The sequence below is a fragment of the Bos indicus x Bos taurus genome, chromosome 20, assembly GCF_003369695.1.
Source record: "Bos indicus x Bos taurus breed Angus x Brahman F1 hybrid chromosome 20, Bos_hybrid_MaternalHap_v2.0, whole genome shotgun sequence".
NCBI lineage: Eukaryota > Metazoa > Chordata > Mammalia > Artiodactyla > Bovidae > Bos > Bos indicus x Bos taurus.
In genome coordinates, this window is record NC_040095.1 from 38,083,386 (window position 1) to 38,145,577 (window position 62,192).

General features: G+C 39.9%; 1 protein-coding gene across 1 annotated transcript; it reads right to left on the reverse strand.

Moving 5' to 3' along the window:
- Positions 1-3,374: 3,374 nt before the first annotated feature.
- IL7R (interleukin 7 receptor) lies at positions 3,375-39,111 on the reverse strand. Its single transcript, XM_027520333.1, has 8 exons — positions 38,951-39,111; positions 33,955-34,093; positions 17,989-18,146; positions 12,459-12,616; positions 10,231-10,399; positions 8,449-8,542; positions 7,458-7,533; positions 3,375-7,048 (listed from the first exon to the last, which is right to left on the reverse strand). The coding sequence occupies exons 1-8, from the start codon at positions 39,030-39,032 to the stop codon at positions 6,545-6,547; spliced, it is 1,380 nt and encodes a 459-aa protein (XP_027376134.1). The 5' UTR covers positions 39,033-39,111; the 3' UTR covers positions 3,375-6,544.
- Between the last annotated feature and the right edge of the window lie 23,081 nt (positions 39,112-62,192).

Genomic DNA, 62,192 nt, shown 5'->3' on the forward strand with positions numbered 1-62,192 from the left:
CCATCTCATCCTCTGTTGTCCCCTTCCCCTCCTGCCTTCAATCTTTCCCAGGATTTGGGTCTTTTCTAATGAGTCAGTTCTTCACATCAGGTTACCAAAGGATTGGAGCTTCAGCTTCAGCATCAGTCCTTCAGTGAATATTCAGGACTGATTTCCATTAGGATTGACTGGTTTGATCTCCTTGCAGTCTAAGGGATTCTCAAGAGTCTTCTGCAACACCACAGTTCAGAAGCATCAATTCTTTGGTGTTCAGTTTTCTTTATAGTCCAACTCTCACATCCATACATGACTACTGAAAAAACATCTTTGACTAGACGGACCTTTGGCAAAGTAATGTCTCTGCTTTTTAATATGCTGTCTATGTTGGTCGTAGCTTTTCTTACAAGGAGGAAGCGTCTTTTAATTTCATGGCTGCAGTCACCATCTGCAGTGATTTTGGAGCCCAGGAAAATAAAGTTTCTCACTGTTTCCATTGTTTCCCCATCTATTTTCCATGAAATGATGGGACCAGATGCCATGATCTCAGTTTTCTGAATGTTGAGTTTTAAGCCACCTTTTCCACTCTTTCACTTTCATCAAAAGGCTCTTTAGTTCTACTTCACTTTCTGCCATAAGAGTGGTGTCATCTGTGTAGGTAAGGTTATTGATATTTCTCCTGGCAATCTTGATTCTAGCTTGTGCTTCACCCAGCCTGGCATTTTGCATGATGTATTCTGCATATAAGTTAAATAAGCAGGGTGACAATATACAGCCTTGACATACTCCTTTCCTGATTTGGAACCAATCTGTTGTTCTATGTTCAGTACTAACTGTTGCTTCTTGACCTGCATACAGATTTCTCAGGAGGCAAGTAAGGTGGTCTGATATTCCTGTCTCTTGAAGATTTTCCTCCAGCTTTTCTAAAAGCTTAGACTGGCATGCCACATGCTTAACCACTGGTCCCACCAGTACTACCAAGGACCATCTCATGCATCACTCAGCATACTCTCTGGACCAAGGATGCAAAGTTAAGGAGATGCCCAAAGACAGCTTCCACTGAAGCATGTGTTGAATGAACTGGCATACTCCACTCTCTCTCTGAGATACTTTGACTCCTATATTGGAACTTGGGTGGTCAGGCTTTCTCCTAGGGCCAAACAAGTAAGATATAAACTCACCCAAGTCAGTTGTGTGTTCCCAAACTCATTTAGGCCTGTTGGACTTTATACTGTAATTACAGGATGCAAGCTGGGGAAATGCAAGTATGCATGGAAAGACTGCTGCTGATCCTGGAAAACTACCTCAAATGGTTTGAAAAGACTCACTGAAGTCATGTTGAAAGGTTATTGCTAGCAAGCAGGGTGGGAAAAGTGATGGTAAAAGACTGGAGTGGAGAGACACTTTAAAAACATATGCATCTACACTTAGGTATCTTGGAAAGTGTTTGAAAATCTTTTTCCATTTTAAAGAAAGCAAAACTAGAAGGAGTAGATGAGGTGCTACTGGCATATGTCACTTAAGAAAGACAATGTGGAACTGCAATCAGTGACCCAGAGGAATAGCCTTGGCCTTGTAGTAAAAAAGGGCTGAATGGGCATGCACTCATATGTTTTAAATTTAAATAAGATATTCAAGGTAGCTATGTATTATTTTTCATGAAAGCGTCCTGTGTCTAACTTAAAGAAATAACCGCCAACACCCTGCTCTTCCCAACTGAGAGAGATAAGGAGACAGCGTCTCCTGTATTTGTAACTCCTCAGATGGTTCAGGGGCTGCCTCAGCTCCATCATTGTTGAACAAGCTGTTTCCTCTGCTGGGAAATGCCCTCTCTCTGCTCCAGGCTCTGTTAGCTGATACTCTCCTACCTACTTTGCACTGGCTTCATGCAACTTCTTCTTGGTTGTTGTTCAGTGGCTCATTTGTGTCTGATTCTTTGTGACCCCATGGACTGCAGCACATCAGGTGTCCCTGTCCTTCTCCATCTCCCAGACTTTGTTCAAACTCATGTCCATTGAGTCCATAATACCATCCAACCATCTCAAGCTCTGTTGCCCCCTTCTCCTCTTGCCCTCAATCTTTCCCAGCATCAGGGTCTCTTCCACTGAGTTGGCTCTTAATATCAGGTGGTCAAAGTATTGGAGCTTCAGCTTCAGTATCAGTCCTTCCAATGAATATTCAGGGTTGATTTCCTTTAGTATTGATTCCTTTTCTGCTCAAATTAGCCAGAGTTAGCTTCTATTGCTTAAAACTAAGGTTCATAATTCATATTTTGACTCATTGCTCTGTACAACATTGTTAATTGTTGCTCTGTGTCTTCGTCCCTGTGCAATTTTGAGCTGGAAATATCCCATTTTATCTCTGTAACCCCATAGTCCGGCCTAGGGCAAAGTAATGCAGAGCAGATTCTCAGTTCAGTTCAGTGCAGTCACTCAGTCATGTCCGATTCTTTACAACCCCATGAATTACAGCACGCCAGGCCTCCCTGTCCATCACCAACTCCCGGAGTTCACTCAAACTCACGTCCTTCGAGTCAGTGATGCCATCCAGCCATTTTATCCTCTGTCGTCCCCTTCTCCTCCTGCCCCTAATCCCTCCCAGCATCAGAGTCTTTTCCGATGAGTCAACTCTTCGCACGAGGTGGCCAAAGTACTGGAGTTTCAGCTTTAGCATCATTCCTTCCAAAGAAATCCCAGGGCTGATCTCCTTCAGAATGGACTGGTTGGATCTCCTTGCAGTCCAAGGGACTCTCAAGAGTCTTCTCCAACACCACAGTTCAAAAGCATCAATTCTTTGGCACTCAGCTTTCTTCACAGTCCAACTCTCACATCCATACATGACCATAGGAAAAACCATAGCCTTGACTAGACAGACCTTTGTTGGCAAAGTAATGTCTCTGCTTTTGAATATGCTATCTAGGTTGGTCATAACTTTCCTTCCAAGGAGTAAGTGTCTTTTAATTTCATGGCTGCAGTCACCATCTGCAGTGATTTTGGAGACCAAAAAAGTAAAGTCTGACACTGTTTCCACTGTTTCCCCATCTATTTCCCATGAAGTGATGGGACCAGATGCCATGATCTTCATTTTCTGAATGTTGAGCTTTAAGCCAACCTTTTTACTCTCTTCTTTCACTTTCATCAAGAGGCTTTTTAGTTCCTCTTCACTTTCTGCCATAAGGGTGGTGTCATCTGCATATTTGAGGTTATTGCAGATCCTCAACAAATTGCTAATTCATTAATTTACAAATGAATGGCTTAACTGATGAAAAAAGTTTCCTATGAAAACCCGAGGCCATAAAATGACAGCAAATGACCCTGCTGTGTCTCCAGTGGCTGAGGAGAAGTGTGGCCCATTCTAGTTAGCATTCTATTCCTATTTCAGGAAGACAAGGGCAGACATAGAGAATTCTGTAGCATTTAATTAAATATATGATTGTAACACACATTGGATACATGTAATATACTTAGCAGCTCTGCAGAATGTTTGTAATGCATGTGGAAGTACACAGTCAAATCACAGACTTTCAGTGTAGTGAACAATGGATATTTTATGGAATACCTTTAAAGAAAAACCACTGGACTGGCAGAAATGCCATCCAATCTGCATCATTCTAGCTATCTGATCACATATGCTCACCATCTTCCTGGCCAGTTCCAAGTCTTGTAGTCTCTCTTGAAATGCTCTAAAAACACAAGTATGTACATCAGAAACAGGCCATACCTGACTTTTCTGAAGCCAATTCCCCTGAAAATCAGAATGAAGGTAAAGTGTCTATCGGGTAAGCCAGGGTCTTCTAGCTTCAGATATGGTTGTTTAATTGACCAATTTTGCTGCCTAATTATCAATTTTCATTTCATGCTGTAAGAACTAACAGTTTACATCTCTGATTTATACACTGTCTCTGACCAGGAGTTTTTCTGTCTTAATGAAATCCCAAAAGGGGTTGGTCAGAACAAATTTGCCATCTTACATTATACATTTTCCCTGAGTACATAATCAAGCATTAGCAGCAGTTATGATTATAAGAGTATGATACATAGATTTTATATAACTCTGGTAACAGAGACATTCACACACTGAATTCAAATGATAATCTACATCAAACAACATTAAAACATTTTAAAGCTGGAGGGAACTTGATCTTCCTTGAGACCTCTCCCTTTCTTTCTTTGAGAGGTGATTTATTTACATGAGGGATACAAAGTTACACCTTCCAGTCCTGACTTGACATGTAAGGTTGAGTAACTTACCTGTCCTGTCCATGTACTAGTTTTCACATAAGGCAAGATAATGATAATAAGTAAATAGGACCTCTGTGACTAAGGTGCAAGAGGGCTAGCTTGTGAGGTTTCCTGTGATAACCTGTTCCTTGAGACTTGGTTCACATTTCTCCAGAAGGTAAAGACCCCACGTCTACCTGTTGGCAAATGTCTCCTGCTCACATGCCAGGCAGATTCTGCTTTTCCTCCACACAGATGGGCACCACTTCTTGTGGCATTTTCCCTGAAAATGTGCCTTCCAACATGGCACTTTAAACATGCCTCCATTACAGCATTTTGTGTTATTATAACCACTCATTTTTTAAAGCTACCTTTTATTAGATATTTAATGGCAGGGTCCCAATCTTGTCTTTGATCACTGTGGCTGGCACAGAGCAAGATTTCCATAAATACATACCAAGAAAACTAAATGGATAATGCTTATGGAAGTGTTTTGAAAAATCACAAAAGCACTGAGCAAATCTAAGGGATTATGGGACTATAGTCATTACTACTGATTCAGAGAAAAGGCCTTGGAAGGCACAATTCTGCACTGATCTGATTATCATTAGGGATCTAAGCCAAAGATAAGGTCTATTAGTCTACTATTTAAAACTCCCTTCAGAGACATCACAAAATAAAACCAACACAAAAATTAAAAAAAATTAAAAACACTTAGTCTCCTACCCAAACAAACTGAAAACAGAACAAAAAAAAAATGCAAAATGTAAACAACAACAAGGACCAACTTCCAAACAACAACATCGATCTTAGACCGGTGTCCTTCTTGGTCTGTGTACACCCAGTGTCAGGGTTTGTTGGGGGTGGTCTGGGGATCTGTTAAAAGGGATCAACTGCACTCCCCTGAGTGCTCTGCTGTCTTGGCTTGAGACAGTCTCTAATTATTTATCTGGACCAAGAAATGCAAGAGGACACACATCATATATTCTCTAAACCTTCAAGAACATGGCCACAATTGGCTTATGCGCAGCATGGGCTTGTAATTCCTTCTCCCTGAAGTTTTTGGCAGCGTTCATACTGGTTCATACTGGTAGAAATTGGGGACAGCAGGTGTATTTGGGTTGGGGAGTCTCTACACGCAGAGGAGAGTTTGCCCTGGCTCGTTGCTCAAATACACCAGTGTTCAGAGTCAGTAAGAGGTTCTTCCATTATCAAGGGAGGCCACTGGGTGGGAGGAGCAAGAGGGTCCTAACAGTAAGTAACAATAGAAATTCTGGGCTTCTAGTTGATTCTCCTTTAAGCACTTGTTAAGAAAAATGGAATAAAATGGGCTTTGTAGCTTTTTGTAGACATGGCCAGGTGCGGTGCTTCATACATCATGAGACCATTCCTCCCTACCATCTTCCTTGTAGCTCTTTTAGTTCCAGAGACCATAGGTCCCCATTTTCCTGGGACATTTCACTTTACAATTATTGTCCTGGAGTGATAACATACAACTTTCCTTTTCACTTGCAAAAGTGACCCAGTTTGGACAATACATTATACCAGGGGTCCCCGACCTCCATAATCTAATGCTTGATGATCTGAAGTGGAGCTGATGTGATCATAACAGAAATAAAGTGCAAAATAAATGCAATGCACTTGAATCATCCTGAAACCATTCCCACCCCCACCGCATCATCCTTGGACAAACTGTCTTCCATGAATCCAGTTTCTGGTGCCAAAGAGGTTGGAGACAACCACATTATAGAGTGACCAGGATCTAGGTGAAGCTTGGCACTGGAGAGTAGGACAGTCCCTGACTGAGGAAGGCATATGACTTGGAAGAGACTCCAGTTAGATTCCTGGGCAGCAAATCTTGATTCTACCTCTTGCTGAGTGGGGAACATGGACAGATTAATTTAAGCCACAGTTTCATCATCTGTGATGCAGGGAATGATGCTAATTGAGCCCACCTCCCAGGATTACTGTGAGGATGCAGAGAGACAAGATGTGCAGAGCGAGTAGCACAGGACTGTGGACATAGTGAGTCCTGATCATGGTATCTAACATTCTGTTCTCCTTTCCCTCTTTCTTCCCTTGCTCCCTTTCTGTCCTCCCCAACTCGCTGCATTTCCTCCATCCTTTCTTTCCCTCTTTCCCTTTTTTCCTTTCTGAAAGAAATGAATCATTGCATTGCCTGAATCAGAATGCCCCTGTCTCCTGCCTCCTACCACAGAAGTGCCGCTTCAGAATCCTGTGACCACATAGAGGGGTCGAATTCAATTTGTTTGTTTGTGCTGTGGGAGAGAGTGGGACTCAGTCATCTTCGTTCATCATGATGGTTCTGATCTTGGGTTTCTTACAACTCATTGGTTTTGGTAGAAGCTGGACATGGTGACATAGGCTTCTTCTTGACTTGATCCCAAGGAAGTGAGGATGGGCTGCCCCTGGGCAACAGGGTTCAATGTCAGGATTCCGGGTTGGAATGGAAACGGAGGGGGCAGGGAGCTGTTTGTAGTTCCAGGTCCGAGGAGCAGGTCCTGGTACACTAGAGGTCTGCTCTTGCCACCTTCCCTGCCATTAGGAGACCTGGAGGAGAGGAGCCCAGGGGCATCACACACACTGGCATTCCCAGCCAGGCATCTGAATGGTGACTCTCCTCTGAAAATTTTAGGGGTAATGCCTGCTTGCTCGGAGGGCCAGCTGGGACCCTGCATCCCGGCTCTGAACCTCTGCTTGTCACTCTCTTCTGGCTGTGGAGGAAGAGGGTCTTGCAGGAAGCCTTCTGCTTCATCTTTAGCTTGAATGCCATCCACCTTATGAATCTGGCAGTCCAGGAAACTTTCAGGATTGAAACTCACATTCAAATTCTGCATCAAAAAAGAGAGAAGACATTAAGACTGCACCAGACAGATATATCACCAAATGATCTGTTTAGGAAAAGAGCTAAAGAACTTTCTGACAAGGGTTTACAGGGAATGTCAGAGAACTACCCACGTTCTAGCTGCCTCTGCCTCTGGAGGTGTTGTGACATTTCAGCATCTAAAGTGACCACTTGCCATGCCCTCCATCCCTGGGGGAGCCCAGGAAATTCTGAGACTTGTATTGCATTTTAGCTTCCTACTTCTAGAAACCTGCCATTGGCATCATTTGAGGGACTCTAGTTATCTGATGCACAAAAGACCAGCACCTGAGGTTCAGCCTGTCCGAATCCTACAATGTCATTCTTGGCTATTGGGATGCTTTTGACAGAGTGACAGAAGTATCAGAAGCACTCACTTTTTTTGGTTTCTTGCACAGTTGTTCCAGAGTCTTCTTATGATCAGGGAGACTGGGCCATATAATAGGTTTAATTCTGAAATAAGAGGACATGGACAATAAAATGAAGGAGTAGGGAGCAGACACATGAATCTTCCCACTTATTCTGAGCTAGCAGTCAGAAGAACAGATTTTTTCCCTTGGCTCTGCCACACTATGTGGATGACCTTGAACAAATGACCTGCTTTCTCTGGGCCTCAGTGTCACATTGGTCCATGGAGAGGTTGGACCAGAGACCGTGGTCAGTGATCTACTCTGTGAACAAGACAAGAACAATATACCCCTGGGAATGAGCCCCAGAGAAAAGGGACAATGAGACTCGGCAATGGTGTAGCTGTGAAAGTAAAATATGATCTGCTCATCTATTTTCCACAATAGGCATTGTCATTTTACTCATCTCTTCACTGGTAGCAACTCCTCTGTGCTGATTTTGGTGGAAGAGAGATGTATTTTCTAAGTTGCCCAGGGAAATTGCTTTAGGTTGGTACTTTCCAAACTGGAGTATCTTGGGGATGTGTGACACTCTGAGGACATCTTGCCAAGACATTAATAACCTGATGGGTCGTGTCTAAATGATGAAACAAGTATGGCCTTCTCATGGGGCAGAAGGCAAAAGGGCCTTGAGTTTGTGTGCTGAAGACTTCAAAAACATCTGCCTTTCCCAGGGTGCCTTCGCTTGCACAAACATTCTGGAGGGATGACTCTTAGTCTCTTAGGACACTTTAGCAGAAAGGTTTGAGGGGAGGGCTTGTCTTGTGTTCAGTTTATATATTTTTACCTCTTGTGAAATTAACTATGGAAATTCACCAGTGCCTGAGGATGAGGATGGGCACTGTAATTCCTGAAATACCTTATTTCCCTTTGTAGTTTTCTTATCCATAAACAGGATTAGAGCTCTGTCTGAAATCCCAAATAACCATAACCACTCTCTTGATTAGCAAAAGAAATTCACCTTTTTTTCCATAAGACACAGGCCAGAGTGACCATCAGAGCCACAGAGAAGAAGCTCAGAATGCTGATAGTTAGTAACACAGGATCCGTCTCCCCTGGAAGGCAAGGACAGATCTTGGTTAGTAGTTGTTAAGCATGTGATGGGGAAGACTTTCAGAATGCTTTGAATTTATTGAATAACTTGAGCCCATTTAATATTTCTTAAAAGTTGCTTTTCAGTAAAAAGGATGATGTACTGGCTTTTATGGGGGAATTTTAGCTTCAGTAAGTGGCACTGTTGCTGAAATTCAGCCTCTGTTTACTGGTGCTGAATAGAAACACGGAGTGTTTTGGGTGAATTAGAAAAGATAGATTTTATTGTTTTGCCAGGCAAAGGGGGTCACAGTGGGCTAATGCCCTCAAGACTATGTGACCTGCCTTGAATGGGAGAATGAGAAGTCTTATAGTAATCAAAGAGCAGAACATGATCAGCTTGTGGACATTCTTCTGATTGGTTGGTGATGAGGTAATGGGGAGTCAGCATCACAACCTTCTGGGTCCAATCAGTCTAGGATCTATGTTCTGGAAGTTGGCAGTTTTCATCTGGTGGAGATCTGTTTCCTGTTAAAAAACAACTTGGGAATGTGTGTCAGGGCTTTACCTGTATCTTTCAGGAAACTGTGAGTTGCTAATTCTGCTGTGTGGTGGATTTGTAACCTAAATTGTTTCCAGTTCACCAGTTCAGCGGCTTCCCAGGTGGCTCAGTGGTAAAGAATCTGCCTGCCAATGCAGGAGACATGGGTTCAATCCCTGTGTTGGGAAGATTCCCTGAGGAGGAAATGGCTACCCACTCTAGTATTCTTGCCTGGAAAATCCTATGGACAGAGGCACCTGGCAGGTTACAGTCCATAGGTTCACAAAGAGTGGGACATGACTGAACGTTCATGCACATCCCAGCCCAACAGCTATTTTATGTTTCTACATCTTTACATGTGCCAATTGTTAACTCTTGAGTCAGTCTTTTACTTCAAAAGACAAGGACACAGGGGCTTGTACACGGTTTCAGCACTGACTTAGGTGACCAGGCCCAGAACAGCTGTTACTTGAAATTTAAAAGGGACTCAGCATTAAAGATAGAAGTACCCCCTGCCTGACTCCCACCATCATGAGAAAGAAGCTACAAGCGAGGGATAATAAGGGGATGCTCTTCCCTAAAGTGGCTTCAGAAATTCCCAGGGTGATGAGAGGAGGCTAGTATGGCAGAGTGGTTCCGCTCACCCCCCAAAGGGAAGGTATATGGGGGGGGTGCTTTGGGTCCCCAGTGGTCTGCCTGAGCTGTGTTCTTTGGTTCTTGTGGATGTTGTCAGTTCTTAGACCCCTGGGATATCTTCATTCTTCTAGAAAAAGAGGCATGGGAAAGCCACATCAGCCTACCGATCTGCCATCTGCAAAGGTATTCCCTAGAAGGACCTTAGAGATATGGGGCATTGGGATCCCAGTCTGAACTGGTAAAACTAGAGGCAGTGGTGGTGTTTTTGTGCAGAACAAGAGGCTCCCCAGGAGCTCCTAGGGACAGTAGAGTCCTGACAGCCTGTATCAGCTGAGCAGCTACTAACAGTCCTACTCCCACTCTGTCTGCATTCTTCACAAAGGGGCAAAGACGGCAAGTCATTTTTCAAAGAAAGTGTAAGAATGCCCTCTGGGAGTCCTAACTTGCGGGTTCAGTTCATTTTCTGGCTCTCACTGTCACTCACACACTTTGACAGGTAAAGTACAGGCGGAACAAGTTCTAGTCATGTCTCACCTGTGCCGTTGGTCTCCGGAGTTCTAAAGTGGAAACTTGGACTCCATTCACTCCAGAAGCCTTCAAAATAGTTGGCGTAAGGGATGGACCGAACTTTAATCTCATACATGGCATTGGGTTGTAGTTTTCTCTGTAGGAGTGTCAGCTTGGTACTGGTTAAATTCACACGCTGAGGAGCAAAAAAGGCACTACATTTTTAAGGTGGAAAAAGAGGCGCTGGCCATGTCTCCCAAATCATTTTGAGCTGAGTGTCTTATGTCATGTGGGCACTATCTTGAGGCTGTCTCACATTAGTTAGACAAGGGCTCTGATGTGGTGGGGTCAGCAGCAGAACTGGGGCAGAACAAGCATGTGAGCTCACAAATGATGCTGCAGGTGGTCAAGGAGGGCAATGAGGCAATGGGTCTCTATCTTCATTCAGGTGAGTTGGGCTCTCCCACTCCGGTATCAGTCACTCCCAGGCTCCCACCTTACTTTCTATACTCCAGTATCTTCTTTTTCTTTCTCTCCCTTTTCATATCCCAAGGAGAGATGAAAGGGAATGGTAAGATTATTGAGCATGAATCATTTTCCTCTGGAGAGATGTAATTTTTCATTATGAACAAATACAGAGACACAGTCTTTCCAACACCGCCTATCATCCTTAAGAGGAAAAAGTGCTCTATCAATTTGATGGGGACGAAGTAATGCCCATTGTTATTTACTTTTGTATTTATTGGATTGTTGGTTTTTTTATACTGATTTAAATTATATATTTCCTATTTCATGAGACATTTCCAATTTCCTTACTAATTTTTCTATCATCCTTATTTGTCCTTTTCTCAATATTTTATAAGACATCTTTATATTTTTAAGAATACTAACCATCTGTCAGTTGTATGTGTGGTAATTTAAACCTAATTTCTAATTTGCTTTACAATTTTGATTATTGTATGTGCTGATACTTATAAACACTTATTTTTATATAGTTACATGTTTCCATGTTGTGCTTTCTTTTACTGCTTTTATGCTCAGAATGTTCTTCTTCATCTTAGGATTATATAAACATTTATCCATAAACTTTTTAGCCTGTTTGGAGTTTCACTTTTACATGATTTCTTTAAATCATCTTCTATTTTAATTTTTTTGTTATATGGGGCAAGTTAAGCATTAAACTTAATTTTTCCCAGTTAACTGATTGTCCTGGTACCATTTATTCAGAATTATTCCTTTCTCTGCTTTCCCACTGATGGAATTTTCAGATAAACGCCAGAAGGGGACAGGCTCAAGGGCTCCTACTAGTTTGTGTGTGTTGTGTCAATGGAGATAGAAGGAGGTCTGGGGTGGGCATTATACTTATGGAAGTAGTTTATAGTAGCAAATTGCAAACACAAAAGACTGATCATGGCCTGAGAAAAGAAAATAGTATGGATAAGTAGGATCTCTTTCCCCCTGAGAAAGCAACTGTTATCTGTCTTCTATCAGTGTGGTACAAAAAGGATGAAAGTTAAGCCAGTGACTCCAGAGGAACCTGAAGCCCTGAGACCTTCTAATTCTCTTCCATTTTCTCCTCAATACAGATTGTGGAGCCAGTCAGACCATCCCAACTGCAGCGACTCATGGAGTCTAAATAACCCTCCAGCTTATAAGGATGAAAATTAAGCTGTTACTTCAAGGATTTAAGAACTCAGACTTGAAAAAATTGAAGGACATATTGCATCTCCTCTCCTACTTACTTCAGGCTGTTTCCACAACTCCATCAAACCAGATCGTGGCTACAACATGGTGACTTGTCTTTCTTTTTATTTTTTTGCCTGGTTTGCCTGTGAGAGTTGTGCTAAATGTGATTCTTTTTCAGGCTCCCAAATAGAGAGGATGAATGTGGTCTCAATCCATAATGGTTAATCGTTAAGAAACATTATAAAGACAAAAAATAGGGCAAGGAAAAAAATGAGAGCTAGGACAAGAATGCGCCAGAGAAGATTCAGGTTTTGTGAAGCCTAAACCTTTTACACTTTGGGGAGATTTTTAAATAAAAGGTTCATTTCAAGCATAAAATTTCTAGGGACCTTTCTCAGGTAAAGGTACCTCTGAGATTGTAAAACACATAGCATTAAGAAGTTCCTATTTTATTGTTTTATATATTTTATAGTTTTTACTTTAATCTATACATATAACTTACTTATTAAGATACTTTTATACACATCTGCATAAATTTTACAATGCATAAATGTAGTTGACCTACATACCATCCAATTATTTTCATTTTTTTCCTGACGGTAGGCTACCTCATGTATTAATACTTTCACATACTTCTTCTGCAAGTGTGATGTATTAAATGTCACCACAAAGTCATTTGCTCCCTCACGATAGACGACTCTGACGTCAAAAGGAGCTTCAGGTTTAACTGGAAAGGAAAAAGAAATAAGGTCATTCTATAGGGTAATCAAGGAAACAAAAATTTTAAAGTTCACCTACTCTGAAAATCACATTCCTTTCTTGGGTCAGTAAAAAACATTTCTTATTCTTCCCAGTTCAAAGCATGACTCCCTTGAAGTTGGGTGTGGTCTTGTGAAGGATGTGGGTGGAAGTGATGTGTACCATCTCCCATCCTGATCCAGAAACCCCATATGCATGACTACCTGCTGGATCCCCTTCTGCTACTTGGCATCATAGGTGGAAGAGAGTGGAGCCACAGGATGAAGGAATCCTGAATGTCGCTTAAAGGAGCACCTCCCACAGGTTAGAAACACCCATTTTGGCTCTCACATCAGCAAGAAAAAAACTCTATTGGAGAAATCTGTTTTAGGGCTTATTAGTTACAGTTGCTGGTACTGATTTTACATGAAAACACATTCTCTTCCCCTTTTGAGTACTAGAGACCTTATTACCAACTACCCCAAAGCAGGAGTATTTGAACTTTGAGTATTCATTATTCCAATGAAACTGGGGGCCTTATACACCTAATCTCAGCTACATGGAAGCTGGGTGTTTGCATCCCAGCCCTGGCTCATAACTTTCAGTGTGACTTCAGGCTGCCCACTCCTTCAGTCTTGTTTGCATTAGCTCTAAGTTCCTCTCTGGCTTCTTCCTTCTGCATACCTGCCTAGGATCACAGGCATTAGATATGAAATGTTGTTGGAGGAAGAGATATTATTTCAGGTTGAACAAATTCTGAGAAAGGTACTGAAATCCTAGGAGTGCATGTCTGTCAGGCTACCTCCCACCCTTGACTTGGGGCTTCCCTATCTTGACCTCTTTGCTGGTCTTTCACCAATGCCTGGGAAGTTAGTTGTCTAGGGATGGGACAGCTACTTGTTTGAATGGCTGATTTCAGACAGAGCTTGGGGGTTGCACAGGTTAAAATCTAACCTAAACTTATTGCTCGTGAGAGAGTGTGTGTTCATCACAATTTCACTCAGTAGATTGAGCTGGATTTCAGGCTATGTGAGCTGGGCTTTAAGACTGACTTACTGACCCATTAAATGAGCTCACATGTTGAAGTTTAACTCTCTTGTCATAATCACTTGCTTGTAGTGGTGGTTGCCTAAGTGTTTCCAGCCTTGATTCCCCTAGACGTACTGAAAAAGAGGAAGTGGTTCTTTCTTTATCCTTGGATATCTTGTGCAAGAGCAAGTTTACTCTTTTTTACCCTCAGAGGTACTATAAAAAGGCAAGATATCCCAAAGGGAAGCAGGAGGAAAGGCAGTGGGTGTAGAGAAACAGGCCAACAGAGAAGACTGTCAGCCCCCTGACACCAGCCAAGCCAGTTCCTTCTTGCCATTCAAGGCAGTGATTAAAAGTCACATTCTCAACAAAACCTCTGATACCGAATTCCTTGCCTCATTCCCATCTCCCAAGGCCTCTCAGTAATGGAAGAATTGAGAGAAGAACAGACCAATGTTGATTATACACATACTCAGTGTCAAGTTTACTTACACCATCTCGTGTCAATGATTACTCAAAGCCACTATTGCTCAGTCGTGTCCGACTCTTTGCGACCCCATGGACTGTAGCCTACCAGGTTCCTCCATCCATGGGATTTTCCAAGCAAGAGTACTGGAGTGGCTTGCCATTTCCTTCTCCAGGGGATCTTCCTGACCCAGGGATTGAATCCAGGTCTCCCGCATTGTAGGCAGATGCTTTACCGTCTGAGCCACTGGGAAATACCCTAAGCCACTATACTGATGAGGAAACTAAGAGGTTAATTAGCTCCAATAAGAAGTTCCAGGCCCTAGTTCAGATGAGTTGAAAGAGAGTGTTAGTCATTGAGTCATGTCCGACTTTTTGCAACTCCATGGATTGTAGCCGTCAGACAGCTTCTCTGTCCATGGAATTCTTCAGGCAAGAATACTAGAGTGGGTAGCCATTCCCTTCTCCAGGTGATTTTCCTGGCCCAGGAATCAAACCCAAGTCTGCTAGGGTGTAAATCTAAATCTGTTTCATTCTGAGTCTCGCTCTCCTTCAGTTGATTTATTTTTAATAAATTTTTATTTATTTTTTTTACAGTAATTCCTTATTGATTATCTATTTTAAATAAAGTAGTGTGTACATGTCAATCCCAACCTCCCAATCTATTCTTCCTCCTCACACTTCCCACCTGGTGACCATAAATCTATTCTCTAAGTTCATTCTGTGAGTCTCTTTCTGTTTTGTAAATAAGTTCATTTGTATGGAGAACAGTATGGAGGTTCCTTCAAAAAGCTAAAAATAGAGCTACCATATGAGCCAGCAATCCCACTCCTGGGTATACATCCAGAGAAAAGCTTGGTTTGAAAGGATACATACACCCCAGTGTTCATTGCAGCATTGTTTATAATCAAGACATGGAAGCAATCTAAATGTCCATTGACAGATGAATGGATAAAGATGTGATACATATACACAATGGAATATTACTCAGCCATTAAAAAGAGTGAAATAATGCCATTTGCGGCAACACAGATGGCCCTGGAGATGATCATACTAAGCGAAGTAAGTCAAACAGAGAAAGACAAATGCGTGATAGCACTTATATGTGGAATCTAAAAAAAAAAAATCGATACAAATGAACTTGCTCTCCTTCATTTAGCTTTCATTTCTGTGCCTCACTCTCTCCCACAGGCTTGCTCAGGCTCTCCCACACAGGTCTGCTTCTAGCCTCAAGGATGCATTTGAGCAAAAAGATGTTCATTCCTCAAGCAACATTTAAAAAACTTCATTTATTCTTGACACAACCTGAACTATTATATCAATTTACCTTGACAAGAAAAGGAGAGAAATAGAAAACTGTCCCTCCAGACATACTGGGGGCTCACACCCAGAGAAGGGAGTGTAAGTGACAGGGCAGCTGGCTTCTGGGGAGCTGGGCTCTGGGGAGTAATCAGAAGCATCCAATTTCAGTTTAGTTAAATGACAGTTCTAGTAAAGAGATGTCACATTAGGAACCAGAAGAAGACGCTACGGGGAGACATGTCTTCACCACCACTCATCCTTGCCCGGCTGTGCTTTCTGAAGCCCTGAGGTGCTCATACCACCCCTTCACAGACCCATGCTACCAGTGGGGTGCACATGCTGTCTCTGCCCTGGCCCCTCAGAGGAGGCAACCGGTCAGGTTTGCTGTCTGCTGGGTGGCATGGAATGTGGACTTCTAAAAGCGCTGGGTATATGAAATTTGGGGGCTTCCCAGGGGACAGGGTGCCATCAGGAGCCTGGGAGTGTGCCCTGAGTGTTCATAGGCTCTAGCTCTAAGAGGCCTGTGAGTCCTATGAGCTGGGTAGGTTTCTGTAGGAAAGGGCTCTCCTCTGGGGTTCCAGGACTCTGGCACAGGACAGAGTCTCTGCCCTCTCTGCCTGCTCTCCAGGACTGAACATGGATTTGCAATGTAAATGGTGAACCTTTAGATATAGTGCCCTGTGCACAAACCGAACATCCATCCATAGAGGCCAAGCCTCCAAATGACCAAAATGCAGCTTGCTTGTGTCCCAGACTCAGAGACACCCAGTCATGCCACCCATCTGAGACACTCACACTGGTTGTGTCTACAGCCTCTTTTCTACTCTACTTCTGCTTTTTCACATGATGCTTGTTCACACATGAAACTTCTGTGTTCACTCTTTATCATCTTCCATCTTAGTGGTACAAAGCTGAGAACTAGGCTCCAAGTTTCTCTTTGTCGTCTCTAATGACTATTACTCCCTTACCTTAATTTTCTTTCAGAAGGGTGAAGGAAGGGGTTGCAAATAGGGAGAGACAGAGCCATAGTATTTAAAACCAGCAAAAATAAATAAATAAATAAAAAGGCACCCTTCAATCACTTTGAATAGTTTCCCCCTACATGTGTTGTTTCACTTGTCAATTTCCACAGGCAGAATGAATACAAGAAGTTAGGATTCCATTGCACCAACATATCAAAACTGGCTTAGACATTTCCCCTCCACCAGGGTATCTCTGAGGTTTTGAAGAAGAACCTTAGTCACCTCAGTGTCATAAATCTGTAAGTAATGGGAAAAAAACGTTTTGTGTCTATACTCCCAATCTATCAGGTTGATTTATTTGTTTGGTAACTGAATGGAGAACTGGTAATTAATACTGACGTAACTTGGCTTCCAGGTGGTTTTGTGGTAAAGAGTCTGCCTACCAATGAAGTAGACATGAGTATGACCCCTAGGTCAGGAAGAACCCCTGGAGAAGGAAATGGCACTCCATCCATGGGATTACCCAGGCAAGAATACTGGAGTGGGTTGCCGCTTCCTTCTCTGGGGAATCTTCCCTGACCCAGGAATTGAACCCCTGTCTTCTGCTTGGCAGGAGGATTCTTTACCATGCGCCACCTTGGAAACTCCTTTAAAGACATGACTAACATTTCAATCAGTAGACTGAATAAAATGGATTACTCTCTAAGATCTGGTAGCCCTTATTCAATCAGATGAAGGCATTAAAAGTAAGGACTGAGAATCCCTGAAGAAGAAGCAATTCTGTCCTAAGAATATAACATAGAATCACTACTTGAGTTTCAAGACTTCCTGGTCTGCCCTCTGGAATTTCAGCTCTTTCCTGTCCTCTGAAATATCCACTCTTGCTTGAATTTTTAGCCTTCTTGGTCACCCTATAGGCTTTAGACCTTCCAGCTCCTACAACCATGATGGTTGATTCCTTAAAATAAATTTATTTTTCTCATCTCTCCACCCCTTCTCTCTCTATCTTATTGTTTCAGTTTCCTCTGGAGAATTCTAACACAAAAGGCATATTTTTATGTATGGCTGAATCCCTTCACTGTTCACTGGAAACTATCACAACATTGTTAATCAGCAATACTCCAGTGAAAAATAAAAAGTTCTTTTTTTTTTTTTTTAAAAGGTATATTTACTTAAAAAAACAACTTGGTAATTTAGCTAAACACATTCAGAATATAGTAGGCATATGGGAGAAGATTATAAGGAATTCAGGAAAAGGTAAAGTGAGGTAGGAAAGGATGTGAGTCAGTAAAGTACTTGAGGCCCAGCTCCAGCTAGACACTTCAAACAGATGAACGCTTCCTGCAGGCTGTGAGTGCCAGTCACCCTTTTCCATAGCTGAATTTGAAGACCCTCAGAGTTCCCTCACAGTAAGAATTAATAACATCAGCTTCAAACTTTCATTTCTCTTAAAAATTATGTGCATTAGAGAATTTGATCTTTTCTATTGTAAACAGTTTTCATGATTTGTTCACTTTTAACATCCCAAAACTTTAGACACAGATATCTGTCTGTCTTCAGATATCAGAAAAATGACAACATATCCCCACGTACAACTTCTTACCTATCTTGACTATGTTCACTTTTCTGCAAGTCATGTTCTTTTTTTCAAGCTTCACACATATTTTACTGTCTCCAATCAGTAAGAATTTCTTTGTCTTGAGGAAATACCTCTCTTGCAGTTTATTAAAATTCAGGCAATCTATATCCAAAAGCGCCCCACTGTAAAAACAAAAAAGGAATTTGTCTTAATTCAAGTATCATTGTATAGAATGGAATAGCGTCACATCTACATTTCAGTTGTGTGGCTTTAAATTTGTCCATAGAGTAGATCCACATTTGAGAGTTCAGTTCAGTTCAGTTCAGTCGCTCAGTCATGTCTGACTCTTTGTGACCCCATGGGCTGCAGCACACCAGGCCTCCCTGTCTATCACCAACTCCCAGAGTTTACTCAAACTCATGTCCATTGAGTCAGTGATGCCATCCAACCACCTCATCCTCTGTCACCCCCTTCTCCTCCCGCCTTCAGTCCTTCCCAGCATCAGGTCTTTTCAAATGAGTCAGTTCTTTGTATCAGGTGGCAAAAGTATTGGAGTTTCAGCTTCAGCATCAGTCCTTCCAGTGCACACCCAGGGCTGATCTCCTTTAGGATGGACTGGTTGGATCTCCTTGCAGTCCAAGGGACTCTCAAGAGTCTTCTCCAACACCACAGTTCAAAAGCATCAATTCTTCAGTGCTCAGCTTTCTTTATAGTCAAACTCTTGCATCCATACATGACCACTGGAAAAACCATAGCCTTGACTAGATGGACCTCTGTTGACAAAGTAATGTCTCTGCTTTTTAATATGTTGTTTGAGAGAGAGAGAATTAAAATAAAATAGCTTTTTGCTGCCATTCTAATGTGCTCATTTACTCAAGCTCTAGATGTAAGTGAACCTGAAATAGTCAAACATGTGCATGAAAATAATGAAACATTCTTAACTTTTAGACTTGATCATTAGAAGATAAATAGTTTGTTTAGGTGGGAAGCTAATTTCTTTTTCTTTTTTTTTTGATGTTCTGCAGAAATATATTGAAAAAAATAATGCATGTAAAGAAATATTGACAAAAAAGTTTAAATTAATCTAAAGGATTATATACAAGAAACCATATACACTACAGGGATTTCCCTGATGGTCCAGTGGTTAACAGTCTGTCTTCCAATGCCAGGGATGCAGATTCAGTCCCTGTTTGAGGAACTAGTAATAGGCTCCCACCTGCCCTGGGGCAGCTGGACCCTCGGGCCAAAAGTACTGAGGCTGCACATCACAACTAAAGCCCAGTGCAGTCATAAAATAAAATGTGTGTGTGTGTAAATCACTCAGTCGTGTCTGACACTTTGCAACCCCATAGACTGTAGCCCGCCAGGCTCCTCTGTCCATGGGATTCTCCAGGCAAGAATACTGGAATGGGTTGCCATTTCCTCCTCCAGGGAATCTTCTTGACCCAGGGATTGAACCCAGGTCTCCCAGATTGCAGGTAGAATCTTTACTGTCTGATCCACCAGGGAAAAACAACCCCTGCCCCCCACCTACCCCACATATAAGTAAATATTAAAAAAATACACTTAATAGGTAATTTTGGAATTTTTATAGGTAATTTTGGCTGAGTTCCACTTTTAATTGATCAACAAATTGTTAAATCAACTCTTCTCCCTATGCTTCTTGGATTAAATGCTCTAGGAACTGAATTCTGTCACTTCTGTGATCTCCTATTCCCTAAAAGATCAGACTTTCAGGAAATGCAAGGAAAAAGAATGTTGCCTACAATGCAGCTCCATCTAAAGCTCCAAATTGTACTCTTTCAAAAAATTCTTCCAGGGGTGGAACCCACATCTCCTGTGTCTCTTACACTGCAGGCAAATTCTTTACTACCGAGCCAACAGGGAAGCCTACATGTACACCCTGCTGTATTAAAAATAGATAACCAGCAAGGACTTACAGTATAGCATGTGGAACTCTGCTCAGTGTTATGTGGCAGGCTGGATGGGAGTGGAGTTTGGGAAAATGAATACATATGTATGTAAGACTGAGTCCCTTTGCTGTTCACCTGAAGCTATCACTGTTTATTAATCAGCTAAATCTCGATACAAAAAGTTTTTAAAGTATGTTCCAGTTCCAGAATAGCTTATATCACACTAACCCCAACAAAAATCTACAATAAACTTTAAACAAGATATTTTTGAAAATACTATTTAAAAGCATTGGAGAATAATAAAAAATAAGCAGAAACTAAAGGGAATTTAATTCTTTGGAAAGGGGTGGGTTAGATCCTTCTATGTTGTTTGTTTTGTTTTATCTAAGGATACTTTGTGGTGGGCATTTAGAATCTAATAGAAGGCCACCTGATCTGCATCTTGAGAAATCTGTATGCAGGTCAGGAAGCAACAGTTAGAACTGGACATGGAACAACAGACTGGTTCCAAATAGGAAAAGGAGTACGTCAAGGTTGTATACTGTCACCCTGCTTATTTAACTTATATGCAGAGTACATCATGAGAAATGCTGGGCTGGAAGAAACACAAGCTGGAATCAAGATTGCCGGGAGAAATATCAATAACCTCAGATATGCAGATGACACCACCCTTATGACAGAAAGTGAAGAGGAACTAAAAAGCCTCTTGATGAAAGTGAAAGAAGAGAGTGAAAAGGTTGGCTTAAAGCTCAACGTTCAGAAAACAAAGATCATGGCACTTGGTCCCATCACTTCATGGGAAATAGATGGGGAAACAGTGGAAACAGTGTCAGACTTTATTTTTTTGGTCTCCAAAATCACTGCAGATGGTGACTGCAGCCATGAAATTAAAAGACGCTTACTCCTTGGAAGGAAAGTTATGACCAACCTAGATAGCATATTCAAAAGCAGAGACATTACTTTGCCAATAAAGGTCTGTCTAGTTAAGGCTATAGTTTTTCCTATGGTCATGTATGGATGTGAGAGTTGGACTGTGAAGAAGGCTGAGTGCTGAAGAATTGATGCTTTTGAACTGTGGTGTTGGAGAAGACTCTTGAGAGTCCCTTGGACTGCAAGGAGATCCAACCAGTCCATTCTGAAGGAGATCAGCCCTGGGATTTCTTTGGAGGGAATGATGCTGAAGCTGAAACTCCAGTACTTTGGCCACCTCATGCGAAGAGCTGACTCATTGGAAAAGACTCTGATGCTGGGAGGGATTAGGGGCAGGAGGAGAAGGGGATGACAGAGGATGAGATGGCTGGATGGCATCACTGACTCGATGGACTTGAGTCTGAGTGAACTCTGGGAGTTTGTGATGGACAGGGAGGCCTGGCGTGCTTCAATTCATGGGGTTGCAAAGAGTCGGACACGACTGAGCGACTGAACTGAACTGAACTGAACTGAGAAGGCCACAGTTCCACTGTCTTAAGTTACAGGACAGAATTTCATTTGGCCTGAATGGCTGGGTATTTTTAAGGGGGAAAAGCCTAGAAATGAGGAAGCTTTAGAGATAGAAGACACGGGGTTTATAGGTAAACTCTGCTTAAATTATTATATGTCCCCTTAATTATGCTAATGTGGAGGAAGCTCCAAGGAAACTGTGAAAATAGCTAGATAGTTCTAGAAAGAACTAAACAGATATTTTTGGTGCTGCCTGAGAAGAAAAATTTGGAGATTAATCTGTCTAATTAACAGAGTAACTAATTAAGTGAGTAACAGAGTTAAAATTAATGCTTGCCAGAGGAAGTTAGGGAGAAGGCAATGGCAACCTACTCCAGTACTCTTGCCTGGAAAATCCCATGGATGGAGGAGCCTGGTGGGCTGCAGTCCATGGGGTCGCTAAGAGTCGGACACGACTTCACTTTCACTTTCACTTTCATGCTTTGGAGAAGGAAATGGCAACCCACTCCAGGGTTCTTGCCTTGAGAATCCCAGGGAGGGGGAGCCTGGTGGGCTGCAGTCTATGGGGTTGCACAGAGTCGGACATGACTGAAGTGACTTAGCAGCAGCAGCAGAGGAAGTTATCGAAACCCAATAAATAAATAAACTACCTTATTTTCAAAAGCACCCTTCCTACATTCAAAACCTGTTGCAAAAGCGCAGAAAAAGAAAAACATGACACATAGTCAAGACAAAAGGCAGTCAATGGAAATTGACCCTAAGATGACTCGGATATCGGAACCAGCAGAAAAGGACTTTTTAGCAGCTTTTGTAAATATGTTTAAGGGCTAAACAAAAAATGCTATCATAATTATTGAACAAATGTATAACTTTAGTGGAGAAGTGGAAACTAGAAAAGAGAGCAAAATGAAAATACTATAATTGACAAGTACAAATTTAAAGTTTTAAAGGATGGCCTTAATAGCAGATAGAAGATGGCAGAAGCAGAGGTTGGTGAAGTTGAAGATAGATTAATAGAAAATATTCAGTCTGAAACAACAGAAACAAAGTCTTGTTGACCTGTGGGACAATATCAAGGGGACAAATAAATATGCAATTAGAGTTTCAGAACAAAAAGAGAGAAAGAATTTGGCTGAAAAATACTTAAAGAAATAATATTCCCCAAATTCCAAAATGTCGGAAAGCATATCAACTTCTGGGCTTAAAAAACTCAGCCAATTCAAGCAGAGTAAGTACAAAGGAAACCATATCTAGGGACATCATGGTAAAATGACTGAAAAGCAAAGGCAAATAAATCTTGAAAGCATGCAGAGAAGTAGATCACTTCTCATCAGAAATTATGTGACCCAGAAGACATTGGAATAATATATTTAAGACTCTGGAAGGGGAAAAGTTGTCTGCTTTGAATCCTTATAATATAAAATATTCTTCAATAATGAAGGCAAAATAAGGATATTTCTAGCTATATAAAAGTTCAGATAAGTTGTTTTAGGAAGTTCCTTAGACCAAAGGGAAATAATACTAGGTGGAATTTCAGATCTATAGGAAGCAATTGCTGCTGCTGCTGCTGCTGCTAAGTCGCTTCAGTCGTGTCCAACTCTGTTCGACCCTGTAGACTGCAGCCCACCAGGCTCCCCCGTCCCTGGGATTCTCCAGGCAAGAACACTGGAGTGGGTTGCCATTTCCTTCTCCAATGCATGAAAGTGAAAAGTGAAAGTGAAGTTGCTCAGTCGTGTCTGACTCTTAGCAACCCCATGGACTGCAGCCCACCAGGCTCCTCCATAGGTGTACCATAATAAATATAAAAAACACCACCTATTTTCTTTTCATAAATTCTTTAGAGATAAAGATTGTTCAGGACTTCCTTGGCAGTCCAGTAGTTAAGACTCTGTGCTCCCAATGCCAGAGGGACAGGTTCAATCCCTGGTCAGGGAACTAAGATCCTGCATGCCACACAGTGTGACCAAAAAAAAAAAAAGATTTTAAAAAACAAATAATAACTAAATAGACATTTCTCCAAAGAAGACATACAAAGGGCTAACAAACACATGAAAAGATGCTCAACATCACTCATTATCAGAGAAATGAAAATCAAAACCACTATGAGGTACCATTTCACATCAGTCAGAATGGCTGCGATCCAAAAGTCTACAAATAATAAATGCTGGAGAGGTTGTGGAGAAAAGGGAACCCTCTTACACTGTTGGTGGGAATGCAAACTAGTACAGCCACTATGGAGAACAGTGTGGAGATTCCTTAAAAATCTGGAAATAGAACTGCCTTATGATCCAGCAATCCCACTGCTGGGCATTCACACTGAGGAAACCAGAAGGGAAAGAGACACGTGTACCCCAATGTTCATCGCAGCACTGTTTATAATAGCCAGGACATGGAAGCAACCTAGATGTCCATCAGCAGATGAATGGATAAGAAAGCTGTGGTATATATACACAATGGAGTATTACTCAGCCATTAAAAAGAAAACATTTGAATCAGTTCTAATGAGGTGGATGAAACTGGAGCCTATTATACAGAGTGAAGTAAGCCAGAAGGAAAAACACCAATACAGTATAATAACGCATATATATGGAATTTAGAAAGATGGTAACAATAACCTGGTGTACGAGACAGCAAAAGAGACACTGATGTATAGAACAGTCTTATGGACTCTATGGGAGAGGGAGAGGGTGGGAAGATTTGGGAGAAGGGCATTGAAACATGTAAAATATCATGTATGAAATGAGTCGCCAGTCCAGGTTCAATGCACGATACTGGATGCTTGGGGCTGGTTCACTGGGACGACCCAGAGGGATGGTATGGGGAGGGAGGAGGGAGGAGGGTTCAGGATGGGGAACACATGTATACCTGTGGTGGATTCATTTTGATATTTGGCAAAACTAATACAATTATGTAAAGTTTAAAAATAAAATAAAATTAAAAAAAAACAAATAATGTAACATTATTGTGAAATTAACAATATATATAGATATAAAATATATGACAGTAGTACAGAGGCTAGAAAGTGCTAAGTACAATTGTATTGTTCCAAGTTCCTTGTATTTTTCATGAAATAGTATATTAACTCTAAACTCTGATAAGAAATGGTTGAATATTGCAACACTTAATCTAAAAAGAAACAGTGCCCAAATGTGAAAATAAGGAAGACAAAGAATGTTTCAATAGTTCCATTTCTTTCAAAGAAGTTAAATTGATTACTAATAAGTTTTCCTACAAAGAAAATTTTATGTCCAGATAAAACTGGTGAATTCTATCATAAATGCCAATCTTACACAAATTCTCTCAGAAAATTGAGGAGAAATGAACCTTTCCCAACTTGTTTTATGAAGTTAGCTCAAGTCTGGTACCAAAAGTTGGCAAAGATATTACAGAAAAGAAATTTACAAATTAATATTCCCCATTTAAATGTTAATATATTGATGTTAACACATAATGATAAAGTAGGATGCATTGCAGGAAATCAAGGTAGGGTCAACAATCAAAGATCAATCAATATGATTCATCACATGAACAGAATAAAAAACATAAATAATCTAATCATCTCAGTTGGTGTAGAAAAAGCATATGGCAAAATTCAACATCCATTTACAACTAAACTCTCAGTAGACACTTCCTCAATCTGATAAGGGGTATTTCCCTTATCAGACGGTGGCTTAGACGGTGAAGCGTCTGCCTACAATGCGGGAGACCTGGGTTCGATCCCTGGGTCAGGAAGATCCCCTGGAGAAGGAAATAGCAAGCCACTCCAGTACTCTTGCCTGGAAAATCCCATGGATGGAGGAACCTGGTAGGCTATAGTCCATGGGCTTGCAAAGAGTTGGACACGACTGAGCGACTTGATTTCACTTATGGTTAAGAACACATACACTTGGTGGTGAACTAGTTAACAGTTTTCTCCTAAGATAAGGACAAAGCAGGAATATCTATTTTTCCTACTTTTATTCAACAGTATACTGTAAGTTCTAACCAGTGCATAAGGTAAGAGAAACAAATAAAAATCATTAGTTTGGAAAGAAAGAAAATGAAATTTTCTTTATTTTCAGACATGTTTGTTCACATGGAAAACTATAAAGATATTCCAACACAATTACAGGAACTAATATAGTGATTTCATTAAGGTCAGTTTATAAAAGTCAATCTTATTACTATAGTGTCCAAAAATTGGAAAATAAATTTAAAAAAATAACAGCTCCACTTATGATAGCAATGAAACATAAAATGCTTAGAAATAAAATTAATAAAAGATGTTTAAGGCCTTTCCAAAGGAAATTACAAAATATTCCTGACAGCTATTAAAGGAAATCTAAACAGAGAGCTACATTCATGGATTAGCAAATTGAGTGCTGAAAAGATGAAAGTTTCCCCCAAATTGGTATATATAATTTTAATAAAAATCTCAGCAGGACTTTTAAAAAATTGGGGAGCTTATTTTAAAATTTATGCGGAAACACAAAGAACTCAGAATAGCCAAACAACACTGAAAAAAAGCAGAACAAAGATGAAGGACTCGGAGACTTGATTTCGAACTTACTATAAGGTTATGACCATCAAGACAGCTTGGCACTGTCACAAGGATAGAAATATCGACCAATGGAAAATATAATGTTCTGAAATAGACTCATACATCTAAGGTTAATTGATTTTAAATACATGCAACCAATGAATTCAGTGGAAACAAATCTCTTCAGCAAATAGTCCTGGAAAAATTGAGCAAATATGTGGAAAATATGAACCTCAATTTCACAAAAATTAATTGGGTATGGAGTATAGTTCTAAATATAAATACTAAAATTATGAACTGTTTAGAATAAAACATGAGAAAATATCTTCCTAACTTTGAGGGTAGACATAAATATAGTCATAACACAAAAACACTAAATATAAAAAAGAAAAATAAAATAAATTGGGCTGCATCAAATGAAAACCTTTTGCTTATTAAAATATGCCATTAATAAAATAAAATGGGAATAGCAGATTCATTGATAACAATTCATTAATAAAATGAAATAGCAGAAAATAGTTGTAGTACATATATCTAACATCATAATTGTATGTAGAGCATATGAAGAATTCACACCCAAGGGACAAATAATTCAATGAAAAAAGACAAAAGTCTAGCAGATATTTGCCAAGAGAATATATATAAATGGCCAACAGTATATGAAAAAGTGGTCAATGTTATTTGTCATTTGCAAAATGTAATAAAATCATGAGATACTATTTCAAAGTCAAATATTGGGAATGATGTGCAGTTCTCATACATTGAGAGAAGGAGAGTAGAATGATATAACTACTTTGGAAAACTTGTTGGGCAGTTTCTTATAAAGGTAAATACACACCCCCCCAGTGATACAGTAATTCCACTCCGAGGTTTTTACTTCAAAGAAGTGAAAATTTATATTAAACTGATTTATGAAAGAATGTTAATGATAACTTAAAAAAGAATAATCTCAAACTTGAGAAAACTCAAATGTCCATCAAAAAACAAAGCATTAAAAATTTCACGCCAGTAAGAATGGCTGTGATCCAAGTCTACAAGCAATAAATGCTGGAGAGGGTGTGGAGAAAAGGGAACCCTCTTACACTGTTCATGGGAATGCAAACTAGTACAGCCACTATGGAGAACAGCGTGGAGATTCCTTAAAAAACTGGAAATAGAACTGCCATATGATCCAGCAATCCAACTGCTGGGCATACACACCGAGGAAACCAGAATTGAAAGAGACACATGTACCCCAATGTTCATCGCAGCACTGTTTATAATAGCCAGGACATGGAAGCAACCTAGATGTCCATCAGCAGATGAATGGATAAGAAAGCTGTGGTACATATACACAATGGAGTATTACTCAGCCATTAAAAAGAATACATTTGAATCAGTTCTAATGAGGTGGATGAACCTGGAGCCTATTATACAGAGTGAAGTAAGCCAGAAAGAAAAACACCAATACAGTATACTAACACATATATATGGAATTTAGAAAGACGGTAACAACAACCCTGTATGCGAGACAGCAAAAGAGACATAGATGTATAGAACAGTCTTTTGGACTCTGTGGGAGAGGGAGGTGGGGGATGATTTGGGAGAATGGCTTTGAAACATGTATAATATCATATAAGAAATGAATCACCAGTCCAGGTTCGATGCAGGGAAGCTTGGGGCTGGTGCACTGGGATGACCCAGAGGGATGGTATGGGGAGGGAGGTGGGAGGGGGGTTCAGGATGGGGAACACGTGTACACCCGTGGCGGATGCATGTTGATGTATGGCAAAACCAATACAATATTGTAAAGTAAAAAAAAAATTGTGATAAATTTGCTGGAGTATAGCTGATTAACGATGTTGTGTTGGTTTCAGGTGTACAACGAAGTGATTTGGTTATACACACACATGTATCTAGGGCTTTCCAGTGGCTCAGCAGTAAAGAATCTGCCTGTCAGTGTAAGAGACACAGGTTTGATCCCTGGGTCAGGATGATCCTCTGGAGGAAGTCATTGCAACCTACTCTAGTATTCTTGCCTGGGTAATCCCGTGGACAGAGGAGTTTGGGAGTCAGACTGGACTTAGCAGCTAAACAACAACAAAAACTACAAAAACGTACATGTATCTATTCTTTTTCAAATTCTTTCCCACTTAGATTGTTACATAATATTGAACAGAGTTCCCTGTGCTATACAGTAGGTCTTTGTTGGTTATCCATTTAAAATATAGCAGTGTGTACCTGTCAATCCCAGACTTCCTAACTATCCCTCTCCTCAACCCTTCCTCTCTGCTAACTATTACAGAGAGATATTTACTTAACTTATATATTTAGGTAAAGAAATAAAACCTCACAATCTAACTTTGATCAATAATTTGTAAAGATGGATGAGGACAATAGTAAAAGTTCAAAAAAAATCTGTGGTATATTTGGACAGTGGAATTAATACTCAGCAACTGGGAAGATGAGCTATGAGATAAGCAAACCATGGATAAATCTCAAAAACATTTTGTTGTGTGAAAAAAGTCAGACAGAAAAGAGGGAGCAGTGTATTATTTCATTTATAAGAACTATCAGAAATCAGCAAAACCAAAGGGTGATAGAATTCAAAACTGTGATTTCTCACAGGAGATGAGAGATTGAAAGGGGACATGATGAGTCCTTCTAGGGGGAAAGGAATTTTCTGCATCTCAACTGAGGTGATGGCAACATGTCATATATGTTTCTCAAAACTCATTTAGTATTTGTACATTTTACCATAGGTAAACTTTATCCCCCAAGTGAACTGTAATCAAAAACGAAAGTAAAATGAAATTAACAAATGACATAAACATTAAATTAAAGCAGAGTGTCTATTCTCACTGTAAAAATAAACAATGCAGAGTAAAAGGAAAATTACTCATTTCTCTTCTTTCCTTCAACCCCCAGCTTGATTTACATCTCTTGTGATAACCATGGTTACCAGTTTGTTTTCCCAACATGCCCTTTAAATCCAGCCACAGAGTCCTAAAAAGAAGTTAACTGGGTCAAATTGGAAGTGAGGATGGTGGAAGAAAATGGTTGGCTTCTGTGAAGAGAATTCTTTTCATTAATCAGATTTTTTTTAGAAAAGAAAAAATATGGAGAGTATATTCTCCAAAGGTCCTTTGCTACCCACAATTTAGAATGTGTGTTGGTTTTCTGTGGTCAAACTGGATGTGTGTACACTTTTTCTGTGCATATGCATATATAAGCCCTTTCCAGGATCATTCCTGAGCTCTCTAGCAGATGTGTGTGGAATGTTCAATTGCAGATCTGTGGCATGTAGGAATGTTCCAGTACTGTTGGACATTTGAGAAGAATCTAAACTGATATTCTCAATTCATTCTTGCTTTTCAAGAAATGTGAGTAATGAGCAACAACAATAAAGCATCACCACATGGCTGTCTTACAAGGCTGCTGCTGCTGCTGCTGCTGCTAAGTTGCTTCAGTCGTGTCTGACTCTGCGCGACCCCATAGATGGCAGCCCACCAGTCTCCACCATCCCTGGGATTCTCCAGGCAAGAACACTGGAGTGGGTTGCCATTTCCTTCTCCAATGCAGGACAGTGAAGAGTGAAAGTGAAGTCTCTCCGTCGTGTCGGGCTCTTAGCGACCCCTCAAGGCTGGGCACCCTTTAAGGGCCCTGAGCGCTAGGGCCTGCTCTTTGTGGAGAAGCCATGACAGGGGACTAAGAGACAACTGTGGTCTAGAACAGACAGCCTCGTTTCGTGCCACTGACCCTGGCTTCAGGTGACCAGAGGAAATTCAGTGTCTCCCGTGAGTGGCTCAACTCGAGTCAGTCCAATTCATTTCCATTCACTCAATTAAATTAAAACAACTTACTTGGTGCTAAGTGTGTATTGCTAGGATTAGGAATGTTCTAGGACTACACTCCTCAACACAATGGCAACAGCCCCTCATATGGATATTGAATCTTTGAAATATGGCTTGTCTAAATTGAGATGTGCTCCAAATAGGAAATATCAGATTTTGAAGATGTAGATATTCAAAATACCTCATGAATATTTATGTTCATACTGTTCATATTTTTTGTTCATGTAGGTTGAAATGATAATATTTTGGCAATATTACATTAAATAAGATATCATTAAAATTAATTTTCACTTATTTTTTTTTAAACGTGGCTACTAGACAATTTAAATTACATTTTGAACTGTGGTGTTGGAGAAGACTCTTGAGAGTCCCTTGGACTGCAAGGAGATCCAACCAGTCCATTCTGAAGGAGATCAGCCCTGGGATTTCTTTGGAAGGAATGATGCTAAAGCTGAAACTCCAGTACTTTGGCCACCTCATGTGAAGAGTTGACTCATTGGAAAAGACTCTGATGCTGGGAGGGATTGGGGGCAGGAGGAGAAGGGGACGACAGAGGATGAGATGGCTGGATGGCATCAGTGACTCGATGGACGTGAGTCTCAGTGAACTCCGGGAGTTGGTGTTGGACAGGGAGGCCTGGCGTGTTGCGATTCATGGGGTCACAGAGTCGGACATGACTGAGCGACTGATCTGATCTGATATCACTCCCACATTTGTGGGTCATATTATATTTCTGTTGAATAGAGCTGTTTAGGGTATTTTAGTGGGGAGGAAAGATCACTACAGGTTACCCAAGTAGACTCAGAGGCTAGCAAGATTGGCCCCATGGAGGACATCAACCCTAAGCTACTTACGCAAATTCCTTTTTTCTGAAAATAGAGACTTCGGGGGACCACAGGATTCTTCACCTCAATGCCACTTTCCTCAATCTCCTACAAACTTGTGTAGTTTAGTGTGATAAACACATTTCTCTTGTTGGTGCAAACAGGTATTTACATGGAAATACTAAAAACAAACCACAGAGGTTATTCCTCATTTGGTCCTAAAAGACAGAATCTTCTCAAAAGTTAGTATGGTTTAGAAAGGACTAGATTAACAACACTTGACAGATATTGCCAGTTAAGTCAGGAATATGAGGTAGCCTGGGTGGGATGTAGCCTGTGATGTTGGTGGTAATTGATGAAAAAAAAAATGACATATTTGAAGTGGTATCTGTAGGTGGCACATGGGAGTGACTGTGGTGCCTTCGCGAATGTGGAAATAAAGGAAATACAACTACCTTCTGAGACCTGCCTGTGAAAATTATGCAAACAACTAAAAAGCAGGGGCCCAAATTTACATGCCTATGGTGTCCACGTGGGTAATAAAAATGAGAACAGTGGGCTAACTTCAGGGCTGAGATTTAATTCCCCATCTATAGAAGCCATCAGAATTCTGTTCAGTTGATTTTTGCTGCCTGGGACCAGTATTACCAAGTCTGAACTTCAAAGACATACCTAGATTTTTAAAGGCTAGCAACTAAATTAAAAAAGAAAATTAACCACTTTGAGATCTGAATCAAATAACTCTGGTTTTATCAATAAAATCAACCAACAGATTTCCTTTGTTTTGCTTCTATATTTACTGAACCTTTGGATCACATGTTTAAATGAAAATCCCATGATACAAAATTAAATATCATTTACAGGCACCAACCATAAGCCAAACACTAATCCTCCTACCCCAGTGTGAACAGTTGTTGTGATCAGACTTTAAATGTGATTCTTGAGTCACAGAGCTAGTTATTGGTTGTATTGATTATTAGGATGACAACTTCCTGCCTGTTTCTGGAGCTTCAGCTTTGTCACTGCCAGTACCTGGGAGCCGGTTAGGGTGCTGGTGAACAAAAAGTTTCTAGGTCCCCCAGTGAGAATGGATTTATACTGATGTATGATCTACTGCCCTTTCTGTCACCTCCCCTCAAAGACTTGAGCGTGGGATGAATATTTAGGTCACTACAAGAGTTGAATTTATCCATGTCAAGTTGTCACTTGGCATGCTGGTCATTTGCCTCTGTGATTTTGGCTAGTCCATCTCCAAGAGATGGATCCACATGTTGAACATGAAATTATTGGTTTCTAAGTCTGGGAGTCTGGTGGCCAGATCAGGCAGGTGGTAAGTGCTTGTTGGAAAATGACCCTGGTGAGCCCTCTGGGAAACATCTGGTTTCCATCAAAAATCCCACCTGTGTAAAGACTTCAGCAGAACTCAGTTTTCAGTGATTTCCAATTTCTTTCTTTATAAATTTATATTCACAGAAAAAAAGGAAAAGCTTGCATAAAGCAATTTTGGGGGAAAGAAGTCCAAATTTAGCAGCAAATTCAACACTATTTAAGGGGGCTTTAACTTGAGCTACAGCCCCAGGTGGCCCTAAGTGGTAAAAAAAACAAAACAAAACAAAACACAAAATCCTGCCAATGCAGAAGACATAAGAGATGCAGGTTCGATCCCTGGGCCGAGAAGATCCCCTGGAGGAGGGCACGGCAACCCATTCCAGTATTCTTGTCTGGAGAATCCCAGGAGGAGCCTGGTGGGCTATAGTCCATAGAATCACAAAGAGTCAGGTATGACTGAAATGACTTAACACACACTTAACTTGAGCTACACGGCTGCTCAGAATCCAGGAGTTGCACGAATCTTCCCCTCAAGTTGTGGCTAACTGCGAAAATGACTGCCCTCCAGAAGCATCTCAGCCTACTAAGGGCTTCATGCTTACTTTTTAACGTGGAAAACATTTCTTAAAACAATCCCTTTCCAATGGGAATATCTGAATCCAACCTAGCAACCCAAACAGAGGCTACGGACAGGTTAAAATATGACAGGAGAAATCAAGAGACTTGTGAAAGGAAGTGGGGAAGTTTGTTCAAGTGGCCAAGGAAGTGGTCAGACACTGTTATGAGTGAAAGTGGACAGAAGGTCAACCTCCGCCTCTCCAAAGAAAACCACTGCTGTTTACCACCCAGCTGGCTAGAGAGGCAGAGCAGACCTCTGTGTCAGAGGGGGTTTTGCCCACAAAAATGATGTGCATCTTTTGAATGAGTTGTTCAGCAGCTTTAGTGGAGTGTACTTGTTGCAAAGACTTTGGACATTGTAGGTTCCTCTTCTCTAGATGTATGTTATTCCTGGAAAGCATGTGATAGAAGTGAACTGACAGAGGCAGAATGAGAACACACTATGGCACTCAAGTTCAAGGTCATATTTATCCAAAGATCTTAGCAGGAGACATTGCATGCACAGAGGCAGGGAATTAACATAAGACCTGGGATCCAGGGCTTGTCAAGACCATGTATTGTGGGAGATTGGCTGTCTATGGAATATAAGAAGCCCTCTTTTACTACTGGTAGATTTTGACTCATTTTCCTTACTACACAACTAACTAAAATTAGGTCATCTGATATGAATTTGGAAATAGCCACAAGTCAGAATTTCATGACAGAGTATTTTTTTTAAGTGATCAGAGATAGTAACTATTGGCAACAAGAGATGTTTTGTGGAAGAGGGAGAAGATAAGTTCTCTGAGCTCTTTACTAAACTTTCAAATCCGCTAAGAGACTTTCTCTTTCTTTTTACCTTTCTTAGTGGCTCCGTGAAACCCAGAGTCAATTTCTTCCTGTGGATTTTTAGAAAACTGGTATCGGCAACTGGCTGGGTGGCCGTTGGGTCTAGATTCACAGAGTTTTGACTTAGTGCCTCTTTTTCATTACTTATTACATACTGGATGTATCATCTAATTAAATAATTGAAGTATTAAATTATTTAACCATCACATCTCCCTATGAGGTGGTATTTAACAGGTGAAGAAACAAAGGAATAGATAAGCTACACAACTTACTGTAGGTTAAAAAGCTAGTTAAGTGCTCGTGTTAGGATCAGAAACCAGGCACCCACCCAGGAATATGGCTTGAAGACACTAGATTGTTCCATGTTGGGCAAAGAGCCATTAGGGGAGGAGTGAACTAGGACAATCAGAATTTAAATTCTGCCATGAAGTCAGGAGGGATGTGGGACCTCCCACATCCACACCATCATTTGGCTGTAGCAGCGAGGACCTGAAAGATGAGCTCCTGAGTGTTTCTTTGCTTGAGTCTCTTGGTGAAAGACAAGGAGTTTGAGGAAGTTTTTGGAATTTACTTGATTTTAATATTTGATAATTAGCCCCCACACTCTCCTTCGCAGCTGTTGCTGTGCAGTATATGAAAGAGAGATCAAGGATTTCTAAGCACCCATTGAAGGCACCATTCCTCACCATATTTCAAATTCCAGATTGGTGCTGTTGATGTCCGAGTCATCAAACATGCAGGTCAGCAAGTGCTGGAGTCCATCCACTTCCAGCTGACTGTAGCATGAGAATGAGTAGTCATCCAGTTCTGCATCGTCAAAATCTCCTGGCAAGGAACAAACCTACAGATGTTAATGAAGCCAAGAAGTGCCCTCTTGTGCAATCTGAACTGATGTTGCTGAAATGGTAGCCTTTCACGGCAGACACGAAGGAGTGGTGATTGTTTGTCTAAAGAAGGAAAGCCCAAGGGCAGAGGCAAGGAATAGGACTTCAAAAAATAAATAAATAAATAAAATAAAAGCAAACAAAATGACAAAACTCAAACAAAGCTTAATGAGCACAGATTTTTTCCTAACAGAAAAAAGTCATCACAATTGATAGTCTCCAAAGATTTATAAATATCTTGCTATTGGGCAAGTGCATTGGAAATCTAGAATGAGACACTAAACACATCCTTTCTTTTATATAATGAGTATTTCTTTTGTTAGTCTATACATTTAAATGAGATACTCTATTATTTATGTGCCACCTAATCTAACCTTGTACTTTATTACTAATCTTCCTTTATTGCCTCCCAAGAATTGTTTTTGAATGAATGAAAGATGATAGCTATCTTGCAGTGAGAAGTTCACGTCTTAAAATGGTAGCTTCCCCTTACCTAAACAGATATCCCACCTAGAAGTCCCATTGATTTTTCCCATTGTGTGAATATTTATTTAAAGCCACTTGTCTTAAGCTACTAACTGAGGCAAACAGGATCAGAAAAAATTACATCACAGGACTCAGACCTGGTGGAGCTTCCCATGAATCTTAAAGATACTACTTCTGTGCTAATATATCCTCCTTTTAGAGATATTGTGTTTTATGAATATGAGCAAAATTTTAGAAGCATGTGGGAAACCAGAATTTTTATGCCATTGCTTTTGGAAAGTACTGTCTTTCAGAAATAGTATTTGATTTCTTAAGATGGATTGAGGCCCCTAAGATTAAATATATATATTTGTGTGTATATTTAATAGTATTTAATAAAGAAAAATATGTCATCAAAGATACTCCATCTGGGATCTGAGAAAATCCAGAGTAACCAAAGCCATTCTTGGAGAGATTGAGTGTGAGCTATGACTGCTTCAAGGTCCATTGATACTGAAATTACTTTGGCCACTGATACTAGAAAATTGAAGCTCCAGGGGTTGGGGAGATCCCTTGGAGAAGGGCATGGCAACCCACTCCAGTATTCTTGCCTGGAGAATCCCCATGGACAGAGGAGCCTGGTGGGGTCGCAAAAAGTCAGACATGACTGAGCTACTAAGCACAATACAACACAGCACTGGCTTTAAATAGGACAGAGAATATACTGAAAATTAAACCCCAACTGAGTATCCTGAAGGCCATGGGATTACAGACAGAACCCTCTTTACTTCAACAACCCAGTAGTTCTTTGGGAAAATTAGTAAAGCTGGTTGTGAGTGAACCAACCAGTTGAGAGAAAGGTCAGTTCAGTCAAAGCAACAAATCTTGAAGAGCCGCACCTAGGTAAGAGCTGCAGGCACTGCTCTTTCTGACTATACCTAGAGTCTATCGAGCTCACAATTCTGCCACCAGCAGACTCCTGATGCTGGGAAAGATCTAAGGCAGGAGGAGAAGGGGATGACAGAGGATGAGATGGTTAGATGGTATCACCCACTTAAAGGACATGAGTTTGAGCAAACTCCAGGAGTTGGTGATGGACAGGGGAGTCTGGCGTGCTGCAGACCATGGGGTCGCAAAGAGTTGGACACGACTAAGTGACTGAACTGAACTGTATTTCAGCTGGACATGGCCCTCTTTTTAATGGCAGTTTTAAATAATGAGGGGCAGTCCACTATTCGGGGCTTCCATGTCAAAATATATTTGCTCCTAATATTACAGAGTGAGGTCCAGTCCCCTAATTGCTGGCACCTTTCTTGATGGAATGATTCTGGGTGGCTTTAGCCTGCCCTTATCTGGCAGTACTCATGCACTCTAAATATTTTCTCTTCCTTAGAATGTCTACCAATCTGGTACAATAGAACCTACATTACTCTTTGGATTCAGACATTTGTGGGTCAACTTTGTCTCCAAAACTCTTTAACTCTTAAGCCAGAGAGAGCAGACTTTAGTAGATTCTGGGTATCAACAGAACAAAGCACTCCTGCTACCCTTAGCCATCCAATCTGGCAAAGCAAATTTGCTGTATATTCTTATACATTCTGTAAAGCAGTGACCACTTACAATAGCCAAGACATGGAAGCAACCTAAAGGTCCATTGACAGTTGAATTGATAAAAAAAACATGTAGTATGTATATATATATATATATGTGTGTGTGTGTGTGTGTGTGTGTATGTGTGTGTGTGTGTGTGTGTGTATATATATATATATATATATATATATATATATATATAGGAATATTACTCAGCCATGAAAAAGAATGAAATAATTGCTATTATTTGCTGCAACATGGATGGATGTAGAGACTATCATACTAAGATAAGTAAGTCAGACAGAGAAAAATAAATATCATATGATATTGCTTATATGTAGAATCTAAAAAAAATGATACAAATGAAATTATTTACAAAATAAAAATAGATTCACAGACATAGAAAACAAACTTACCTAATTTACCAAAGGGTGGAAGGTGGGGTGGGAGGCAGATAAATTAGGAATTTGGGATTAACATATACATACTACTATATATAACATAGGTAAATAATAAAACACTACTGCAAAGCACGGGGAACTATACTCAATATCTTGTAATAATCTATAATGGAAAAGAGTCTGAAAAAGACATATACATATGTGTGTGTGTGTCTCTCTATATACGTATAACTGAATCACTTTGCTCTATACTTGAAACTAACACAACATTGTAAATTAATGATACTTCCATGAAAGAGAAAAAAGTAGTGGTCATATAGTTAAAATGGCTGTGTTTTGAGAAATAGCTCATTGGTTGTTTAGCAGGTTCTGAGCTCACTGATTCTGAGCCAAAGTTGCTTTGTAAACAAGAAAAGTCCCCTCAATAACCTGCAAAATTGCATGGCATTTTACAGAGAGAATGTCATATCTGCTCTCAGCTTAATTAAGAGTCATATACACAGTGGTTAAGACCTTCAGCACCAGAGCTGGACAGATGTGGATTTAAATCCTGGCTGTTCCACTGTGTAGCTGTGATCCTTCATCAGATCCTCTCTAAGCTTCAGGGTTCTGATATTTAAATTCATGTTATTATGAGGAATCACTGAGTACAAAGATCTTGCTTAGAACACAGAAAACACTCAATAAGGGCTAGCTAAGACTATTATCACATTCTTTGAGAAATAAAGAAAAGGTGATAAAAAAAGAATTCTAATTCAAAGGATATACATGAAATCTTTGGGGGTTCCTTTGAAAAAGAGTGTTTTGTCAAAGGTATTATTATGACTACAGCTTTGAAATTACATAGAGCTTATGAATAGTGAGTTTTTTAAAATGCTCACTATAAAAATTAGAATTTTTGAAATATGTGTTACAGACAAGAATGTGGTTCTTGTGGTTTAGAAGTTTTCCTACTGGAAGGGCTTAGTTGATTAAAAGTATAAATGATTTGGATTTTTAAAAAAGTATCTTCTTTTGATAACTCTTATGCTTATCAGAGAACTAACTTATCTTTAACAAAGAGCAGTTGATTATTTTGAATTCCTGACACCTCAAACCGAGAAGTATTTTGATGTAATCATGTGGATGGGTGGTTACAGATCTCTTAAAAAATACCCTGAAGTTTAAAAAGTTGAAGTGAAAACTCAGCTTTCAATTAGAATCCTTAATTTGTTTTTAAAATAAAATGACCACTGTGTTGGGTAGGGAAGCAGAAGGGATATATTATATTCCAAAGGGTAAGATTTATGTGTTACCTGCCAAGCATCTGTTTGTACAGACACAAGACAACATTTACCATGAAATAATTATCATCCCCCACAAAGTGATTCATTCACAGTCACACTATAAAAATGTCAACCCTCTGAAAATTCCATTAACTAAAATATGCTAGGGATTTCCTTCCTTAGTGATTACATGACTTAAGCTATCTAAGCTGAGTCATTAGGCTGACATGCTTGATATCTTCACTAGGCAAATACTTTTTAAACCTTAAAGTGAAAGCAGTTAATTTTCAGGAACAATTTGGTGGTCCAAGTTTCCAGGTGGCTCCTCTGGGCCACTTCACCCTTGAGTAATTTCAGTTGTAATTACAATAGATTTACAAATTAGACAGCATCTGCCTCTAGGTACTAAGTATTTAAGGATTCTAAAGATAATTATTATATGATGATAAATTCATTGGCTGGATACAGTTAAACATATTTCAAAGAGAACTCATTCAGATCTTACCCCATTCAGTTATTCACTAAGAATACCACATGATCACACCAAAACTAAAGTATTTTGAAGAAATTTTCAAATATTTGTTAAATGTCTACTATGTTCTAGATACTGGAGTAGGTGCTGAGAAAACAGCAAAGGTAAGTGCAGACAAAGTGGTTGTTTCTAGATATTATTTTATCTTGAAAGTGGTGTTTTCGGAGCCTCCTAAAAAGCTAAAGCAAAACAAAATGAGCTTCTTTTCTTGGCAAGGTAAAGTTACCTTGAAGGTTCTCTAACAAGCATAACCATTGTGTCTCTATGGGTGTTCTTTTTGTAAGATCAGAGGCATCAACAAATATTTAAGATTCATATTGGGAGAGTCAAGTGCATCCCTTAACAATTCTAAGCCTTTATAGACCACTTGCAGTTTTGGCCCCAGGCCCCCTGTCCTGGTGGTTAGAACAGGCAAAATGGTGGTAAGCCCTCAAACTCCCTTAAATTTAACCCAGTGCCCCATTCCAGTCTATTAGGGATCTGAGCAACTGAAATAGATGCTAGGAATCACCTGAAATCCTGAAGAAAAATCAGAAATGACTCACCATTCTCTGCATAGCCGCTTTCTCCAGAAACGGCTTGAAGTAAATAGAAAAGCGTACCCAAAGCAATACTTAGAAGTGTCATTCTGAGAGAAACAGAGGAGACAGCAAGCGCATGAGCCTATGCGTAGGAATGAATGAGAGAGAGAGAGAGAGAGCAACTTAAATCTATAGCTGTAGGACTTTATACTTGTTTAACCACAGGGGGGAAGTAGGGGGGAAGTCTAAACAGAAGAAAAGAAGGCAAGTGCCAGAAACAGGAAGTGTGAGTAAAAGTATTGCTGTTGTAAGCAGAAGCAGAGGAAAGGAAGGGATGGAGCCTTTCAGAGGCTGGTACCTCTTTGGCATCCCTGGCTGCCCCCAAATATACTGGCCTTATTTCAGATGGAGGTGGTGGATTCAAATCTAGGCTTGAACTATCTTAGATCCACTTTAAAAGAATCATGAGACAAAAATCTAAACAGACAAAGTTTATCAATTGCTTGTCTGACTGAGTGTTGCTGTAAAGGAAGACTGTGCACTTAATGAAGTCAGTTATTGAGGGTATATTTTAAATTGTCTACCTCCCATCTCTGAACATACATGATAGAGTTCCACAAATACAGTCACTTTTCTGTTGTGTTTTTTGTGTATTTCTGGTGGTTACTTATGCCTCATCCATCGTAGCAGGCACTTGAGAATTACTTGTTTAATGTAGAAGTTGCCAAGCTATGGCCCAGGAGCCAAATTTGGCCCACTACTTGTTCTTGTGGTGGGCTGCCCTGGTGGCTCAGACCGTAAAGAATCAGCCTGCTATGCAGGAGACCTGGGTCCGATCCCTGAGTTGGAAAGATCCCCTGGAGAAGCGAATGGCAAGCCACTCCAGTATTTTTGCCTGGAGAATTCCATGTACAGAGGAGCTTGGTGGGCTACAGTTCATGGGGTCACAAAGAGTTGGATACGACTGAGCGACTAACACATACACTTGGTCTTATAAGTAAAGTTGTGTTGAGACATGGTTGCTTTGTTATTGTATTGTCACAGTAAAGTCACTGAGACAGAAACTGTACATTACACAAAGTGTAAAATCTTCACTGTCTGGCTCTTTACAGAAAAAATCTGCCGACCCTTTGTTTAATGGATTAAACAATTTTCTCTGTGTATTTAAAATAGGATTCTATTTGTGAAAATCTGATAGCCACACAGCTTTTCAAGAATATAAGGTACATGCATGCCACACTGGTACCAACGTATACAGGACAAAATTCTGAGACAATGATAGAGGTCTTTCAGACTCTCCTTAAACTAGTTTGTCCATAAAAACTGTCCTCAACACAGCCTCATGGTTAAAACAGTGATATTTGTCAAGCCTGGCTGTGTGCATGCTAAGTCGCTTCAGCATCCAGCTCTTTGCTATGGACTGTAGCCTGCCAGGCTCCTCTGTCCATGGACTTCTCTAGGCAAGAATACTAGAGAGGGTTACCATGCCCTGCTCCAGGGGACCTTCCTGACCCAGGGATGGAACCCACAGCTCCTATGTTGCGGGAAGATTCTTTACCGCTGAGTCACCAGGGAAGCCTAAGCCTGGATGACTTCTTAGTAATTGTTGGATGCTCTTCCACATCATTGGTGTTCAGAGTCATAGGTAGATAGCAGTTCTGCCATCAACACACTTTTGCTTACATCTGTGGATAATCTAACCTGGATTCTGGCCCTGAAATACCACTGTCTTGATTCACCTTTTTTTTTTTTTTTAGAAAAATCCACAAGACTGTGAATATAGGATGACAATTACAGAGATGCTGAATGGACAGTGACATAAACTTCTGTTCAATTCACTGTTACTGAGTAACATCGGTCCTATGAACCTGTAAGAATGCTATGGGAAAGTGGGAAAGTGTTAGTCACTCAGTCGTATGGGACTCTTTGAGACACCATGGACTGTAACCCGCCAGGCTCCTCTGTCAATGGGACTTTCTAGGCAAGAATACTGGAGTGGCCATTTCTTCCTCCAGGGACTCTTCTCAACCCAGAAATTGAACCCAGGCCTCCTGCATTGCAGGCAGATTCTTTACTTTCTGAGCCACCAGGGAAGCCCCAAGAATGGCTATAGTAACCAAGATGAATAACATCCCTTGCCCCAGTGTAAAACAGTCTTAGAAAGCCACATGAGTTAGCTTGTCTTATTGTTACAGGTGGGCTTCCTTGGTGGTTCAGTTAGTAAAGAATCTGCCTGCAATGCAGGAGGCCTGGGTTTGATCCCTGGGTTGGGAAGATCCCCTGGAGAAGGGCATGGCAACCCACTCCAGTATTCTTGCCTGGAGAATCCCCATGGACAGAGGAGCCTGGCAGGCTACAGTCCATGGGGTTGGAAAGAGTCGGACAAGACTGAGCGACTAAGCACATTGTTGCAGGTACTGTGACAAACTTGTAAGAGGTGAAAAGAAGAGGTGGGGCATTTGTGCTAGTCCCTGGAAGCTCCTCTTCAGAGTTGAGGCAGACCCAGTGCCAGACATGGGGTGCCTAGTTCATAACGTCATACAATGGATTACAAATTCAAAGAACATTTTAAAGCAAGAAGCCAACTGAATGGGACACAGTCTACCTCCTCCATCTGCTGAGGCCTTCTTTTGACATTTTCCACACATCTTCCATGAAGAGTGACATAAATAAACGGTGACAATTTTGTGCATCAAATGATAATTTGTGTTCTCACTTCTGATTTTTCTTTGAATGCTCAGTTAGACAATTATAAGCCTGATTGTGTGTTGGGCTGAATATCCTTTCAAGAAAGCTGCAATTATAAATTTCCATGAACTAAGTGTTCAAAGAAAAATCACAAATTATAGCCATCCAGCAACACAGACCTCATGAACTGCTCACAGGCTGTCACTCCATGGGTGAGTAATTGGGTCATGTCTCTTTAAATTCTCTTGTTTATCATTCAAGTGGACTATCATTTTGATTGTATCTCTTTCCTTTAGTTGTGAAGATGTAAAAGAACAAAGTCAAGACACAATATTTTGGTACAGCATGTGCTAGTTGGCTCAGGGGATTTCCACGGGTATACTTACTCTCTTCGGGTGGGGCAGGAGATGCTGAAGGACCTCAGAGAGAAACCTATATTAAATGTGGGGAGCTCAAAGATGAGAAGCTTCACTTGTCCCTCTAGAGATTCTGGGGGAGCAGTGGTGCCTTCCTTACTTTCTTTACCCAGATCTCGCTGCTCCTTTGGAAACTTAAGAAAACTAAGTTTCTAAGAAACTTAGAAAACCCCTTGCTCCACCTACCACCTAAACAGAGACATTTATTCTATTTCTTGTCATTATTGGCTATGGGAGAAGTGAAGAGATGAGAACCGCAAAAATGGAAAGATGCTCAGGGCATTGGAGCCTCTGACCATGGAATCAGGATCTGAGCAAGCAGTCCTTTGATGGGGCAGCTTGATTGGAGCTGACATTTTCTCCTTCTCGTCTCTCATCATTTCTTCTCGTCGCGTCCTTTCTCTTCCTTCTTATGTTGTCTTCCTCTAGCTTCTTGAGTTCCTTATGATGTGGTCAATCATAGCAAAGGTGTTTTATTTTTTTCTCAAATACAAGCAGAATAGAGTGACTTTGTAAGACTCCCAGGATCAGTTGATCCTGTCTCTCCTTTCTTTCTTTTTTTTGTGATCGTTCAGACCATTTGTGAAACTGACAAAGCACACGGATAAGATTTTCTTATATTTTCACACTGTAGTAAGGTACATGCCCTTTGTGTATAACTGGTTAGAGTCCTAAAGAGCTCAGAGAACTGGCCTTCTAGCAAGATTTGAAATTTGTATTCCAGTTGGAAGGGTGTGCACTCTTGGATTGTTTGTTGTTTTTCACTTGGTACAAGTTCCTTTAGGAAACCCCATGTTTTCTCTTTTTCCCTGATTAAAAAGGATAAAGATGCTCCTGGGAAAATTCAGGCTGAGATCTTAACTTCTTGTTAATCTTCACTATCTCAACTCTTCTTTTATGAACAGAAATTTTATTTCTATCCTTGACAGAAGTTATAGAGTTAGTGGACAGACATCAATGTATTGCCTCTTTCAATACCCTTGGGAAACAACTGTTTCAAGAACAAAAGTATTTCTTTGAGTCATTTTTAAAATGAAACCTATAAAATAGCCCCTTAAACACTTAGTAATTTGTCCCAAATGAGAAAAATGTAAAATTCATTCATCTTGAGATTGAATATTAAAGGACAATAAAGTGAAATAACAGCAACGATAGTAATAATAGATAGTACATTGCTATAGAGATATACTGGCTAAAATCTGTTGTTGAAAAAATACTCAAAAAGTCCCCAAAGACATTCTCTGAGATCTGTATTAACCTCCCCCTCTCACTGTCACTTACCTTCTTTGATTAATGATTAGATTTTATCCATAAGGTGGAAAGCAACCATGGGGCCTGCCTTCTGCCAGAAAAGGGACATCCAGACCAGCTCAGTGGGGTGACTGGGGAGCCCCGAGCACTATGGGAAAAGAGAAAGGAGACACCCAAGTGTGTCAAGTGGGCGAAGATGGCTGTGGGGAAGTCTCACTTTGCTCTCCTCCTGAGCAAATCCTCTTTAGCATTTATCAGTGTGTGCTGAGTCAGGCCCCAGGCTTCTAAGGGGGAGTCCCAGCACCGTGAAGTTTCATTTCCAGGAGCACAATATTTTCCTTGTTGTGGCTCTTCTTTCATTTCCCTTTCCTCCTTACCCCATGTCTTCAGCCTCATGCCTTGCTGTCGCTTGTGTTCTTTCTGGTCAGAGATGACATGCCAGAGCTATTGTATCTTTACAAGATCTTAGTCTTTGTCTTTGGAAGCAACAAAAAGGAAATATTGGAGTGCCAGTTGGTCACCCTTTGTTAAAGATGTTTCTGTCAGAAATAGTGTCTGATAGCAGGAGGTGCCCAAATTTCAATAAAAGTGTGAACAAGAGTGTTGAGCCTTCAGGAAAGTGGGACGCTGTCTGGCTATGGCTATAGGCTCCAGAGCTTCCATGGGCAGCTGCCAAGTTGTAGATCTACCTACAGCCTCTGGTCTCTCCTAGGCCCTTCTGGAGACAGTCCTTGCATGCTCCTACTCACAACTGTCAGGCATAGCACCTCTGCTATGTTTTGGAGAAAAATCAGGATTGACACATTCTAGGCTGTGACTCATGACCTTGCACAGATTTCTTTGCCTTGGGGTTAGCTCCTACCACCCCACAAAACAGTTTTGGAAGGACTATTGTGCTGATGGCCATACCTGCCTCTAAACTCAGGCAATGGGAGAATTAGCAAGAGCCCTCAATTCTACATCCCATGCTTCTCCTATTCTTTTAGATCCCAGCACCTCCAAGAACTGCTAGCAGAATAGGCAAAGTCCGCATGAAAAGTGACCCTGACTGATACTATTCATGGAATTGCCACAGAGAGGCAGCACAGTTCCCACATGATGTGACCCTCGGCCAAGTTTTTAAGGGGCATTCCTGGTGGCTTAGTGGTAAAGAATCTGCCTACAATACAAGAGCTATAGGAGACCCGGGTTTGATCCTTGGGTTGGGAAGATTCTTTGAAGGAAGGCATGGCAACCCACTCCAGTACTCTTGTCTGGAGAGCCCCATGGATAAAGGAGCCTGGTGGGCTGTAGTCCATGGGGTCGCAAAGAATTAGACACAACTGAGTGGCTAACACACTTTTATCTTTAGCTTCAAGAAAAAAGGGAAAATGTAGCCTGCAAAGGGGTAACTATGTCCTCGAGTAAAACTGGAGATGATATTAGTAAAATGAAGAGGAAGAGAATGACTGTTGGGGAGAACAAGTAACCTGTGCAAGAGCTGTACACTTAGTAGTTTTGCAAAATTGTGCTCGAGGAAGAACACACGTAGTAGTATCTTTCTCCGCCTGTGGGATATGGGGTAGGCATCCCATCTTGGGATGAAAGGATTCTAAATGACCTATCAGATGAGTGGGCTTAGATCTGTGCAGGGCAGAGTTGCACTTGGTCCTTAAGGAAATAAAACTTTTAAGGCTTATATCAGGGCCATTTTCTCTAATTTCCAATTTCTGATCCCGAGAGACTTCAAAGAGAATCAGAAGTCTAAAGCCAGTGTTCCAAATCTGCGTACTCCACGAATCTCCTAAAACTTGAAGTGGTCAAAGGTCTTTTCTTTTGTTAGAATCTCAGTGTGAGTGATTCAAAACTTTAAACTCCCCCACATTAACCCAGAAGGGAATTCCATACTGAAGCAGTTGACCTGTCATCACGGGGACCCTGGACTATGAGAGACTGAGCAGCCATGTCTGAGACTCTTGATTTGGGTTTCTGTATACTGAGATCCTGCAGGATCTTGGCTGGTTCTTTCCCCTCCATTTTGGCAGGTGAGGGGAGTGCAAGTGACAAGAGTGCAACTCACACATTGAGCATGTGTGCTGGTCCTGCCTTCCCTGCTCAGGAGAAGATGGCAGAAGACAGCCCTTTCTTATTCCAGCCCCATGACTGGAGGGAGGTTGGCCCTGCTCCTGGGGAAGCTTCCCACCATTTTCTCCGTTGTAAATGCTGCCTATGTCTTTTCCAAAGCAACTGTCTTCCTCTCTACAAGCAGCATAAACTATTCTCCAACTCTGCTCAAGTCCTATGCTGTCTTAGCTAAACTCTCTTCCCTGCTGGAAGCAGAAGGAGGGGATTCCTTTTTGTTAAATGTAGAATAATAAAGGATCACGGGCAGGCAGGGAACTAGTTTATATCAATGCACGTCACTCAAAGAGGGCAGATTCCTAGGCCAAGAGGGAGAATCTAGAGGAGATCAGATGGCAAGTGATGGAACCCAGGGCTACAAAGTGTCCACCTTTATCTAGGGCCTCCTTATCAGGAGCACCAGGCCTCCATCTCTCCACTCTGGTGTCTCTGCAGACCACATAACTCAGAGCTCTGCCATCTGTTATTCCCATGGGTCCAATGAAGAGTTTAACTTCAGCACAGCAGGTGGTCTGATTTTTCTCCCAAAAAAGTTTCAGGTAATTGCAAAGTCCCAAGAAGAAGAAAAGTACAACCTTGGATATTGAAAAGAGACTAGAAATAGGGAAAAGAGAATCCCCCTCTAGAAAAGGGAACCCTCTTACAGTGTTGTTTGGAATATAAATGGATACAGCCACTATGGAGAACAGTATGGAGGTTCCATAAAAAAATAAAAATAGAGCAACCATTGACCGCAGTCTTCCAGGCTCCTCTGTCCACGGGATTCTCCAGGCAGGAGTACCAGAGTGGGGTGGCATTGCCTTCTCCAAGAGCAACCATATGATCCAGCAATTCTACTTCTGGGTGTATAGCAGAGAAAACCATAATTCAAAAAATACATGCACCCCAATGTTCATTGCAGCACTATTTACAATAGACAGGACATGGAAGCAACCTAAATGTCCATCAACAGAGGAATGGATAGAGAAGATGTGGTACATATCTACAATGGAATATTACTCAGCCACAAAAAGGAATGAAATTGTGTCATTTGCAGAGATGTGGATGGACCTAGAGACTCTCATACAGAATGAGGTAAGTCAGAAAGAGAAAACAAATATCATAAGTTAACACATTTATGTGGGATCTAGAAAAATGATGTAGATGAACTTACTTTCAAAGCAAAAATAGAGACAAAGCAAAAATAGAGACAGACATAGAGAACAAATGTATGGATACCAAGGAAGGAAGATGGATGGGATGAATTGGAAGACTGGGATTGACATATACATGACTATGTATAAAAGAGATAACTAACGAGAACCTACTGTATAGCATAGGAAACTCTACTCAATGCTCTGTGGTGACCTAAATGGGAAAGAAATCAAAAAAAAGAGGGAATATATATATACATATAGCTGATTCTCTTTGCTGTAAGCAGGAACAAACACAGCATGGTAATGTAACTATTCTACAATACAAGAAAAAAAGAAAGTCTCTCTCTTTTATCCTCACCATGAACCTATACTTGAAGAACTGACAAAAATAATGTCAGAGTGCTCTGAGACAGAATGGCAACCTTCCTCCTGCACAAAAGACTGTTTTATAGTATCGTTCTCTGTGTAGGATATAAAGGAGTTCTACTGCTTAAAATTTAAAAATCTTTGAATTCTAGTAAATAGTGCATGTGCTTGGAATCATACTTGGGTTCTGATTCTGTCCCTGGCAGTCCTGTCCACCTGCACTTGCCTAATCTGCAAAATGGGACAATAGTATCTGGTTCTGAGGGTTGCTCTGTTGTTGAAGTACATGGTTCCCTGCCTGTCACACAAGTATTCCGTGCATGTATGTTTTTTCCAGCATTTGCTTTAGTCAAGAAGGTAACAAATGTGGCAAATGATACTGTAAAATGTTAAACCATGTGTCTTTCCCCCATTTACTTAAAAAAAAAGCTTTTTAGTTTATATCTGAGTATAACTGATTAACAGTGTTGTGATAGTTTCGGGTGGACAGCAAAGGGACGCAGGCATACATATACACGTATACATTCTCCCCTAATCCAGGCTGCCACATGCCCTTGAGCAGAGTTCCCTGTGCCATACAGTAGGACCTTTTTGGTTATCCACTTTAAATATACCAAAGTGTACATGTTGGTCCCCAACTCCCTAACTGTCTCATCCCCCCATTCTTCCCCTGACAACCATAAGTTTGTTCTCTAAGTCTGTGAATCTGTTTCTGTTTTGCAGATGATTTCGTTTGCATCATTTCTCTTTAGATTCTGCATATAAAGGATGTCATACAATATTTCTTCCTCTCTGTCTGACTTTACTCAGTATGACAATCTCTAGGGCCACCCATGTTGCAGCAAATGGCATCATTTCACTCTTTTTAATGTTTGATTAATAGTCCATGGTATATATGTACCACAAGTTCTTTATCCATTCATCTGTTGATGGACATTTAGGTTGCTTTCATGTCTTGGTTATTGTAAATAGTGCTGCAATGAACATTTTCCCCATTAACTTTTAGCCCTTCCTCCCACAGTTCTCCAAGTGAAAATTGTGATACTAGAAAACAGAGACTTTAAATTCCTAGTTTTCCATTTCATAAGCCACATTCCAAAGACAGGAAAGATCTGGAACAACTATTTGTCAGGCAAGACACTTCTCCCCTCCCTCTCTCATCCTAAGCCAATCCACTTCTCTCTCTCTCTCAACTAAATAAAGGGAATCTAACTGGAAAGGGGGGAGGAAAAAAGACTGGAATACAGACAGTTGCATGCTGATGAACACTTAGGAGAAAAAGCCTAGAATCCCAACACCTCCCTGCACTGGGCTATAAGTCCAAGGAGAAGGAGAAGCAGGCTTGGGGGATGTAAGAGCAGAGGGAAACTATGCTGCAATTCTCACTTGCATGCTGGAATCTGGACCACCCCAGAGGTTTCCCTAGAGCATCAGGGGGTTGGGGAAGAGAGTAGAGATGGGTACCAACGGTGCCAATGCAGAAAGGCCTGAGCTTGTCTCAGAGTCTCTGTGTGTCCCAAAGTCCCAGGAAGAGCCTGAGATTTCTCTCAGCATTTCTGATATAACACTGAGATGCTCTGGGGTGAGGGACTACTGTCCACAGATTTCATGAGCATGGATATGTTGGGGGCCAGGTAGGATCTCAGACACCTCTGCAGATGCCACTGGGAGAGATAACCTGCATGATATCTGGGTAAAATAACACATTCTAGAAGATGCCAGAGAGGGGAAAGACACTTTTGAAGGACCATGGGCTCAAGGGCTACTCCTCTGATGACATGACAATCCAAAACTATCAATGTCAAACCCCAGACAAAACTAAAAGTCAGCCATAGAAGACGAGCAGGGAAAAGAGAAAATCCCAAATGAATCACTGTAGCTGAACAGTAGAATTTCAAAACTGGAAGTGGGACACGGGGTGTTTAGGAGACTATTTACATGGATCCTTTCTTATTAGAGAGAATTAAAATAAAGGAAGTCTATTTTAAGTTTAAGTGCTTGTCTAAAGAATTGGCTTCAGCAAATTAAGGGGAAATTTTATAGGTGGAGCTCTTTTAACTGCTCTAAGAAGACGATTTTGGATGTTACCTAAAACTGTTTTGGTTCAGTGAGACCTTCTGGTGAGCAAGAGATTCCTGATGAGCTCCACTGAGCACTGTATGCTGTGCTGATTCTACTGCAGCTGGTCTTTGTTTCTATCCATGTGAAGCCACAAAGAATGCCTTCATATTCATGAGATGTTTATTTTTGTAACTCAATTTTATTTTTTTTCTTACTTTTCTTTGTAGTTTTCAGTTTAAAAGTCTTAGACTCTTTTTTTTGTTGTTGTTGTTATTGTTGTTCTTATTTTTATTCCAGAGTATTTTAATGTCTTTGATGGTCTTGTACATCAAAGGCTCATCTTCTTAATTTCCTTTTCATATGGATAATTGCTTAATTGTAAAAATACAATTGCTTTCAGAATATTGATTGAATATCCTGCAATCTGTTTGAACTCATTAGCTATTATAGTTAATTTTTTTCTTGTGGATTTCTAAAGATTTGATACCCACAAAATCATATCATTGATATATAGATGATTTTATTTTTCTCTTTCTAGTCCGAAATACTTCTATTTCTTTTATTTTACTAATTGCCTAAGTTAAAATTTCCAGTTCAATGCTGAATAGAACTGAAGAGAATGGACGTCCTTGTTTTGTTCCCAACTATAGATAGAAAGCATTCAGTCTTACATCATTAAACATGACCTTAATTATGGCTTTTTCATAAATAAACTTTATCAGGTTGAGTAATTTTCTTCTGATTGCTACTCTGTTGAGTATTTAAATCATGAAAGCAAGTTGTGCTTTGTCAAATGCTTTTTTTAAAAAAAAATTATTGAGGTGATTATGTGTATTTTGTCTTTTATGTTACTAATATAATATATTATTTTTATTAATTTTCAGATGTTAAACCAAACTTGCATTCCTTGATTATGGCCTAAATATGGGGCTGGATTCAAGTTTGCTAGTATTTTGCTAAGGAATTTTGCATACATATTCATACAAAACATTGTAATTTTCTTGCAGTGTATTTGTTTGGTTTTGGTGTAGGGTAATACTGACATCATAGAATAAATTGAAAAATCTTCCATCCTCTTCTGTTTGAGGGGAGTAGTTTGTGAAGAGTTAGCATTAAATCTTTAAATGTTTGGTGGAATTTATCAGTGAAGACTTAAATTTACTATTTAAGACTGGGCTTTTCATTGTGGGAAGTTTTAAAATTACTAATTCAATCTCTTGTTTAGGGTTGTTCAGATTTTCTATTTCTTCTTGAGTCAGTTTTGGTATTTTGCATCTTTCTAGAAATTTGTCCACCATCTACATTATCTAATTTATTGGCATACAGCTGTTTATAGCATTCCCCTTATAATTCTTTTTGTTGTTTTAAGATCAATAGTGATGTCTCCGATTTCATTCCTGATTTTAATAATTTGAATTTTTCCTGGTCTAATTAAGTCTGTGTAAATTTTGTTGATCTTGTCAAATGTTTTTCTAATTTACCATATATATATATTAAGAGAATAGCTGAGAGAAGAAAAGAGGAGAGGATATTCTGTAAAGTTCCATTCTCATATTGACTAGGTAAAGTATTACTAACAAGAGAGTCATAGTTTAATATTCTATTCTGATTAGCTAGAATCACAGCACAAATACAGGAAGAGATGAGTCATAGTTAAGATGATGTGATTTGAAGAATTATATATTGTTCATGGGACTCCAGTGAGATTGATTGAAAATCTCTCTTTTCACATTATGTGATAAAGCTCACAGATGTTCATAGAAAATGGGGGTCTCTCTTTCAAACTGCATTTTATTTCATGGTGGCCACAAGCATGCTGGAAAGCATCTGGACTGATAAGCTCCTGATGTGTTCTCTTTGGGCCTGAGAAATTGGACAGGATTAGTGTGTGGTTGAGAGAATGGTGGCTTGCTCTCCAGGGGCTTGGTCACAGGCATGGTGATCCCATGCGGCTGAGAACCAGGTATTAGTATTGGTGGACAGCTGACTTGCTCTGTTTTCCTTTAAAAAATAAATGGCTGCTGTGTGTATAGGAGAAAACATGGGCATGGATGTGGAGAACTTAAGTAGCTAGAGAAGAGAAGTGGATGAGTGATGAAGGACAGACAGAGACACACTGAGCTGATGTGACAACCACCATATGGCAGAGACCTTTGGATTAATTGAGAGTCTTAGGCTATGCTATGGCATTTTGTAGCATATAATAGCTCTGCTCCAAATTCCTAATAAATCTGCAGTAAAATTTATTTTTTCTATTCTTTTTCAAATTATTTTGTCATTTAGATTATTACAGAATATTGAGCAGAGTTCCCTGTGCTATACAGTAGATCCTTGTTGGTTATCTATTTTAAATATAGCAATGTGTACATGTCAATTTCAAACTCCCAGTCTATCCCTCCCCCCACCTTCCTCCACTGATAACCAGAAGTTCATTCTCGAGGTCTGTGAGTCTTTTTCTCTTTTGTAGATAAATTCATTTGTATCACTTTTTTTTTTTTAAAAGATTCTGCATATAAATGAAAGCATATGACATCTTTCATGTGATTTGTCTTTCTCTGTCTGACTTACTTCACTTTTACTGTGGTGTGTGAGAGTGTGTGTATGTAATACTGCTAGATTTAGACTGGCTGGCAGAACGAAGTTATAAAAGTATCTGATGGCTTTCACAGAGCTCTAGGCCTCTGTGGAGATCCTCAGCAGACCTGGGAAGAGTGTAGCACCAGCACCACCTGCTTCCTCTATAATTAGTACAGGTCCCCTGTTAGTTTCTTTGATACAAAAAAAAAAAAAAAACTGTACCAAAATACTGTAAAAACTGGAACTCCTTTTACAACACGAAGAGAAAATTTCACTCTTAAGAGCTTTTGACTGAAAACAAGGAAGTAGATGATCTCCAAAGTCATTGCTGTAGAGTTACAGAAAAAATGTGAACACATTAAAGAAAGAAAGCAGAAGATACATCTGAGCTTTTGAATTTTCTAGCACTTTTGTTATTAGCAATAGTAAGGGAGAAACAGAGGGGGGCAGTGAACACTCAAGAGAGACAATCTAAAGTCTTAAAGAGGTGAAATTTATTTCTGTGACTTATTTATCCTGTGCCTCCATTCTTTGGACTCCCTTCTTGTCTAGTTGAAGCTTTGGCACTGCCTAGATCTTTCCATCTGCCTTCCTTTGCATCTTGTTATTCAACATGAAACTCGGGAGGCACAGCAGTATCAATAATCTGATAAACTGATCCAAGAAGGTAAGACTAAGCTGTCTGCTCTTCTTTTGACTGGAGTGTTTAATACGTTCTGTCCTAGGCTGTGTGCAAAGAGAGGGAACCGACTGTAATAACAACCTTGTATAACAGATGTTTCCTATAACTGACTCTTCAGATTAATCAATGGTCTTTGCAAACACATACTGTAAATACATACATTCCTCTATAAACACATACTTGGGGCACACTGACCACTCCAGAAACCCTGCTTTGATCAGCAGAGCTGTTTATTTACTGAAGATAAATTGTATTTGTCTGCCACCCTGTTTGTGTCAGATGTACTTGTTGTAATTACACAGATTAGTTAGAATGCTACATAAACTGATGAACTATTAATGTAATATACAAACAGTTATTTCTAGGAAGACACATTTGCATTATTTGAAAAAGAACTTTATTCATCCATTGCATGGAAATATTTGGGTCAAATTAGGTGTGAGGCAACTAATAATGATTGCAAGGAAAATTCATAAATGTTTAACCACATTCTTCACTCAGTTTCACAAGTAACATTAGTGTATTAGTCCATTTAAAAGAAATATAAACTCAAAATTATTGGATGAAGCCTTGGGTGTGAATGTGGAAAACAACAATGAACTGCAATAATGAAACTGCGCAACTCAGATTGGGTCTTGAACCCACTGTCTTTTAATTGAAGTCACACACTGGTCTCAGGACTTAAGGAAGCTCAAGTTCTTTGTGTCTCATCACAGAAAGAATTCAGTGAGAGATAAAGTCATAGGTAAGAAGTAGATTTATTTAGAAAGATACACATTCCACAGACAGAATGTGGTCTGTCTCAAAAGGCAAGACAGCCTTGGAAGAAACACACTCTGTAGACAGAGTGTGGGCCAGCTCAGAAGGTGAGCGGCCCCCAAATATGGGTGGTTACTTTTTATGGGCTGGATACTTTCATAGGCTAATGAGTTTTGGAGAAGAGGTAGGGATTTCCAGGAATTGGGCCACCACCCACTTTTTGGTCTTTCATTGTTAGCCTTGGAATTGTCACGGTGATGGGGGGTGTGTGTCATTTAGCACAGTGTAATATTACAATGAGTGTGTAATGAGTCTCAGTGGTCCACTGGAAGTAGAATCTCCTGCAATCTTGGACCTGGTTGGTTCTAACCAGTTTATGTTGTATCCTCAATAGGTGTGTCAAACTTTTAAAAGCTGTGCTCTGCCTCTTCCCTTCTGTTTCAGTAAGAGGACACATACAAAAGAAAAAAAAAAGCCCTTAGTCTTGTATCAAGATATTGGTAAATGGATACATATTAATTTAAATAAAAAAAGTTTAGATTATGGATTTTAAGTAAGTCTACTCTCTATTATTTTTGAAACTGAACAGGACACTAGGGGTACCTCTTGGGTACAAATACTTTCCTTGTCTCGTTTCTTGTTTGTAGGAAATAGTCTCTTTTAGCCTCTGAGAATTTTGCTGAGTTCCAAGGGGCAGATTCAAACAGCTTCTAATTAGGATAGTGAAGGGGTGCAAAAACAAAGGAGGAACAGTCAAGGAAAAAAAAAAGCAGAGTCCTGATTCCTTCTCAAGGAATATGTGTAACACTATATCCTTGAATGTACCCAAAGTATATTTATAGAACAGTATATCTCTTACTATATCCAAAGTATATCTATAGGAACTAATGCCTTTACCTGGGTGGAGGATAGTAATTACATGCTGAGACCCTAGACGGGCTGGAACCAGAAAATTGATGATTGAGATTTCTGGAACACCTCCCTGTTATTTCACCACCAACCAATCAGAAGAAAGTCATGTCCCATGCAGCTCTCACCTCAAAGTTTTCCTATACAAATTCTTCCCCTAAAACCATCAGAGTTCAGGTTTTTTGAGCACAAGCCACCCATGCTCCTTGCTTGACTTTGCAATAAACCTTTCTCTGCTCTAACCTCTGACATTTCAGTTTGTTTAGCCTCTCTGTGCGTCAGGTACACATATTTGCCTTTGATAACAGATGCAACATTTGAGCGTTGTCTCCTAGCGAACCTGACCCCACAGTGTTGGAGGAGATGGGTAGCCAGGGAAGAAGGAACAAAGTTGCTCAGTGTCTGGAATGATTTTAGAAAGTCATCTTTGACAGAGGGAGGGTATGAATTAAGCAGTCTTCACAATGGTCTGCATTTATTTCAACACTTCATTGTAGACAAATATTTCCTACATTTATCTTTTCTTCTTATATGAGTTTTTATTTGCCTCTCACTTGGCAAAATAAAGATATTTTTGAATTGTCAAACTGTTGGTTTTTATGAATGTAAATAGAGTTTTTTCCCCTTTAGTGTTCCCATCAATTTTGGTTTACTGTTGCACAGAACATTTTCTCCGTTTTGGTCATTGAGGTGATAGTTCATCACTGTGTCTCACATTCACAATGAACAGAGAAATGGGATCCAGAAGTTTATTTCACTATACTCATAGTTATTTGGAAATTTTAAATTTCTTCACCTGGAAAATTTAATAAAAAATTTAATTAGTGAAAAAGAATGTAGGAAGTATGTACTTAATGCTAACCACCAACTCCATTCAACTTGAATAGTTTCATTTCTTCAAAGTTTAGTCATAAGGCATCACTTTCAGTCTTTCTCTGATTAACACTGAAAAAAGAAACTGGTGCCGCTACTCCTTTCCCTCAACTTTCTAGGTAGATGTTTTGCAATTACAAGAAGTGTTTGTTTATGAAGTATTTAAGGGGTTGACTGTGATGCAAAGTAAGAATCCTTTATGAATGCTAGCAGACAGGAATCACTAAGACAATAATTGAGGGTGGAGAATCATGAGGGACTTTTATCAAAAGAAAAGTCTGAAAGTTCTGAAAAGTGAGTGGAAAGAACTCCAGGCAGGAGAGAGAAATATAGCTCATAGTAGGAAAACTACCAGTGAAAAAGCAATTCCCTGATTGGTGACATTGCAATGAGGGAAGGGCAACTCTTAGCAGGCTTGCAAATAGCAATGAGAGCCAAATTAGCATGTGCCTATGCACCAGGCTCACTTTCCTATATCATCTTCATTGTCATCAGCATGATCGTTGCTAGTATGTGCTAAGCACCTTATTTGATCTCATTTAATTTTTACAGCCTTATTTAGCAGGGGACTGGGACTTTGAGATGTTAAATAACCTTCCGGGACCACACTGCTATTTTTAGGAGAATGCAAATCTGTATGATTTCAAACCCATTCTCTTCAGTGCTATACTAATATGTCCTAAAGTACACAATTTAGAGATGTGGTATACCTTGGAATGAGCCAAACTCTAAAAGTTGGTTTAGACCTAGAAAGATTGTGAAAACCATCCCAGTAAGAGAAAACTGAATTCTATCTCAGAGAAATGGACTCCATAAGCTTCTTTGACTCCAATGCTAGACAGTCCTTTTGTACTGGGCAGAAACACTCTTTAATTGTCTCTCTGTTGCATTCCCATTGCCTCCTAAGTGCTCATGGTAATGGGGAGTAATGATCTGTTTATTGGTCAGTGTCCTTTAGTAAGTGGGAAGTTTCTGGAAAAAAAAAAACACAAACTTGATGCCATGTTCATTTCCATAGCACCATCATAGTATCTGGTACACAACTGGTACTCAATAAACATTAACAAGAAAATGCATTGGTGAATATTTGTAGTTTTTGTGGTGGAGCAGGAGTCCCAGAATTGTATCCATGTGGAACTTCATTAGAAATCTTCTAGTTTAATTCCTTATGAAAAGTTCCCTGAGTAACGAAAGCTCTTGAACATTAAGCTCATTCCTTCATGCAGTAGTTTAGGCTCATTTTCTTTTGTTGAAGTCAGTAAACATCAAGAATAGCTACTCATTGGTTTTCAGAGGAGCCTTCCCAAATATGAAGAAAGGACGCACAAATCTTAAATCCTTTGTATTTTTATTGCTGTGTCATCTGCATTAGGGCTTTCCTAGTGGCTTAGTGGTTTAAAAACCTACTGTCCAATGCAGGAGCCCCAGGAGATGCGGATTTGATCCCTGGGTCAGGAAGATCTCCTGGAGGAAGAAATGGCAATCCATCCCAGTATTCTTGTCTGGAGAATCCCATGGACAGAGGAGCCTGGCGGGCTACAGTCCACGGGGTCGCAAACAGTCGGACATGAGTGAGTGACTGAGCATGCGCACACACACATCTCCATTAGCTCTCTGAATGGTTTTTTAATGTCTCTACAAATCCTTCTGCCTGGATTAAGATCACAGAATGGGATTCGGAATATCAGCAAATGCCCATTAGCACTGAGTCTCTTGAAAGTCCTTCCATATTTGCTATAATCTGAAAAAATACTCCTATATCTTCCATGAGGACAAATGCATATGTTGATATTATTTCAATGAAATAAATAGAAAAGAACAATTTTTCATTTTTTTTTCAGGGAAAAACTGTTTTTTTATATGAAGACTTTAATATTAAAATAAATGGATTGACTTTGAGTTTAAAAAGAAATTTGTTAGCCAACCCAATTCAGTAGCCCTCTCATTATTTCAATCAATAAAAGCAAGTCATAATCTTAAACATGTGTTTGCTCCTCTTTCTTTCTCTTTGGTCCCTTTTCTGCTTTTTTTTTTTTTTTTGTGCAGATAACACACAATTAACTTATCTGATTGGCTACAACTATTCCTGCCTTGTTATCTTGCTATGAGTTACTAAGTAAGTTGCTACATTAAAAAAGCAAAATCTCAACCATTGCTGGCAGCATCTTGATTTACCAACACGGTTGCTGAACAACAACAAAAGGTGTTCAGGTAGGAAGTTTTAGAGACTTTAGGTTTTCCTGTTTACGTAGTTTAGACAACAGTTCTATCCTGACACATCGGCTTTTATTTTTGTGATGTACCAGCAGTTGATTTGAAGTAGTGGCATGCTATGAGCCTGAGTTCAAAGATATGGATTTGATCTTGTTTATCAAGCAATGAAAACAATAAAAATCCTGAGCCAATTTTGAGTTGAAATGAAAATGATTCTCCACACTTCACTTCTGCTTGGTTTTTGAAGCCCTTTATCTTGTAGACTCGTTACCTTCTCAGTTGTTAAGCAGCATCTCTCTTAAGTCAGCAGCTTGGGCCAGAACCACGTTAATACCAAGTTTTGCTTACGGATACAAATTGTTCTTGAACAAACTGCGGGAACAAAGAGTTCGTTTAATCTGACACTCTGCTTGTGGTTTATAGGTGTTAGAAACATTTTCCCCAATAAGGGAACACCCAAAGTACATGTAAAAAACACTCTGGCAATTATATAATAAAAATGAATGGATAGATGATTTATCTGGGTAATTCTAGAATTTACAAACACTAGACCCTCCAAAAGCTTAAATCTAGTACCATTTTGAGTTGTATTTCCATGTGGCCTAAGTAGAGAATATTTTATGTGCTGCAGTGTTCCGGATCAAAATAGTGATATTCAGGCAATATCTGACATGATACTAAAAAAACAAAAAAAAAAACAAAAAACACTGCCATGTAATTTGATCAAGTCCTGCAAGCAGCTTTTTAATACTTGGATTAAGTAAATTTGTTCTGCTATGAGTCATCCTTCCAGCAAGATGAATTAAACTGGTCAGTTAAAAGGAGGTAAGAGCTGTCTATAGGAGCAATTTGGTTCCTAAGGATAATTCTTAATGAATCATTAGGAGTACACAAGGAGGAAAAAAAAAAACACAGAAAAGATTGACATCTGAATAGCCGAGTAGAAGAGGCTTTGATAGTAGCATTTTCTGTCATTTTGCTTCTGTCTGATTGAAGAGGCAATTCCATAATGATTTTAATCCACGTGCCCTGTAAGTGTTCCAGAGAAGCCTTACGTAATTGTAAAGAGGTCAGCCAGTGACGATAAGTGAAACGCACAGGTAAGACCCACTGCCATCAAAGTAGCTCAGGCCAGTATCCTGCTGATAAGCAGGAGCTCAGCTCTCACAACAAAAATCTATGTAATGTTTGAAAACAAGGAGGAATAAAATTAAAGTTATATAGCTCTTCTTCCACAGTGATGCAGCATGAGTTGTAATCCAGTCAATGAATTTGGGTAGAATGACCTGGCCAGTAAGGCTTCAAGCCAAGATGGAAAGAGAGAGACAACCATAGTAACAGAAAAATTACCTTTAAAGGAAAATATCTTTAGTGTAGCACCAAATACTTCAGAATGTTGGTCAATTATGTAAGCTAGAAGGATGTTTAATGAGGTGCTATCAATAAATAAAATATTTCCTAGGTTAATATTTTTAAAAGAAAAAACCAAAAATCCTGAGATGGTATAATTAAGAGAACCACTAATTTTACAAATATTTATAATTGCTTTAGAACAAAAAACATTCATATGTGAATTTGGAATTAATTATTGCAATTCACCAAATCTAGATGACATTATTTGGAAGGTTCATGCCAATTTCATAGATGTTAACTTGTGGGAAAAAAGTTAATCTTTTAAAAACTGTCCTTTGATTAGGAAGCACTTTTGTCCCCCCAGTTACTGTAAATGTTTGTCTTTAATATTTGTGAACTATAGAATGGTACTGCTTAGAGAATATCATATTTCTTATTCTTGTCCTTAATTCAGAGAGGATGCCATATTAATTCATACAAATTACGATGTACCATGCCATGAAATTGTAAGATAAGGGGCACTCAAGTTGTAAAAGCACATGACTCATATGCGCCAAATATTATGTCTTATTAAGAGTTGTCCCTCTCAGTCTGTGGATCACCCTATTGTCCCCTGAAATACTGTTGGGCTGCATTTCCAGGAACTAGCAACAGGTCTAGAACTCCGAATTCTCAATTGACTTTAATGTTCTAAAGGTGATGGGGAAGAGTCAGAGTGGGACTTTGTCTCCCTGGTGCCTTCTTAATCTATCAAGGCTTAATGCTCTGTGAGAAGGAGTGGTCCCAGATACTTACCGCATGGGGGTAGTTCAGTATGTGGCTGGAAGGGAAAGTTATAATGAATCAGAGGCTATGGTTCTTCCAGTTGCCTTGCCGCTGGCCCCCATCATCTCATTCAGACAAGCGTGGGGACTCTTTGTCCACATGATGTTTCCCATGGATGGAGGGAAGGCCCCAAAGGTATGTGCCAAGGAAGACTAAATGTTTACCGATGGTAGGTATCTGAAGCCCTCAGAACATCAACTTTCGAAGACTTGCCTTAACAATCTGTAAGTAAACAGTATGCTACCCATCAGCACTACTGTGAGAACAGTTAATGCAGGTGACAAGGAAGACAATCTTAGTCCTAATCTTTTATTTCATGAAGGAAACTTCTCAGAAAAATAAGAAAGCAGATAGAAGATGTTTTAGATGTCTGGATGTCTAGATGTCTTAGTACTTTTCAATTTGCTATAAAAACAAACATTTAGGGTGCTAATAACTGAATGTATCAGATTACATATTTGTTTAGGTATAGTGGTTTTTTAATTAAAAAAAATGTTTTGCTTATTTTATTTTGGCTGGATTGAACCTTTGCTGCAGCATAGTCTCAGTAGTTGCTGCACATGGGCTTAGTTGCCCCAGGGCATGAGGGATCTTAGTTCGCTGACCAGGGATGGAACCCGTGTCTCTTGCATCAGAAGGTAGATTCTTAACCACTGGACCACCAGAGAAATCCAGGTTTAATGTTTTTGCCATTGAAATTAAATTAAAATGTGTTCTGCATTTTGGAAGGATGAAGGGACTAGAACTCTATATGTTGCTTCATTTCTGAAACGGTTAAAGCATTGCCCTGGATTCTAAAACCAGGACTGTGGCTTGGAAACAATCTTTGATATTATCTGAAAATCTTCAAAACAAAATGCAAGTGTGGCCGTATTTTTTTTTTTTCTTCTAGCTGATCTGCCATATGCTTGTTTTAGGTGTCTGTCTGATTGCACTCAGATGTGGGTAAGTGGTGGGGAGGAAAAAATAATGTTTCTTAACTCTGAGGATAAAAAGACCTGAAATTAGATGCACTTCACATACTTTGGTAATCTGCCCCATATTCTGCGCCATGATGTGGGATATATATTGCTAATTCGGTGATTATTTCTTTCGGGGAAAACGAACTTTGAAAAAAGCACAGTTACAGATAAGTGACAACTTCTGTGCTCTATGAAGAGAACCTGATGATACTGCTTGGTGAAGATGTCAAGGGGATTTAATCAGTTATGGAGCCTACCCTTCAGAGCGATTGATTTTGGGAATCCCAAATCACATCATCTCTGGTCATTATTGACATATCAATCATCACTATGATGTTTTCTTTTTTTCTGCTGGAAGCAACCAAACTGGAAAGTACCATGTAAACATCAGCGAGCTAAGAAAAGCTTCTTGAACATTCATATGAAAGTCATTTTGAAGTAATTAAGACAAGAAGACCAAGTTCTAAGTATATCAGAGACTCCTATTTTATAATTTATTCCTTCTTAGCTAGAGCCTCAGAATGGCATTGTTGGGTTGAAGACTTCTAATACTCCTAATTTTAATAAATGCTGTCAGATCAATTTACAAAAAGTAATTCATGTTTCTTACCAGGATATATTAGAGTCAATATAATGTTTTAAATACTTGCTATTCAATGTGTGATCCAAGGACCAGCAGCCTTGGCATTACCTTAAAAGTTGTTAGAAGTGCAGAATCTTAGCCCTACTCAAGTCTGACTCAGTCAGAATCTGCATTGTAATAAGATCCCTGGGTGATTCACATATACTTGACTATTTGAAAATTTCCATTTTTAATCACTTGCAACCTGTGTTAAATTGACAGGGGTTGTATTGATGAAATATCTTCTCTGGAAGGAGAATTAAGAAATTGGTAACGGTAATTGACTCTTGGGTGGGACATTGTGGGACTGGCATAGAGAACTGAGATGGAAACTTGCTCATCACCATACAGTCTCATAAGCTTTGAACTTTTCCATGTGCATGTATTATCTAAATGAAGAATATTTAAGAACACCCTCTTACAAATTTAACGACTACTTTCCACCCACAAATCTCCAGGGACATGGTTGCCCAGTGGTTCCACGTTTATTCCTCACACACTCCTGCTGACTTTGTCATGTTAGTGGCCTCCAGTTTAACAGCATGATGGAAAAGAAAAACTTTCCAAGCCACACAACTTGCTTTTTGAGGATATGAAAATGTAATGATGTCAGCAGGGGTTTATCTGACAAGGGAAACCTCGACAGGGCAGACAGTGAGTCAGTGTCATGGGGGTACCTTTGAACTTTTTCTGTAACATCCCCATAGTCTGAACTGTGATCATCACCCCAGTGTTCATGTTGCAATAGTATACAATTCCCCCACAAGAGAAAATTGCACTTAAAGTGTTGTGACTGATTTAACTTCTTGAAATACAAGAATTCTTGGGTTTATTGTAAATCAGAGAGCTGGAAAGCTGGTTTGGAACATCTCAGTTTCAGAGTTCACACTGGATCTGCTGGCACCTGGATGCCTGCAGGTTTCAAGAAGAATGGGAGGCAGCTTCATCTTGGGAGGTTAGAAATGGACCATCCTCACTGCCCTCTTGGTGCCTGGAATCTTCTTGTGACAAGAATCCCCTTTTCCCTCAATGATCCATTGTATATAGTGCAATGTGTTTTTGGGAAATGTTTCATACAGGCTACAGTGAAAATATATGGAAGTGTTAAACAGACTCTGAAGGTTAAAATAAATCAATCTTTTAAATCTAGTTTCTCCAGATTTTCTCACCTTGTGGGTCTAACTGGCTTTATAATAAGCATGGTAATTTAAAGTTCTCTGGCCCTTGAATACACCTACTCTCAGGACCACCAGCCTCCTGAAAAATGTTGCCCAGGTATTTTGGAGAACTTTTGGGAGGGTGGTGGTGGTTTTTACATATGCTCACAAGTAAACCAGGTGAGCCACCAAAAATTATCCATTTCTTACTTTTCACTGACTTTAGCCCCTTCCTCTGAGCATCACCACTCTTTTCAGGAATTTCTTTCATTTTTTTTTTTGCAGACAGTAAGT

What these genes read in the sequence shown, in the direction of transcription:
- IL7R (XM_027520333.1), bottom strand. Translation starts at nt 39,032, where the DNA reads ATGACACTTCTAAGTATTGCTTTGGGTACGCTTTTCTATTTACTTCAA. An exon ending in AGTGAACATAGTCAAGATAG is followed by an intron (nt 12,617 to 17,988) that starts GTAAGAAGTTGT and finishes TTTCCTTTCCAG; the next exon opens with TTAAACCTGAAGCTCCTTTT. An exon ending in TGTGTCTTATGGAAAAAAAG is followed by an intron (nt 7,534 to 8,448) that starts GTGAATTTCTTT and finishes CTCTTATTTCAG; the next exon opens with AATTAAACCTATTATATGGC.